The following is a 72,089-nucleotide window of genomic DNA, read 5'->3' as shown; positions in this document are numbered from 1 at the left end:
GGATTTACCGCCCCGCCAAGGTTGGAATGGGGCGGTAAGTCCGCCTACTACCATGGCGTAAACGTAGTTTACGCCATGGTGGTAAAGTCACGGCCCAGGCGGTAACTTACCGCCTGGGTCGTAATGAGGCCCACACTCTTGGATCTAAAACCAGTAACATTCCAAACAAAGATATTGTTATTGTCTCGAGCCAGGTTCTGCAATTTTTTGATGTTGTTTTCATAAAAGAATAAAGTCATGCTAATATACAGAAGAAATGAAGAGAGAGTGGTGGGCTAGTGATGGAGCAGTGGGCCAGAGTCCAGAGAGACAACGATGGGCCAGAGAGGGACCAGTGGGCTCTGGGCCACATTTTAGAGAGGCAGCAGTGTGCATTAGGCTAGAGTCCTGAGAGGGAGCAGTGGGAAAAAGTCTAAAAGGGAAAGGTGTGCCAACATCCAGAGAAGGGGCGGTGGACCAGAGTCCAGAGAAGGAGCGGTGGGCCCGAGTCCAGAGAAGCAGGTGTTGGCCACAGGCCAGAGAGGGAGTAATGGACAAGTGGGTTAGAGAAAGAGAAACTGGCCGAAAGAGGGAGTGAGCAGTATATTGTAAGAAATGATGGGAAGGAGAGGGGATGTGAGATGCAGGAGGAGCAAGATATTGGGAGAACGAGGGGATTGCTAGGGTCCAGAGATATTTGTATAGTTCATGTATAACAGGCTTAATACCAGAAGGTGGTTTCTAAGCGCGTGATTGGATTCGAACCTGTGTTGCGCTGTGTTGTCTTACTTCCAAGACAAACGCGTTGCCCCTAAACGATAATTCATCCCAGAGGATATACTGATAACAAATGAAGAACTGGAGATTGCAAGAGGAGCAGGTAAGAGTGGGGGATCTGATGGGAATGTGGCAGGTACTGGGGATTTTGAGCTGTGACTTGACAGTGTGGCAGTGCTAGTGAGTGTGAGGATGACTGGCAAGAATGTTGGGAATGTAAGATGTGATGGAGATGAGTGAATAGGAGGGACGTTGGTGAGTGTGAAGAGTGTGGGTGACTGGGGGATTGGAGAATATATAAGGGACTTATCTGCATTATTATACGTCATAGCACTCAATCATGTTAATTTAAAATAGATGATCACATCAAACAAAAAGGTAGATCAAAGCAAATACTGTTCTATCAAGACCAGCACATCTGGGACTCTTTCTATTATATTGTATGCAGTGACACATGCAACTGGTGCAAATAATGATAACCTGGCTCTCATGCAGCCTCATATACACATTGCTTCTTTCATGCACCCTGGCTCTTACACCCTGGTTTTCTGACACCCTCTGCACAACAAACAAATATAACATCTTGCTGCAAAATTTGCTTTCTCATGACAAAAATGTTTATTTTCATGCTGCAATATTCCGCAGGGTCTGCTTAAAGTGTTAAAAGTACTGTTGTGTAAAACAGGATTTTTTTAGACTTGCATTAACTTGAATTCTGGGACATGTTGTTCTTTTGGGATATGCAAACAAAGCCAAAATAATATTATTTTGGCTTAACATGTTTCTAAAATAATGTACATATTGTCAGGTTGCTTTATAACGTGATTTGTGTACTTTGCAAGTAACCACCATAAGCCAGTATCATTGTAGTCATTAAAAGCCACATGATAAATATTTGTAGCAAGTAAAACTTGGAAAGTATGTGGTTGAGTGTCCAAGTTGCAGAGTGGGTTAAAATCCTAAATTCACTCCTGAATCGATGTGTGATTGTGGACAAAACATGTAATATCACTGTGACTAAACTGTGGACATTGAAATCCTTAGAAGTGATTAAAATCACACTACTCTAATAAAAACTCATTTAAAATAGGGCAGATGTAATGATTTTAGGGTCAAATGGTTCATGCTCCTCGGATAGTGGACCTTGAATTGTGTTATTGTAAAACGACCACTACCTCTGTCCCATAACACTTTATTTAACAGACATAGATGTGTATTTAGCTTAACACCCATTCAGTGCGCCATAGATTCTAGTATAGCAGACTGCATGCTGTATGAACAACATTAATGTCCTCCCCTGTTGCTGTTAATGACTGTAGTTGCTTGTACCTTCCAGAGTACTGCCTCAAATGCAAATGAGTGGAACTCTTTGATATGCCCTGCTATGTTATGTTAGTTAATCTTGCTTTGCAAACCTTTTGCTGTTGTTGCGGGTTCTTAGAACCTGGAATGTTGCATCTGCAAGAGGTAGGGTAGGGGACTACAATAGAAACAGTGGGAGCAGGTAAAATGCGCTTTGATGCAATGTGATATGTGCAAACCTGAAAGTTTACGGCTTTCTCTGGTGTGTAATTTGTAGATATTTTGCAGGTTGTCTGGAGGGCTACATAATGTACACTGCAGGTTGCTAAAATGTTTGTCTTATTGCCCATGCTGTTTGTCGGAGTGGTGTTTAAGAAGAGTCTAGAGTTGTGTTGATCTATCTATGGTGAGTTAGTGCGGTGTATATGGAAGTTTAATGCAGACAAAAATGTGTGCATGCATGTTTGCATGAATGTGCTTATGCATATGTGGGCCCTGAGACCGACATGATGTAGATCTGGGTTCAGTGGGGGTATGTATTGAGGCTGCAGGATTTGATTTTGGCACTGGTAGCATGAAAGTGGGGTAGTGTGGGTATACATTGTTTGAGCAGGCCTTTTTTTTGGGTACTAGCATTACTGTTTCATGTGTGCCGTGCAGAGTGGAGTGCACATTCTACATTGTTCACCATTTCTTTTCTGAAATTGTTGCTGTGAATGCATGATATCAAACCATCGTTTAAAAACAAATGGGTAAGATGAAGTACCAGCAAACACCTTACTGCATTAGTTCACGGGTGTTTGCTCTGTTCAATTCATGGAAAACATGGACAACTATGAAGACCAGTACTTTCTTTGGCCATGCATTGGGAGAACCCGATTCACCCATCAAAAAATGTCAGTATGGCAGTACCTTTACCATGGTTCGACCCTCCCCCACTCCTGCCACACTTGATACTCCCCTGACCCAAACCACATTAGTCACCACTGCCTCTAAGGCATTTTACTCATAAAGACGATGCCTGCCCGTATTTTACAAACCTCTGCGAACCATTTTGAATGTAGTCATTAGTGGACTACTCTTCAGCACCAATGTCCACCATCTGTAGATACATATTAAAGGGACACAATGCAAAGAGACACTTGTATATCCCCCTTGCTCCCTTGGTTCACATGCCCTCGTCATACCAAAAACAAGATACTTTTATTTTGCTCCATACATTACTAACTTTCAAGAATCCATTGCTATAGGGTGAAATAGCAGCTGGGGAAAAAAATCCCATGCTATGAAATGCAGTCTCTTGAAGCAAAGGTTTTGAACTAGGCATCATAAAACAGATGCAATTTACAGACACCAAGCCACTGGTGGCTCGCAGACACCAATCCATAGGCATAACCCAAACGGTTCAGGGTGAATTTAGCCTGGAATATTTATTTATGTATGCACTAGGTTACATTCAGGGAGGAACAAGCAACACTGGTCCAAATGAGTTACATACATGCTGTTTTCCAAAGAAATGTCAATAGTAGGTTGGGGAAGTTCTGGGTTAGTTGAACATGTGTGTTTTTAGTTTTCTTCTGAAAAGTTGGTATGAGGTTTCAGAATGCAAATGCGTAGCAAATTGTTCCAGATGTTCGCGACCACCACCGTAAAGCGATAGCCCACTGTTTGTTTCCGTCTGAATCTTGGAGTAAGTAGTAGTTGGCTGTTGAATGATCCGACAGATCGTCATGGTGTGTATTTGGTGATCCTCTGGGTAAGGTGCAGGGTGTCGTTAGATAGACAGCTATGGGCAATTTTGAGGAATTTAAATTTCATTTGCTCCTTGACAGAAAGCCAATGGGCAGCTCTTCTGGTTTCCAATATGTGATCAGATTCGTTTACGTCAAGTGCTGCTTGAAGGGCATTATTTTGGATCGTTTGCAGTCTTCTCATGTATTTTTAAGATGCTCCACAGAGTAAGGCATTACAGTAGTCAAATTTGGATCCTATCAAGGCTCGGGCCACAGAGAGTCGGTTAGAGGAGGACAGGGATGGTCTGCATGCCAAGTTTAGTGGTGTAGGCTGTGGTAGATGAGGTGTTGATGATTGGGCGGCTCATATTCAGGGATGCGTCATGGTAAACTCCCAGTGTTTTTAAAGATGTGGAGACTGAGATTTTGTGTCCATCTATGTCGAAGCTCTGGTAGATTGGGCTAAGACTGGTAAGGCGTGCCGGTGGACCAACTAGTAGGAGCTCTGTCCTCTCGACGTTCAAGCACAGGCTATGCTCGGCCATCAATTTTTTGATTATTTCATAGACAGAGTTTACAGTGAAGAAGTTTTGGGTCTAGAGTCCTGAGAGAGGGATAAGAATGTGTGTCTTCTGCCTAATTCTTTAACAAGATGCCTAGCTTGTCAAAGTGGTCGAAGAGGGGGTTGAATAAAAGTTATTGAGAGCAGGGGAGACGCATGAGTCTTGTGGGCACCACATGTATTCAGTGTTGGGTGGGCAGCTGCCTAGCCCAAGTAAACTTTGGAGGATCTGTTGTCGAGGAAGGAGGCACTCCAGCTGCTCACTGCCTGGGAGAATCTAGCCACTGATGTCAGGTGGTGGCATAAGCACTGTTTCTGTTTTATAGGTCCCTATTTCTGGGCACCATGCTCTCCCCTACTCTCTCTTGATTAACTTAATCTCTGGGATTCCTTTAAATTAACATGTTTTACGCTGTGACCATGCTTCAGCGCTGAACAACTTCTGGAAGAACACCATGTATGTCCCACTCGCAACCCCCACCCACCCAAGCTACTTACCCACTTTTGCATTTTTTGCAGGGTGGACCCCTACATTCCCAAAACATGTTACTCCCTACCACTTGCCCCTTGGGTTAAAAGGCAGCACAGTGCAGTGGCTGTGGTATGTTTGGCAGTAACAACCAAACCGTGTAGTCATGACAATGCATTCCAGGATGTAATTCCCCCCTATCTTCCAGGATGTAACACTCTTGTGTGAAACCTCCGGGATGTCAAGCTAAAGAGGAGCACTGATGCATGAATGCCAAGTGCCTTCAGTCGCAGGTGCGGACTGCAATTTAATGACAATTGTAGGTGATTCACGCCAGCAAAGGCTTCTTTTCAACTTGGGAAGAAACCTGCCTCCTTCACAGAAGACAGCCTTCCAGTTTTGTTTTGCCTGAAGACCTACCATTAAGATAAACGATAAAGAAAAGACTTTTTGGAGGCATGCCTACATAATAAATGAATCACTTTTAAAAATAATTTTGATATGAAACGGGAATGTATTTTTATTCATTGATGGATATGTGTTATGTTTTGTAATAAAATGATGCCATCAGCACCTTTGGAAACATTTGTATGGGTCAACCTGCTCATATGCTAGCTGCTGGGTATGTGGCCATAGGTTATTGGGTGCAATGAGTTGAGGAAGTGTCTCATCGTGCACATTCTCTCTCTCCCCCTACCCTGCTAACCCACATTCTCTTCTCTCCTGCGTCCCTCCTCCTTTATCCTCCTCAACTCTGCTCGGTTTCGCTGACTGGTAGCCTGGTACACCTCCAGAGCCTCACAGGTCCCAGGCTCCCGTGCAGGTTTTACATTTGCCTCCGGGCCTCCATGCTCTGTCTGGCACTACTGCCACATTCCATGAGAGGGGCAACCTCTCTGCACTTAACCCAGGCCCCTTATGGACTGGGCACACTTGTTCCCTCTCCGCCTCCCTTGCACTTTCTGTCTGCGCACTTGCACGGCCTGAATGCACTAGGCCCTGAATGCACTAGGCCTAGCAAGATTGTGGTCCTGTCCTCCCTTTGTCTCGCCTCCCTAGCTTGGACTCTTGAGCATAGGCGCATTAGAGGCGCATTAGAGATGGCCAATCATCAATCAATCTGAACGTCACCGGGCTTAGTACGGTAGTTTATGGTTCTGCATGCCTCCCCACTCCTCTCTCTCCAGACGTTGTCACGCACTTATACTATCTGACAAGTTGTTAGGCCTTGTACTGCAGTTTATTGATTGTATGCCCCTTCCTTTTCCTCCCCCCTTCTCTCTTTCCCTCCTGTCATGCACTTGAACCAGTAGAAATGTCTCAGGCCTAGTATGCTAGTTATTATTTTAAGATCATTAGGAAACCTCAAGGCCTATGAATGACTACTGTATTCCCTTGCTCCCTTCCCGCCTTGAAGCGCTTTGAGGCACTTCACTTGTGTATAAGCTCTTTACAAATAAACAATTACAATTATGACAACAATATGGTATAAATGACCCAACCTGCGTTTGAAGGTTTTTTGTATTTATTTTTTATATTTTAAAATGTACATGGGACAGCAGGTGGATGGAGTCTCGCATGGCTGTGGTCATGGCATCACATTTAATACATCTCAAGGTTTTTAATTTTCAAATGTCTGCAGGTCTGCCTGTTCCACAGGCATTTGACCCCTCATACTTGCAGCTCTCCAACTGCAGAAACTGTGTCACTTGATTCACATTTTATTTTGATGCTGCAGCTTTGTTTGGCTTGCCTGTATGGGTGACGTAAGGGCCAGGGAGAAACCTGCGGCTCAGCAACATTAAGAGATTGTTCTTTTCGTTTTGCTTGGATGGCTAGGCTCTCTTGCTAGTGTTTGGGACACTGCACACCATCACCTTAACAATGGCACAATAATTACTTTTTTTTCGAACATCTCTTTGTAAACAACAGCACCTTTTCTTATGTATGAATGTGGTGATTGCAGTGGTGGGACACATTCCAACTGAAGTTCCACAAAGGAGAGCTCCAAATGCCTAACACAAATGTGCCTTCCTTTCTTCCAAGATAATTAAAGTGAGTGACAAAAAAGCTAATTTGACCTTGTGTCTGATAGTTTTCACACCAAATAAGGGTTAGAATTTGTCCATGTTCTTAGCACCATGCATAACAATCACAAAGTTTGTGCAAAACCATTGCGATGGGAAATTGACCACATCACCATGTATTTGATTGCATGTTTTAACTGCTGAAATTATAGTGCTGAAAACAAAAGACACTTTTCAGACTTGCATAGTTCACATTCATGGGACTTTCAGTTTTCCTTTCAGGATGTAGTAAATGTAGGTACAGTAATACACTTTTGGCTTAACATGTTTTCATAAGGATTTACCTGTCACCAGGTTGCTTTACTCTTTAATTTGTGAACTTTGCAGGCCATTTCTATAAAACAGTAGTTTAATTATTTAAAACCAAATCATAAAACAGTACCCCAAATAGGGGTGTCCCGAAATTCTGCTTTGAGTAAGTATTGAGCCAAATTTCAGCTGAAAATGTGATATTCAGCTTTGGATGAATATTTAAATAACTATCACTCAAAGCTGAATAGTATTCCCTTCAAAATACATCAAGCACTTCTTTGTCTTTGTGCCTGGAATCATTCAGGAATGTCATGTTTAGACCTTAAAAGTGTCATTATACAAATGCTGTTGTCACTTTCTTCATTGAGTGCAGGCAGAACAGAGGTGAGAACATGCAAACAATCTCCCTGGACAGGCAGACTTTCAGCTGGTGGTTTGCTGGGGAGAGCTGAGATGTAATACATCTCTCAATATGTTGAATGTATCTCTAGTCTCCCCTGTATTTTGCAGATGAAAACCATTGAGCTGTTACAATAGGTCATGAAATCACTATTAAAAAATGCAATTTTGTTTGACCGCATATTAATTTGTTGATGATCTGTGTGATAAATCTGAAAGTTATAGGTTCCAATCCCACCAATTGCCATTCAAAATTCTATAATTAAGTGGATTAATATAGCTTTTGCAGAGATCACACCATGTTCCACACCCTGACTAAAATAGTTCAGGAGGTAGTGTACCGGCAGCAAAGAACTACATTCAACCTGCAGGCCAAGGTTGTAAAGAAAGTGAGGTGGCTCAGTGGGAGGTATTCCAGCGGCAGAGATGTGTTTGTAATATTGAAATGTAATTCCTGCCCTCCAACGTTCTCATGTTGTCAAAATGAGTCCCTTTAAATTGAGTACACGTGACAGATGTTTTCAAACTACATGGATATATTTGTGTAACTAAAAGGTCCTCGTCTGTGGCAGCAGAAATATTCCTCCCAACATTAGAGAAATACAAAAGAGGGATATCTGTGTAATAAAGAAGAGGAGATACAATTTTACAATTTAGAAACATTGTACCAAATGATTGTACATGTGAAACAGGTAACATAAACATGCACATGCCATTTAAAAATCTGAAAATCAGCACTGTCACTTCCCTCTAGGGTCAGCCAAGAACCATGGAGGACTCAGAATTTCCTGTATTTTTTTGTCGGGTGCCCTTAACCATGCCCCAAAACACCACAAACATACCCCATCCAAAAAGAAAAAAATAGTATTTATTAATGAAAAGATTGTGTTCAAATGCCTTATCCACACTCAGTATCACTAGTAAAAAGCATGGCTTCAGCATCCCAGATGTTTGTTTTAGGTATCACATCGGCAGGCAGCAGGATTCTAATTGATGTAATTACACTTTTTACTTTCAATTATTCCTAGGGCAGAACCAAAGTGGCCCGGAGGCATACGGGCGCCGACAAAGCAGTTCATGTTAAAAGGAAAAAAGAGGGAATCGTGCTGGACCCTATCTAAAAAGATGTGTTTTAAGACATTTCTTAAAACACTCCAGGCAGTGAAACTTTCTTAGTTCGAGAGGCAAGGCATTCCATTTGACAGGTACTGTCACCCAGAATGCCCGTTTTTTTACCAATTTGAGCTAGACTTTCGGTATCTGTAACATTGTAGCATTATTAGAGCAGAGAGATTGAACTTCAACTTTATTTTTAAGTCTACGGGCTATATAAACAGGGTAAAAGCCCAGCCAAATATTTGTAAGGGATAGTGAGCAGCCTGAAATCAATCCTAGAGATGATGGGAAACCAGTGAAGATTTCTGCGCACCTCTGACACATGCTCATATTTCCGCATTCCCATGATCGCTCTAATGGTGCGGTTATGAACTACTTGAAGTTGGGAGAGTTCTCTTTTTCCCACCCCCACCAAAAGGGAGCTGCAGTTGTCCATTCTTCATAAAATAATGGCTTGTGCTACCGTTTCACAACCCTTTTGAGAAAGAAAAGGGTGGATGTGCAAAAGAAGCCGTATATAATAAGCCGAGGCTGAAACCAGGCTATAAACCTGGGCTAACAAATTAAGTGACTGGTCGCAAATCACTCCCAGTTTTTTTATGTTTTTTTTTGGTGGCAATGCAAAAGGAGTCAGTCCGAGTTTAACTTCAAGAGTCTGGGCCTAAAACCCAAGAACATAAGTTCAATCTTTGCGTGGTTAAAAGTCAGCCCACTGATGTCCATCCATTCATGTATGAGATCATACATTTCCAAAACTGTTTTGGAGTCTTTCTCATAAATGCCTGATAGTGGAATGAGGCATTGAGAATTGTCTGCGTAGTTAACAAAGTATATTTTTTCTCTTTGAGTATTTGGAACAGGGGGGCCGTAAAAATGTTGTAGAGAACCGGGATAGAGATGCCCTTTGGGGAACACCATAGTTAAGGGGAACTTGTTCAGCTTCTGCTAACTTGCTACAAAACCTCATGGTCATGTTACCTAGAAAGGACTGCATTCAGTCCCTTGCTTGGTCACTAAAGATTGCCACCTCCTGTAATCTAGTCAGCTGGAAAGGGTGGTCCACTAACTCAAAAGCAGCAGGCAAGTCTAACGACAACAGCAACATAGTTGTCCCGTCATTGATATTTTCCATCATATTGGAATTTAATTCCATTAGGGCTGATTCAGTGCTGAAGCCGGCTCTAAAACCTGACTGACCTTTATTCAAGATCAAATGACCTTATATGTGGCACAATAGCTGTTCGTAGGCCACTCTACCCATGATCTTCAGTAGAAAAGGGAATGCAAAATTGGGTGATAGTTGGAGGCCACTTTAGGATCCTGGCCTGGTATTTTTTTACACAGGGGTAATCCAGGAACCCTTCAATCTAGTAGGCACCCTTCCTTCTTTAAAGGAGGCGTTCACAATTTTGGAAATAGAACTGATGAGAGTCTCTGAGCAGGCTTAATGGCAACAGCTGGAAACAGATCCCTCTTACAACTAGATGGTTTATGTTTGTCCAGGATAATACGAAGTTCATCTTCAGAAAAACTCCTGAAATTGGACTTCAGCGCTTACAGGGCGTTTTCATTCAGCACACCCTTAGTGGGTATAACTGGGGGGAAAGGTTTTAACTGGTACTATGGCCTTTTTGATCTTTTCCATCTTGTTCACCAAGGTTTCTTGAATATGTGTGCACCAATCTTGATCTTTACATATGGCTTCTTGAAATTTAATGTTAGGTTTTCTAATTCATTCAATATGGCCAACATTTCTTTGGAATCATGTTGGGCATTCTCTATTCGTACTTCATACGTGTCTTTTTTTAGCTTTGATAATAGCCAGTTTAAATAACCTGGCTGCCTCCTGATAGGATAGGATATGCATGGGTTTATCTACATGTTGCTGGAATCCAGAGCTGTCAAGTTCACCAGCAGTGACATCTTTGGGATCATCTTTCCAGAGATTAAGATCACCCATTATCAGCCATTTTCCAGACCCCTTGAGTTGGGCTAGAACCAGGCTGTGAAAATATGATACAAAACAGGCATGATGGTGGGAGGATGATAAATCAATAACTTGTTTGTTGTGGTGGATGCATCTGCTCTGACTTTGATGTGAAGATTCTCACTGCCGATAGGGCTTTGAATGTCAACTTTTCATATAGCCAATGCATTCTTGAATATGATGGCCTCACCCTTCCCCCCCCTTGATTCTCCCTGTTGACAGATAGAATAGAATATTCTTTGGGTGTGGCTGTGGCCAAAGAAGGACCTGCCACTGCATGTAACCAGCGTCAGAGTGCACATTTCAATGTCCTGGTCTATATAATCTGCAATTTCGACTGCATGTTTAACTAGAGACCTCGTGTTGAGAAGGAGCACTCTGAGCCTCATTTTACTCATTTTTAAAGAGCCAGTAGCAAAGCTATCAGCAGGTTGAGCCTGAGTTTTCGTCTCTTGGAACAGAGTTCTATCTAAATTCATAAATAGAGACCTGACCGTATAGAGATGCTGGCACAGAAGAAGAAAAAACAAAACCAAGCAAACTTACCGCATAGAAACGCCCCAAGCCGCCGCATCCGCCAAGGACCAGCAAATACCAGCTTGGCTCCCACGCGCCGGTGCTCTCCCGGCTGGTTTGCAAATATGTAGTCCCAAGGACTACAAAGCTGCTGGGAGATGTGGTGCAGCGGCTAAACAGAGTTGAATGAGCTCTGAGTAAGAAATCGAGCAATGTACACAAATGAAATAAAAGCCTCCTTTTTAAAAATACAAAATATACACCAAAATTCCTAAGGTACTTCCACGTTATATCCTAAAAATGCAATTACATTCCCAGTATAAAAATAATGCAGCATGCTTGCAAGGAGACTTACATAAGGGTTCAAGCAACAACACGCTCTACAACACACACGCAGTGACAAAGTGTAAAAAGAAGTAGCACTACGTGTGAAGCCACAGTTTAAATAGACCGGCAGAGACTGGCTTGGCTCCCTCGCGCTGGTGCTCTTGCGCCTGGTTTGTGAATATGTAGTCCAAAGGACTACAAAGGTCCAGGGAGATGTGGTTCAGTGGCTGAACAGAGTTGAAAGAGCTCCGAGGAAGGGTAAGAGTAAGAGCAATGTAATTTGTGTTTCAGTGCCTTGCTGCAGCCACAACTCTAAAGATGGACAGGGCCAACATGGGCATTTGAAAGTATGCATAGACACATCCAAGTTGCCACTCACAGTGATTGCATACTATACCTATTGGCTAGATTAGCTACATGGGCCCTGCCCAACAAGTGACACCTATGAATGCACTTACATAGAAACAATGCTATTATTGAACAGTTTCCTTTCAGGTAATGGTTTAAATAAACATCTTCCATAGACAACAAAGAAAAGAAATGGAATAAAGAACAGATATACATATTTTGAAGTGTGTTTTTACTTTTCAAAGTGCTCTTCTTGTCTACATACATTTATTTGTTAAAAAGGCAACTATTCGGCTCTGTAATCTGTTCCTGCTGAAAATATGTCCAACTATTTGCTATTTAGCCGAATACTTAAATCTACTGTTCGGTACACCCATAGTCCCAACTAGACCTAAGAAGGTACATGGTCAAGTGCTTATATTGCAGAGTGGGTGATACATTTCAAGATCACTCCTTAACGATAGTGTGTGACCCTGGGCAAAACCTGTAATCTCTGTAGGTGATTTATCTGCAGACAATTGGGTATTCCTAGGCATTATTCAGTAAATACTGGTAAAGAAAACAGCATGATAAGGCATATTTCATGTTTTCAAAATCAAAACAGTTTCCTCTCTTGTTCCTCTGCTGGTGGTTGGTGAGTCTGTCGCCTAAGACTGTGTTATTGAAGCATTGACCCAGTCACTGTCCCATATCACTTTATTTGAGAGGAGAATTTAGCCTTTTTGCCAGCCGGTCAGCCCACCAGAACGTCTGGTATAGATGTTGGAGTGCAGCAGAATCATTGTTTATTTACTTCCTCTTTCATCCAATCAGCACATTTGTTTGGTCGGGCAAAGCATTTTCTCTGTCCTGTAGTTATACAGTCTTGCTCATCACAACTTCATTATTTTCATGTCTTTTTGGAGCCTCAGGATCTGTGAGAGGTGAGGTAGTGGGGTACCTTATTAGTTAAGGGAGAAGGAAAAGTTGTCTATGCTTCAATGGTGGTGTGTCTAGATTTGAGAATTTTGAGTACTGTGTGTTGTGTACGTTTTACGGTTGTGAGTTGCATGAAGCAGTGGATAATGTGTGTTCCAGGCAGTGGAGTAACTTTGCTGAAAAAGTTGGGGAGGGACATGACAGCTGAAGAAAAGGTGCCCCAGCCAAATGAATGGGGACAACATGGTGTGCCATGAAAGTTGGGGGGGACAAACACCCCTGTCCCCCCTAAAATTACGCCCATGGTTGCAGGTCAATAATTCGGGTTGTTTGTGTGGTTGTTTGTGGAGTCTGGCAGAGGGTTGCTCAAGGAGAGTGTGGAGAATTGTATTGGTGTATCTCTGGTGGATTTGTGTATTGTTTAAGGATGTTTAGTGCAGACCCATTTCTTGGGGTGGTGTGCATTCTAGTGTAATTACCTGTGCTGTTTCGATGATGGTGTTGTTTGTCAAGGTGTGTTGTCCCTTAGGAAGTGATATAGAATGAGTCAGAGCGGTATTGTTGCCATACCTTTCCCAGCGGATCAGACAATGACAACTGCATACAACCTTTTTGGCTTTGGAAACTTCAAAGTGATTTACTGTATTTGTTTATTCCTGTACAGTACATTCTATAACTGTTATGCCTTGTTAAGCCATATTATATGATGTTATGTTAAGTCATCATATGTCAGGTTATGCTATACCAGATCATACTGTTATGGAGAATTTAAAATAAAATGCTAATTCCTCTCTTCCTTGGAGACCCCCAGCTCTTTTGCTGAACTTTGGGACTCTGTAGTTTTTAATTCTGTTTATTTTCTGTGTTTATTTCTTTTGATTATGGAGTTTCAAGATCACTTCATGGGCATCTTTTCATGTGTGTTACACAACACCCTGAGTGCAGTGACACAGGGATGTCTTTTTGGACTTCCCAAAGGTTTAAATACCTTCTCTGGGATAAACTACTGTTTCCCAGAGAATGTAAGTTTAAATTGACTTTACTATTCTTTTTAAATTCCTAGACTCAGCACACACTATCTTCCTATAGAGTTCTGGAGCGGTCACCTAGTATCCACTGTGTCTAGAAACTCATGTAGCAGTCAAATGCTACCCTTTTCTATCGAAATGGCTGGTGGCAGTGGTTTTAGAACAAACTACCATGATTTTACCCGACCGCGAACACCGGTAGCTAAAAATCATGGGAGCCATGTTTTTCAAGATGGCGCCTTAAGCCCCTTTGTTTAAACAGGTCCCTGTCTTCTTTTTTTGCCATTTCCTTTTGGAAAGGTCCTTCTAGTGTTTGCCTCTGTGCGCCAAACCAGGTTTCATCCCTTTGTTTCCATGCCTTTGACGGGCTACAGGACTGAAGACCACCTCTGGCGTCTGAGCGTCTGGGATGGGCAGGAAGTGAGGGTGGTGCCCGAAACACCCTGTGCTTAGTCTCCTAGGAGACCCAAATGCACTCTGGCATGATTGGCTGGCTGACTGTCCAGCAAGGACAGTCACCCTGCTGGTTGAGTGGCAGCTAGGCTGGAATGAATGGGAGAAAACTGCTTAAAAGGCGAGTTGCCAGGACTGGAAAGGAGAGTCGACCACTGGAACGAAAGAACCAAAGACGAGCTGGAAGAGGACGGCTGCTGCAACTCCTGGACCGTTGGTTTGCCCGGTGAAGCCCTGCTGCAGGTCCAAATCACCAAAGCTCCTTTTGACAGAGAAGCCCCTTCAAGGACAACTTCTTCCTTTGAGTTGGTGGGACCAATCAACTTGTAAACCACCTGGATACCATTCTTGAAGCTGGTTAGGATTAACCAAGTGGAAGGACACCAACTTGTGTGCTTGAAGAACAGCTACTCGAACTGAAGTGACTCCATTTTGTCCCCGTTTTTCGACGATCAGTTGCAGTACAAGAGTCCCCCTACGTCCTCCCTCTTGTCCCCATGACTGAGGCTCAGTAACAGTGAGATCTGCAGGAACTGCCAGGAACCAACTTCTTCAGCTGCATCTTTTGCTTTATACTAAGGTACTGTGCCAACCCGATTGAGAGAACACTTCTCTCGCAGTGAAAGCTTGTGGAACTTTTCCAGTTTACAGGTCTAATCAGCTTGTGACCCAACACATGATTCTTTTTCGTGCGCAGAGTTCAGTCTGCAGCAGTCGTGTCCCAGAGAGGAGCTGCAGCTACTGGCTAAAGAGAAGCTGCAGCTATTGGCTAAAGAACCTTGGATTTGTGCCTTTGCTTTTTCTGTGCCTTTAGGGAAAACAAGCTCCAATTTCCATAAAAACTTCAGGCAAGCGCGGAGCGTGCGCGGAGTTCGTGCGCAGAGTTCGGTTCACAGCAGTCCGCAGCTGAAAGCAGAGGTAAGCAGTAAACTATGGCCGAAAATGAGCCGTTCACTCGCTCAAAGGTAAAGCAATATCTGCAGCCACCGGCTAGTCGTTTGAAGGAAAATATGTCCTTGCAAGATGAAGAGTCTGTGTTAACATGTGGTCTGGAGGGCTATGACTAGTCACGGGAGCAGTGTGAGGACTCGGTGTCCATTAGTTAAACTATTGGACCACTTGGACCACTTAAAGTAGTTCTACCATCCCTTGCGCAAATGGCAGCGAAAAAACTACTAGCATTAAAACAGCCACCGATGCTAAAGAGCTCTTTGGAGAGGAACGAGGCAGTTATTGTTTAGGCTGTTATTGTTGGCACTGTGGCAAGCATCCCATGCTCAGCGGCGGAGGTCGCTGAACACGAGGGGGCCGGCGGCCAAACAAACACTAAGACAAATGTGAATACTAGTGCGAATACTAGTCCCAAGAACGGCGCTAAAGTTATTGAAATTAACACTGCAGCCTACCAATCTCCGTTTGATGTAACGAACATTGAGCTCCTGGAGATGGAGGTGCCACGGACATTTACAGATGTAAATCTCTTTAAATTCACTTTCCCAATGGCTGCTTTTAGATCAAACAAAGCCGCCATAGAGCGACACTTAATAACAGTGAAAAAATTAAAACTAAGAAAAACGATAAGTGTGCAAACTCAACGTTGAAGAAAGGACATGTAGAGCTGACAGGCGATATTACTATTCGTGCTGCACAGATCACTGAAAAGGTGAGCTTGTATGCGTCAAGAGAAGAGATTACACAAACCAATGGGTTTGATTTGGCAGGTCGTGAAGCAAGACTTACAGAGCGACTGAAAGCAGACTTTGAGAAAATTAAAGATAAATTGACGGAGAGTTTTGCTAAAACTAACAAAATAAATGATCGACATATAAGAGTTTATATGGAGTCAGATCAACATCAGTCATCCAGAGCAGGAAAAGCCCTGCAAACAATACAAACAAGCACTCCAGCACAAGTTACATATGACGACCTCATAGCAACCTTGTTGCCAGTGCCTATCTGAAAATTCACACAAGGTGTCCAAGAAAAAGGACAAAAGAACCGTGATAGCATGCCTGCACAACATAATGTGCACAACACAAAATAATGTGAAGGCAGAGTGAAGGCCCGGTGCATAACTTTAATGGTGGGGAGGTGCCTATCGTGGGTGTTACCGAAGTTGACATAACAATAGGAAAACACAGAAACAGAAAGTATTGATCACATCTATTTGTGAAATTCCATTCCTGATGGGAACAGATGATCTGAAAAGATTATCTCCCCTCATTGATGGGGTAAAAGGGGTACTGTGGTCTTTAACCAAAAAAAACACTAAGACCTAAGAAAATGAAATCCCAAAACAGCAGTGTAAATGAATGCCATACTTTAGCCAAAATGAATGATGCAGTGGAGCTGTACCTACAGAATAGCTGTGTGCCTAGTGTCACTGTCATTTTGATGTGTCAGGATAAAATGCAAAGTGAAACAGAAAAACAATCTGTGCAAATTTATTTGGATCCTAGGAAGAAATGGCAAATTGAAATAGATGAACACACATTGTGCTTCTATTTAAAAGAAAAGAAATGCAAACAGAACTCTATTCCCAAAGCAGACAAATAAAAACACATCACCGCCCGTGCTGAAGTACACATGGAAGATGAGCAGCCATGGATTCACATTGGTATGAATGACCATTCTAAAGTGATAGCACTTTGGCGCTTGAACAGGAAAGGAGTTTTATTAATGAGAAACTACTGCAGAGCCGCTGCTTGAGATCTTTTCCTTCTCGGATAAAGTCACTGTTATCAGAGCAATTTCTTCTTACTCTGAGAAATTGACCTACTGGTGGATTTTCACGTAGGCTCAGAGGATGGAAGCTATTCAATCTCAAAAGTGTGTTCTTATCAGTGGGTTTGCGAAACAGCTTAGTTTTCAAAAGACCTGTAACCGTTTTATAGATTGAAAGGTCAAGAAAAGGAATGGAATTTAAATCATAAGACATAGTGAACTTAATATGATGATTGTGGTTATTAAGTCATTCGAGAAAGGATTGAAGAAGAGTAGCGTCACCTTTCCAAATAAGGAAAACATTGTCAATATAGCGTAACCATTTGACGATCTCTGAACCTCCAAGGCCCAGGTAAGCATGCTATGCCAGCCTTTCCTCACCACGCGCCCCACTCGATTTTGTCTTCCAGACCTGCATAGAGTTGACGGATGCTGTTTTCATCAGTCTCTCAGGCAGTCACCTTTTTAAACACTGCACGGTTTTGTAAACCGCTTTTATCCTCCATATCTGTTAGTTCCCTACGGACTTCGTACTATTGCTTCATACTGGACACATGTGCCAACAACGTGCCCAGCATTTCAATCAGACGCTCAGACGGCCGGGGTCTCAAGTGTAACCAGTACAAGAGGCTGCTACTTTGCCGCTCACGGCAGATATATTACGAGCCTTCTGAGGTAAATCATATAGCACGTATTTATCATGCAGTATTTCCCTCACATATATTTTTCTGTGTGTAACTTATTTGGTTGCCCCCATTCTGTTTCCATCTACAGAGGGGTGTACACCTCCACCTTTTGTTGTGGTCTCTTTTGATCCATCCATGCAGCTCCTTTGCGGAATTAAAAGACGCAGTGTTAACACACAGTGGAAAGGGCGCTGGTGACTAAACCAACTGTAAGTCCTTTTGAGCATAGTGTAGAACACAAGTAGTTCAACTGTTATGCCCTAATTTGGTTTCTTAACATTCTCAACATCAACAAATTATGCTATATATAGTTGTACATGTATATGAAATGATTATAAATATTTGATATTTAATAAAATGTGTGAACATAATTTAATATGTTTCATAAATTGGACGTGGTGAACTTTGCCATAGATTCTACGATTTGTGCTGCCAGTGTGCCGCCAGACGTATATAAAATAATTTTGAGACGGATTAAATTTTGCATGTACTCCAGCAAACCCGACCCAGTGGAATTAAGTAAGAAATTGCTCCGAATTTTCTGTCACTCAACTACGATTTTTTTTTTCTGTTTTAAGTTGTCTTATCTTTTAAGGTCACAACACTACTTATACCTTGCATAAGCCGTAGATTATATGTACTGTCTATTTTTAAACATTTTAACCATTGCAAACCATTTGAACAATATTAATAGAAGGCAATTGTAACCTTTAAAAAACCATGCATCTTGTCCAACTAATTAATTATGCATACATTTATTTAGATCCATGATGTCTCATCCAAACTACACATCAGCTTCATTATAAAGAAATTTGTGTCCTGAAGATGGCCATTTCATTTGCTCCTGAATAGACACTTGAAAACGTGTCCAATCTGACCTTTGGCCGAAACATGTCAACGTTTAAATATAACTGCTATAGTCGAATTTCTCTAATGTGAAAGTAGGACTGATAAAATCTCCACTCTCCCTATTGTATGTCCTACTGTATAGACAGATGTCTTTTGTGTTTTTCGTGATGCACTGCTGTATGAATATGTTCTGTTTTCAATATTTATTAATAAAGTGAGGTATATATATTTTTCCTTATCTGGATTGTTCTAACTGCCTTCTAGCTTCAATGAGTTTCACTGCAATGTGTATTTTGGTGATATTAATATGGTGTTGTTAAGTTGTATGTGAAGATAATCGGTCAATCTCTACCACCCCCCGGGTCGCAGTAGTGAGGGGTTTTCAGTTCTCTGTGCTTGACGCACCCTTTTTGCTCCCTGATAAACGTCCCATTTTGAGAATTGCTTCCCCGAAAACAAAAATTTGGGATTTTGCCTTTTGTTTGTATACTTCTGGTTTGGACAATCACAAACACAATGTGTGGATAGTGAGTGGAGCACACAATTTTATCTGGGCAATGATATCATGCATAGAATGTGCATGGTGCTTGATTTTCTTAACCAAAAAATATGGCCCCGACTAGGTGGGCCTGCGCCCAAAGTTGAAGACAAGAGAAAGGCTTATCATTGTGCACAAATGGTACCATGTGCAATTGAATTACAGGTGACAAAGGATATTACTATTCCTGCATTCACCAAGCAGGTTGATATAACACTAAAGTGCAAGAAGGGACAGCAAATGAAAGATTCTGATGCATTTGTGTGCTGGAATGAATCCATGAAACAACAAGGTCTGGATTATGAATGTACCCCATTGATAGATGTTGGGGAGGGGTCTGTCAAAATGATGGTGAATAATAAAGAGTGTCAGGATATTCATTTAGAAGAGAATTCTTTATTAGGGGTGGTCATACAAAAATCACATTATACTGCAGATTTCAATAACATGGTGATTGCAAATATCTCTGAGAGGTATGTAGATGCACAGGGTGTGTTGCCAGAATATCTGGATTCTCAACCCAAAGGGATCTTTGAAATTCAATCAGTGTACTCTTACGATTCTAATGAGACAGTGTGCTGTCACCAAGAGAATTGTATAGTATTTGATTTAAATGAAAAAGAAACAGAAAATCAGCACATTGAAGTGGAAGCTTATATGTCAAAATATGTAAAAGTGGCAGCTTTGCAAAGAGATACAGCCACATAGTTAGAAGAGAGCACAGAGGTTCCTCCACTGGAGGATTTCCCAGAATTTTCAAAAATGGTAGAGGAACAGATTCTTTTAGCAGATGCATGTGATAGCGAAGAGGATAAGAATGAATTGAGAAAAATATTTATGGAGTTTAAAGACGTTTTTGCCAAAGATGCATATGATTGCAGCCTAACTAGTGTACATGTTGCCACATTACCAGATGGGTGTGGTAGAAATCCAGTATTTGTGCGCCAATATCGCTTGCCACTGGCATGCTTAGAGTCATTGGCAGAGATAATTAAAAACTTGGAGTCTAGGGGAATTATCAGGCCCATTCATAGTACCTCCAACACTCCTATTGTAGGTGTGTTAAAGCCAAATGGTCTTGTGTCTATGTGCAGACCTGAGGGAATTAAATAAAGAGTGCCAGTGTCTAGATGGCCATTGCCATTCATTGATCAAGGCCTTGCTCAAGTGCATGGGTCAAAGGTGTTTACCACATTAGATCTTGCATCTGGATACTGGTGTGTGCCATTGGCAGAGGACATTCAGAATTTATTTTCATTTTCATTTGATAAAACGCAATATGCTTGGGCTAGAACACCATTCGGGTATGTCAATAGTGGAAACGATTTTGGCATATTTTTGTGAAAGGCTATGCCAGATGCGGCAGAAAGAGGAACTATAGTTTATATGGATGATGTCCTGATAAAAAATGAAAACTTGAAAAAACATTTTGATGAAATTAGACATGAACTTGGCCAATTATAAAAGGCGGGTGCCAAAGTATCTTTACAGAAAGCCCAATGGTACAAGAAAATGGTGAATTTCCTAGGCCATGTGGTAACTGAACATGGGCTAAATCCACAAAAGAAAAAGGTGGAGGCCATACAGAAATTGAAGGATCCTAGAAATGTGATAGGTTAAAAAGGTTTATTAGGAATGACAGGATATAACAGGAAGTTTATTGAAAATTATGCTGAAATTACTCAACAATTGACTAAACTATTGAAGCTGAATAGGCCCTGGAAGTGGGAAAAGGAGCAATCTGAGGCAATTACTAAATTGAAGCAATGTCTCATAAAGGCACAATGCTTAGCATATCCCATAAAAAACATAGATTTCTTTATAGAAATAGGTTTCACTGAACGTTGTATGTCAGTAGTGTTATCTCAAAAACATGATTTGAACCAAACAACTATTGCTTATGCAAGTAAGGCATTTTCCCAGGTTGAGATAAAATTCAGTGAATGTGAAAAGGCTCTTCTGACCACTGTGTGGGCATTGCAACATTTCCGCCCCATTGTTCAAGGGGAAAGGGTAATCATTGAAACAAATCATCAACCATTGCAGATTTTACAGAGTAAAAGGATTAGGTCACGCAATCTAGCACAGTCCAGAATTACTTCATGGACCTTGGCATTGCAAGGCTTTCCTGTAGAAGTGAGGTATGGCCAGCATAAAAAGAGTCCAGTTGCTCAAGGATTAGCAGGTTTACATGACTGTGCAGCTGAATGTGTAGCAGATGAAGTAGAGGTAGAATCTAGTTGGCAGGAGTTTGAACAATCACCACACAAATCTTTTGATGAAAAGACATGCAAGAATTTAACAACTGTAAGCAATTACGACGGCAGTTGATAACAAATTCAGTGAAATTGTTCTTGTAATTGATTCCGATTATCCACGAAATATCTTTGTAGAATATTTGCCTGGCTGGAAAGCAAGAGGCATGCTTACATATAATAAAAAGCCACTCAAGCATGGAAAAATGATACTGGCTATGGACAAATTAGTGTCAGAGGATGATTTAACAGTATACTGGAGGAAAATTTGTGGGCATTTGAAAACTCCAGAAGAAGATAAGGAGGGAAACGATAAAGCAGTTCACTTAGCCAAGATTGGGGCTGTTATGGGAGAGTTGTTACCCAATGAATACTTAATTGGTGAAATACAAATAGATGCAGTAGCACGCTTTAAAGCTCCAAAAAAGGTAGAACAACCAGTAGTGCAATGGAGTTATGATACACCAGATCAAGATTTGATTAAGGCGCAAAAAGATGATCCAATATTGGGGATCTATTATAATCATTTGATGGACCAAGAACAAAATCCGTTAACTGAAAATGATTGTACAGGAAAAGAAAAGTTGAGGGTGTTATTAAAGAATAAAAAACAAATTAGAATGCAGGATGGCCCAATGATCAGGGAATCCATAACAGGTGTCACGCTCACCTGGTCTCCACGGGGGCATAGCACGTGGCTGCACGAATGATGTCTGCGCTGGCGTGGTGCTGCGTGATTGGTGATGTCGCTGCGACTTCTCCCTTGTTTTCACCCTCCCGAGGCTTTGGCCTGCAAGGTCAAAATAAGATATTAGCGACTGGGGAGGGAGTTGAGTTGGACCCACCTCCGCCACCACCTGATCCCTTCTCCGCTTGCTCTCACCTTGAAGTTTTGTAAGGTAGGCTCTCCGTCCTGCAATCTAGCAGGGGCACGAATAACACAGTCTTTCCAGGATCGAGTTACTTCACTGATCTGATGAGCGATTGCCGAGTCTTGGAGAGCTTGGTCAAACAGGTAAGTCTCTATGCCACTGACTGCTTGGTATTAAGTCTTTGAGTCTTTATTTTGACCCAACTCCTTTTAATCAGTGTCTTTGTCTTTACTTGTAGGCGCGACTTCGAATGGATTTTGCATGAGGGTTCAAATGGGCTTAGAACGCTGAGCAGATGTCCTACAGGTGAGTGGAAGCGCAAGAATGAAGCGCTGTAAATCTGAAGTACTGTTTTTCCTTTCTGTGCGTGACTAACCTGTCACTCTTCTTCTTTTGCAGAGGCGGCGCAGCGCTGGAATGAAGAATGGAGGAACTGCTCCGAAGATGGTCCGGAAGGATGCTGAACCTGAGAGGACTCTTACAGCCAGAACGAAGACCGTCCCCTTCAGCCGGTGCGAAGACCCGGGAGCGGCTGAAGAAGCTGAAGAAGCAGCCGATGGAATGATGCAGCAGGTAAGGCTTATCCGTTGTACTGACTTGTTTTTCCTCTGTCTTTTTCCCTTCCAGGTACCGATGGATGAAGTCCTGGACAGGCGTGGCTGTAGAAGTTGAGGAACAGAACAGAAACGGTGAGTGTTACGCTACAGGAGTGCAGAATAACAAGAAGCATGTTCTGTATGCAGGGCGTGGCTTAAATAGCCTTGCAAGTAGTCCCAGGTAAAGTAGTCCCTTTACCACACCCTGTTCTTTGAATAAAATAGTCCCTCAGCCACACCCTGAGGAAACAGAAAGGCTCAGCCTGGCTAGACTGGGCAAGTAGTTCCATATGATTTATCCCAGATTATGAACCTGGCGCCAACGGCGCCAGGTCTGAGTCCAAGAGGCTCTGGAGGCTTGAAAAGCCCTTATGGGAGTCGCTGACTGGGGGGGGGGCATCAGATCCATGGAGCCTTTAGTGCAAACCATGACACAGGACAGATACAGTGGGTGGTACCCCTTTCATTCAGAGGGCTAATGTTACATGATGCACATGATGCAATAACTGCAGGACACAGAGGTTCACAAAAGACTTTGGAAATACTGAAAGATTATGCTTACTGGCCACATATGTCCCAAGATGTGGAATTATACACTAGGGGGTGCCGGGTATGGGCCCAATTTGAACCTGTGACTCTTCCATGGTCAGATTTGCAAATTGACTATGTAGGGCCTGTAAAAAGATCAAGTAGGGGAAAGGGTTATCTTTTGACCGTGGTTTGTGTGATGTCGAAATGGGTAGAGTGCATACCTGCACCAGATTTTAGTGCGCAAACAGCAGCTACATTACTGGTAAATCATATTTTTTCAAGATTTGGTTAACCACAAAGAATAGAGTCAGACAGAGGGAGTCATTTCACAAGCACCTTAATGAGTAAGGTGTGTCAGGTATTGGACTGCTTCTTCTGGGAATATTGAACGCTGCAACAGGTCTGTTGTGGAGATATTAAAGAAGTTTGTAGCAGAAGCAGGTTCCAGTTGGGATTTACGATTACCTCTGGTATTGATGGGTATCAGGTATTAATATCGCCACATATATGGTTGCCGTAAATAATATAGCCGGGAAAATGTCGTGGCGATATTATTTGGGTGACCATATATGTGGCGGTAGGGGCAAAAAAAAAACATTTTTTTTTTTACATTTGGGAGTTGCGGGGGTGTCCCCTGCATGTTCCATGCAATAATGTCGCCACAAAAAACAACCATTTTACGGCGATATTTTTGTATGGCGATATTTTTGTGGTGACATTATTGCATGGAACCTATTGATGGCAATCAAATCGACTCCTGCTAAAGCAACAGGTATCAGTCCTCATGAGGTGTTAACAGGAAGGAAGACGGTACTGCCACAACATTTATTATACATGACACATGAGCAAACACTTGTAAGTGCATCTACAGTTCATGAATATTTGGAAGAACTGAGGAAGCATTTACAACATGCATTTGCATTTGTGCAGCGAAATTTGGAGAGGGCTGATGACAGTGCAAATTCATATTATGATAAAAAGACGTCTGGGAAGAGTATAATGTAGGGGATCAAGTATATAAATTTAATTTTGGAAAAGGTAAACATAACAATTTTAAATATCTTGCGGGTAGTGGATAAGGTAGCCCCAGTAGTTTATAAGATATTAAAGATTGAGGGTGAAATGGTAACAGAACAATGGTAACAGAACAATTTGTTCATGTTAATCAAATTAAACCCTGTCATCCCAAATATCAAATCAGGAGGCTTGAGCAAGTAGAAACAGCTTAAGTGCCCTGAATACATGGAAAGAAAGACACAGTGGCTGCCTTCATAGTGCCCAACGCAAAAAAAAAGATATAATGTTTATGGTGGAGATAAATAAAGATGAAAATACTATATCTGAGAAAAGTGCAGTGATAAAAATTGATAGAAGGTGCTGTATTAGGTTGAATTACTTTAGTACAATGCTGAAACATTTTACATGAAAATAGTTTTGATGTATGATGATGTCATATGTATATTGTTGGTTGCTCTTTAACATGTGCTTAGTTGCAGATATCAGAAGACTCAATTGGAATGTTTTGGACTACATTTTGTTTTTTGTGTGGTAGAAAGGGTAACATTGGTATCGTGCTATGTACTTAATCTGTCTCATTTCGATTTAATATAGACAAATTAAATGGTCTTTGATTGGGGTCGGAGGTCGCAGGACCGGAGGACATGCGAGATGATGGAGTCCTAGAGGCCGCGGGAGGAAATTCCAAAAAAGCCGAAGTATGGAGGTGAAGACAAAATGACTGGGATGCCTAAACAGATGATTTCTATGGAAAAGCAGCCAAGAACGCCAGGATGAAAGAGTCTCACCAAATGAACCAGATGATGAAAAATTGACGATCAGGGCATTTCAGAGTGCAGTCATAAAGTCATAAAGATGGTAAACGTCATTAAAGGAACAGTAGTGAATTGAACTTAATTCTACAGCGTTCCTGATGAAACATAGTATTATTCTATGGGATTGAAAATAAGCGTGGTGGAGAATCACATTTGTTATTTTAATTATTTGTTTTAGTTAGTTATATTAGTCATTTATTTTATCTATTTATTTTATTTTATTATTTTATTATCATGTATGAAATTTTGATTTCACAACTATACAAAGACAGTTGAATATACATGGACCATTCGGTTGGAAAGAAAGACGTGTGGATATTTTGTTATACATGCACATGCACATGTGTATGAGGACTCATGGACACATTTGGGGTATGTTTTGCTTTTATTATGATTAAGCAGTGGTTTACTATGAAATATTTGAATGTTCATTTTATTAAGCTGCTATTATTTCAATTGTGATTCATATAATGGAAAGAGAAAGAAGAACAATTTGGGTTTCCTCCAATTATGGATTTGGGTAGCCAGAATTGTCAGAAAAGGAGGGAATGTAAGGACAGGTATAGCATTTTGCAAAAATATAATAGCATTTTATTGCCAGCAGATAATAGTATTTTGTTAACATGTAATATATCATTATTATTTTTTTTGCCATTTGCCAGTATAACATAGCATAATTGATAGCATGCAAAGTATAGGATTTACAACACAGCCAAGCCCAATTAAAAACTGCAGACATTCAGAGCACACATAGAAACTTAGGGTGTAATTCATAGAATTTAGCGCGCAAGTGGCGCACGCGGCTGGCGCACAGTGTGCGCGTGCGAATCTCTGCGCCAGCTGCGTGCGCTAAAATCCATTTACGCGCACAGTGTATTCATGTATTTTAGCTACCAAAACCAGCCGTGGCGCAGAGTGGCACAGCGACCATGCAGCAGCGCCAGTTACGCCCCCAAGAACGGCCCTCGCGCAAGGAAAAGCCATCAAAATCCCCAATCCAGCGCAAAGGGCTGCGCTAACCCTGTACCAGTATACATGGGCGCGACACAGCACACAGCAAGCGGGGAACGTGTATTACTAGGTTTCGCGGGAAGTTTCACACGTGATAGGCCCTGTGCGAGTGGTGTACATGTATTACTGGGGTTCGCGGGAAGTTTCACACGCGAAAGGGCCTGTGCGAGTGGGGTACGTGTATTACTGGGATTCGCTGGAAGTTTCACACGCGATTGGCCCTGTGCGAGTGGGGTACGTGTATTACTGGGGTTTGTGGGAAGTTTCACACGCGATTGGCCCTGTGCGAGTGGGGTACATGTATTACTGGGGTTCATGGGAAGTTTCACACGCGATTGGCCCTGTGTGAGTGGGGTACATGTATTACTGGGGTTCGTGGGAAGTTTCACACACGATTGGCCCTGTGCGAGTGGGGTACGTGTATTACTGGGATTCGCAGGAAGTTTCACACGCGATTGGCCCTGTGCGAGTGGGGTACGTGTATTACTGGGGTTCGCGGGAAGTTTTACATGCGATTTTGCTGTCAGAGCGGATACGTGTATCTAGTGGGGTGCAAGGGGAGTCCCACACGTGAATTGGCAGTGTGGGTCCTCCCAGGTGTGCCATCCACCCCATCCACGGCCCCTGCAGGCAACCCACAACACAGGGGACTACCCTGCACCCCTGGGCTTTCCACCCAGCCAGCACACATGTCACCTTCCACTAGTGATAACCAACCCATGTCCCCCAGCACCCCCACCCCCCAGAAGTGACAGGCACCTGCCAGCAGGCCCCCACTCATGTCCCCCTGCACCCCCACCCCCAGCAGTGAGGGGCACCTGCCAGCAGGCCCCCACTCATGTCCCACTCATGTTCCCCTGCACCCCCACCCCCCAGCAGTGAGGGGCACCTGCCAGCAGGCCCCCACTCATGTCCCCCTGCACCCCCACACCCCAGCAGTGAGGGACACCTGCCAACAGGCCCAAACTCATGTCCCCTTGCACCCCCACCCCCCAGCAGTGAGGGGCACCTGCCAGCAGGCCCCCACTCATGTCCCCCTGCACCCCCACTCCCCTAGCAGTGACAGGCACCTGCCAGCAGGCCCCCACTCATGTCGCCCTGCACCCCCAACCCCCAGTAGTGAGGGGCACCTGCCAGCAGGCCCCCACTCATGTCCCCCTGCACCCCACCCCGCAGCAGTGAGGGGCACCTGCCACCAGGCACCCACTCATGTCCCACTCATGTCCCCCTGCACCCCCACCCCCCAGCAGTGACAGGCACCTGCCAACAGGCCCACACTCATGTCCCCCTGCACCCCCACCCCCAGCAGTGACAGGCACCTGCCAGCAGGCCCCCACTCATGTTCCACTCATGTCCCCATGCACCCCCACCCCCCAGAAGTGAGGGGCACCTGCTAGCAGGCCCCACTCATGTCCCCCTGCATGCTTACCCCCCAGCAGTGAGGGGCACCTGCCAGCAGGCCCCCACTCATGTCCCACTCATGTCCCCCTGCACCCCACTCCCCAGCAGTGAGGGGCACCTGCCAGCAGGCCCCCACTCATGTCCCCCTGCACCCCCACCCCCAGCAGTGACAGGCACCTGCCAGCAGGCCCCCACTCATGTCCCCCTGACCCCCACCCCCAGCAGTGAAGGACACCTGCCAGCATGCCTCCACTCATGTCCCCCTGCACCCCCACCGCCCAGCAGTGAGGGACACCTGCCAACAGGCCCCCACTCATGTCCCCCTGCACCCCCACCCCCCAGCATTGAGGGGCACCTGCCAGCAGGCACCCACTCATGTCCCACTCATGTCCACCTGCACCTCCACTCCCCTAGTAGTGACAGGCACCTGCCAGCAGGCCCCCACTCATGTCCCACTCATGTCCCCCTGCACCCCCACCCCCCAGCAGTGACAGGCACCTGCCAGAAGGCCCACACTCATGTCCCCCTGCACCCCCACCCCCCAGCAGTGACAGGCACCTGCCAGCAGCCCCCACTCATGTTCCACTCATGTCCCCATGCACCCCCACCCCCCAGCAGCGAGGGGCACCTGCTAGCAGGCCCCCACTCATGTCCCCCTGCACCCCCACCCCCCAGCAGTGAGGGGCACCTGCCAGCAGGCCCCAACACATGTCCCACTTATGTCCCCCTGCACTCCACTCCCCAGCAGTGAGGGGCACCTGCCACCAGGCCCCCACTCATGTCCCCCTGCACCCTCACCCCCCAGCAGTGACAGGCACCTGCCAGCAGGCCCCCACTCATTTCCCCCTGCACCCCCACCCCCAGCAGTGAGGGGCACCTGCCAGCATGCCCCCACTCATGTCCCACTCATGTCCCCCTGCACCCCCACGCCCCATCAGTGACAGGCACCTGCCAGCAGGCCCCCACTCATGTCCCACTCATGTCCCCCTGCACCCCCACCCCCAGCAGTGACAGGCACCTGCCAGCAGGCCCCCACTCATGTCCCCCTGCACCCCCACCCCCCAGCAGTGAGGGGCACCTGCCAGCAGGCCCCCACTCATGTCCCCCCTACACAAAATAAAGAAGCACAATCATGGGCCACTTCTACACCAAAAAACCACATCACGCCACCCCATTCTTGAGACGCAATGATTTCCCAATCCACCCCACACTGACATGCCTATCTCAAGACACAAACCAAAAGTCAACTATGTACATCAACACATGTCCATCACACAGTAATGAAATGAAATCATGCAAAAATAGCAAACATGAAATGAAAAGCATGTGCAAAAGATGAGTGAATGAAAATTATAACCAATCCAAAAAAATTTGAAAGAAAAATAGTCCAAACTCTTCCTCCACCAACGCAAATCCAAAGGAAATGTTAAAAAAAAAATCCATTGCTTCATGTTCATAATGAAAAAATAAAAATCTAATTATTCCATAGTCCAACTATTTACAATACATTGGGCCTCATTACGACCCAGGCGGTAAGGGGCTTACGGCAGCGTAAACAGCGCCGTCCCTTACCGCCTGAGTACGAGGTCCCTTAGCGACATGGAGCTTTTAACACCTGCTTTTAGCAGGTGTTAAAATCCATGGCGCTAAGGGACCATGGAGTTAATTACGCCACCGTAATTTACGGTGGCGTAATTAACGCCTTCCCCACTCCCATTATGCCCTATGGGGCAAAAATGGGAATGGGGAAGGGTAAATGGGGATTGGGGACTTACCGCCCCGCCGACCTCGGAATGGGGCGGTAAGTCCGCCTACCACCATGGCGTAAACGTAGTTTACGCCATGGTGGTAAAGTCACGGCCCAGGCGGTAACTTACCGCCTGGGTCGTAATGAGGCCCATTATCCCAAAATAAAATCCATTACTCCATGTCCATAATGAAAAAAAATATTCTAATTAATCCACGATCAAACTATTCACAATCCATTTTCCAAAAGAAAAATCCATGAATCCATGTGCAAAATCCAAAAAATAAATCAAATCAATCCATTGTCCAACTATGTAAAGGGTCCATGAGCCCAACCAAACAAATGAAACCTACCTAAGAAACTACATAAAAATAAAACAATATACAAATGTGTGTGGCATTGTCCATTGACCACAAATAAAAGGAAAAGGAAAAGGAAACCTAACTCTAAAAACTATTTACAATGGCAGCGGGCTAGTCCGACGGCTCACTTCCCGATTTCTCGGGCCAGGGCATGATCGAACTCCTGCTCGATGTCCCGGAGGTGGTCCTCTTACATGGCCCCGAGGGTTCGCAGGGACGATGACATGTGGACCTCCAGGTCCCTGCGAATTGCCTCAAGGCACTCAGCTCGCCTCAGAGCCCTACGCATGGAGTTCTCCACCCTGACCCTTGTGAGGCATGCCTTTTCTGCCCGCTGCCGCTCTGCATCTATATCTTCCAGTCCTGGGTCCTCCTGCCCTCTGGCCGATGCCTGCCCCTCCGATGTTGAAGGCCCAGAGCCATCATGGCTCCCACCTTGTTGCTGCTGCTGCTGTGCCTCTGCCTGTGCCCTGGCTCTTGCTGCCTGCACATCCTCCTCCGGCCGGGGTGCAGTTGTTGAGGTGGCCACCCCTGCTGGACATCCGACTCCCGACTGTGGCAGGGATGTGTCCTCCACCAGCCTGGCCGCAGGGTCAGAGGCAGCTCCACAGGGTACCCAGGTGATACATGGGTGGGAAGATGGCATGGAGGATGACTGGCGCATAGGGGGTTCAGGTGAGGAGGGGGTCGGACAAAGGTCCAGCAAACGGAGGAATCCGGCCCTGGTGACCTGTCCCAGTAGGTCAACGCGGTCAACGAGCCATTCGAGATGACGTGCAGTCTCCTCATGAAAAGACTGCAGGTCACCTTGCATGGCCCGTTGACGCAATGCCACCTCACCCAGGACAGGCTCAACCCAGTCCTAGATTGCCACGTCCGCAGAGAGAGGAAGGCCAGTTGTTGTAAGCGGATCCCCTCCATGAAAACGGGTCTGGACGTAGACATCCCTGCTGATGCGGGATGATGCAGTCACAGGATCGGGGACAGGATTACACACAGGCACCTCCGTGGTGGCCTGTGCTGCCTCCTGTCCCTGCCCCTGCACTGCACCACTACCACCAGTGGAATCCCCACCTACAGACCCCCTGTCTGTCCCTTGCACGGCCTCCTCCTCCACCAAACCCCCCACCAACCTGGATGACTCCGTGCCATCTTCCTCTGTCGGACCCTGTGGGGTCTCAGCTGCCTCTTCTGCTGCCGAGGAGTCCAACTCCGACCTCCGCCTCTTGGACCTACCCTCAGCAGCTGCAGCCTGGGACGTGGCACCGGACTCCTCACTCCCTGACGAGATGACAACCTGGGAGGGGAGCCAGGCCTTGTGTCTCCGGCTGGCAGTGCGATCCCTGCCGCTGTGCTCCACAGCACCCTCCCGGCCCTCTTCATCAGTTGACGCTGCAGACAGGGAGAGATAGGACACAGGCATCAGGACAATGTACAATGGACTTATACACACATGACAGTTGCACATGAGTGGCAGTGTCAAACTTCAGACATGGCATCACAATCCCCAACAAACATGTAATTTCAACTCACACACATGAGAAATTCCACAGCCATATCACAACAGCCAGCAACATCCATACACTTACAACAGCATGAGCATCCAAAGGTGAGCCAGACATCACATGAAACACAGGGAGTGCAGTACATGCACACACACCACCAAACTTACATGCATGTCTACATCTCCTCCAACTGTTGCAGTGATGAGATCGCCATACATGTCAGATCTGCTATTCATCCTTCTACATATCAGTGTCACATGCATCCATGTTGCATCACAGTTGCACACTTGTCAAATACACACACATGCACATGTACACAGTGCAGATACATGCATTAGGAACCACCATCCATGCCAATGTACATACACAGAAATTCAAACGTGTGCTCCCACACCTGCATTTGTCCAGCATGCTTACCAACACATACACCATCAATGTGTCTCACACCTGAGAGGACACACATGTGGCAACCTCACGCCCATGTTCATACACATCCCTACATGGCCCTACAAAAACACATGTGCAACCTGCACACTACTGGCACACCACGACACGCACAGCATCCAATCACCCTGCATGGACACTTACCGCTCGACTCCAGATGGGCCTGCCTCTCAAGGATCTGGACATAGAGCGCTGGGCATATGCGTTCCAGGACCCTCATTTGGTGGTCCGACAGCTGGCCCCGGCGCCCCTTGGCATCTGCTGCCTTCGCAAGGCGCCGAGCCTTGTTGAGGGTCCTGGACCTGAAGTCCTCCCAGCGCTGCTTGACATGATGTAAGTCGCTGACTGCCACCCCCTCCGCATTGATGGCAGTCACGATGTCCATCCAGATCCTGGTCCGTCCTTCATTGTCGGCACGCGAACTTCCAAAGAGGGCATCATACTGCCCCAGGACTTGCTCCACCAGGACACCAACTTCCCTGGCACTGAAGCTGGTGGCCCTCTGCCTCTCTGGCTGGGGGTTGTCAGTGCTGCCAGATGGTGTTGTGCTGGACATGGCAACCCCAGAGGCAGGAGTGGGTGGGCAACTGGGTCCTGGAGCAGGGCTGTGGAGCTATGGAATCCCAGTCGGGAGTCTTCGGTTCCAGCAGGGGTGGTCACAGCAACTGCACCCCTGGCTGACGTGCAGGCAGCAAATGGCAGGGCACGTGGGCAGCAGGCAGTCAGGCAGCAGCAGATTGCAGATGGGAGCATGCTCGGGGCTCTGGGGGGCAGTAATTCGTCCTTCTGGGAAGGAGCGTGGTCTTCCGTGTGTTTGTGCGTGGCCAGCCTGATACGGAGTGATTTGGCATGTGAAAAAATTGCACGTCAGCGTGTAATTGGAGGAAAGGCCCTTAGCGCGTAAGCGCGTCAGCACACGTACACGTTTTCATTGGACTAAAGGCCCTTAGAGCATAAGTGCTTCTCTGAAGTTATGCGCGCGGGTGTTTCCCTCGTGACATGGGCATAGTGGTTCAGCGTGCGTGAAAAAACTGCACGTCCGTGTGTGAATGCACGAATCTGAGGAAAGGGCCTACGCGCGTAAGTGACATGACGCGCACAGGCGTTTCCCTCAGCACGGGTTAAAGGTGAGCGGGGCCAGCAGTTCGCTGTACGTGCCTTTCGTGGAGACCGACGTGTGTAGCTGCTTTGTGTTGTTTCACGCGCCATCACATCTTCACAGCTATTGAGGATGTATCTCTTCTTTTGGCGGGGGTATTGGCTATGCGTGTTTTTCATTATCACGCTAGTCAGATGGTGAGTCGCGCATGCTATTTTTCCCACTGCGGGTGCCCCTGTGTATCGCACCCATTTTCGAGGTCATGGTAGCCTGCGTGTCTCACGCGTACGCGTTTTTCGTGTTACTGGGTGCCACCGAGTACTGCGGGAGGTTGATTCCACGCACATAGGCTGCAGGGTTGCGTGCACAGTTTTACTGCAGTTTTGGGGTGCCTGAGCATAGCGTGACCCGTCACTACATCACCGGGGTCACATACAGCCTTGCAGGTGGAGGGGGGCTGTTAACATCTTGCATCCCACCCCCTTCACCCCAATTGCCCAGGTCAATTGTGGTGTACACCTCCCATTGGCACTACTCCATCTGTGCCGGCACTACTCCATCTGTGCCATGGTTGGGAGGTCACCAAAGGTGAGGGGCGCCTCAGCTTGGCGTACTCCTCAAAGGCAGGCGTGGTCAGGGACGTGGCCGGGGTGACCAGGGAATCGGGGGACTTCAGGGTGTCCAGGGTGGCCGCAGAGGAGGAAGAGGCAGGGGTGCGCCACTTGAGCACGATGTTGTGCCATGTGTCGGTGCAGTCATGCCACCACCCCATGTGGTTCTGGGTGATGCAGCTTCTGCATCTGGCGCTGGCACCCGTGTGACCCGGCAGTCCGTTTCATCGACTGCCACGGGCCCAAGGCTAGTGGTAGCTGCAGGTGCAGCTGTGGACACAACCACTCGGGCTCAGGGGTGCCAGCGCAGGCCGCGTTGGCAATTGAAGAGCCCTTGGAAGATTTCCAACAGGACCGGAGGGAAACCGTAGGGGCACGCAGGGCTGCTCGAACCAAGACACGTGTCCCTGGGGCAATATTGTCATCTGCTACCCCGAACAGCCGGTGTGTTGGCAAGTGCAGGGGCAGATGCAGCCAACAACACCCCGGTTGTGAGTCTGCCAACCAGGATAGTTGCGGTCAATGACCCTGCCACAGCGGATGTTGATGCACAGGGTCCATTAGAGGGCACCCAGCTGCCACTGACACAAATCAGCCCTTTGGTCATCCCTCCACCTCCCACTCCTTTGGCTCAATCCACCAGTCCCACTGGCCATACTGATCAGGGCAGCATCAGCCAGCCAGGGTCTACGCCACAATCCAAGAGAGGATGGTTGCACCTGCAGCACAGGCTGGGACCCCACACACAGCCACGACCTCCTCCACGTCGAGGTAGAAGCCTTTCTTCAACCACAAACTGGACTTCCTCGTGGGCTACGTGCGGAACACAGCCGTGACATGCTAGTGGGTGCTAATTGTCAGACTAGGGCTGCCCACCATGATACCCACCAGAAGCAAGGTGTGGAACATGTGAGTGCATTCGGCCATGAGGTGTGCATGGCGCAAGAGTGCAAAAAGCGTTGGAATGACCTAAAACGCAGCACTAAGGCTAAGCGTGCCTCAAATTACAACTTGACTCTGGTGACTGGCGGTGGGCCTGCACCAGAGGAGGAAGACCTCACTCCGCATGAGTCACTCGTTGCAGAGTTCATACCATCTGAATCGGTCGAAGGAGTGGGAGAGATGCCGGACTTTGATGCCCAGTCCAGTGAGTGTTGTTGCGTGTTTGTCGAGGACGTGTGTGTTTTACTTGTGTGATGTGTTGTGCATGACTGCCACTACATGTCACATGTACATGGTTATGATGTGTGAGTAATGCAATGCTTCCCTGATGCATGTCTACTCTGCTGGATGGTGGACATGTGGAGCAGACGGGGACCGTCCACATCACCACTTTTGCACGTAGTCACATGCTGGTTACCAGTATGCCCCTCCGGTCCATGTTCCAGCTCACTGGCACTTCTGCATGTAGCGTGGGGTGAGCTTCCTCTCAGCCCGGAAACTATGCATAGCATGACTGACGTGCATGTGTCCTCTGCCTGCACTGGGGTAGCCAATGTAGTCATGCTCTCTTGCCCCTCAACCTCCTGCTCTGCACCCCAATTCCATCTTAGCACTGGTCTGCTACAATATTGCCGTTGGTTACTTCCCTGGTCATGCCTCCTGTGTACATTCTAACATCCAGCGGCCAATCTGCCAGAAATATCCATTGTGGTACATCCTTAGTACTTGATGCAGGGTGTCTCACTTGGACTGTACAGAGGTCAGATGCCCCGCAGGGACATGAGTGCCCATTCATGCTCCATGTGCATTCCACGCATGCCCATATGTGCGCATGAATGGATGATCACTGTTACACAAGTCCATGATGACCGAAATTGCATGGCATTTCATCTGCTTTCCCATGTCAACTGTGGCTCAGTACTGCGTTGCACACATGTTTAGGGTCTGACAATCTGTGAGCGTCACAGGCCTCAGCCTGTTTAATGGCCAATGACTCTGTCCAACTGGTGTAGTGTCTTCTTCACACGTGGGTGGACTCCAGAGGTTTCATCATGTGTCCTGCTTACTGTCCCATCATCATTTGTTGTTGCAGTCTTGACTCACATGAAGCTGTTGATGCTAGTCAACACTGTCTATCAATACAAAGGTCTATGGTCAGCCTTTTGATACCATGCTAGGCATCCCTGCCTTTGCACTTGGGTGGAGGGGTGCTTTGCTTGTAGATATGCTACCCATTGAATGCACATTGCACGTGATGCCTGAAGTTGACCTTGCACTGCCTTCACATTTTCTGACACACACCATGAAGTCCTTGTACATGTAGGTAGTGAGTAACATACATATTTGCTGCACTGCATAGACCCACTTCAATGCAGACTGCCACCTTTCAACAGGTCTGATCAAGCAATTCCAAGTTGACCCAGCATGCATACCAGGTTCTATTTTGTGTGTCACATGTCTGCCTGATGTGTTTGTTGTAGGTGTGTGTGTGTGTTGTGTGCTTCTAACATGTGTAGTGACCTTTTTTCTCTCTATTTTTCAGATGATGACGCAATGGAGCCGGAGGATGGTGTTGTCATGCCAGGCACAGGGTTGTTATCACTACATCAACCCAGCACAAGTGGGGGTAGTGGGGTGGTAGGCCACGAAAACCCCCAAGTGCTACAGTCCATCTTGTCTTTGGCTACCTATGAGTCCAGCCCTGATGAACACTCTGACGCCCATGTCGAGTTGGATGAGCATCAGGTCCATATGTCAGGGGTGAGTGATTCTGATGTGGACACTCCTCTGTCTGCAACACCTGCACTGAGGGGTCAGACAGTCTTGGAACCTCCGCCCGTGGTGGATCGGGACGCAGGGTCACCCTCCACACCAGTCACTGATGTGCCTTGGACATCATGTCGATGGAGGTATGTAGTCATGCAGCCGCGGGCGGTGCCAACAAAACGAGGACACATGGTCCTTGGGTCCCGCAGAGGTCAAGCCCAGCAACGTGGTCACCGCGTGCAACCACAGTATACTGAGTGGGAGCAAGACATGACTGCCAATTCTGAACGGCAAGTGGCAGCAGTGGAGAACATCGCAGAGAGCATGGAGCGTGTGGCCCAATCCATGCTCCCCCATGCTAGGCAGGTGCTTCTCCAGCAGCAGGCGGCACGGTCCATGGCCCGCTCGCTCAGGCTGGGCATGGCGGCCTCAGACAGGGCACACCAGGCTGAAATGTCGTCTCTGCGTCAAGCAATTGCTGCTCACGCAGAGGCACACATGAAGGCCCTGAGGGAGGGGCATGCTTCCCTCAGATCCACTCTGGGTGTCCTTCTGATGTCCCAGAGGGAGCGGGCAGAGGAGAGGTTTGCACAGCTTGAGCGTACCATCTCAGCTGAGCTACAGGCTTGCCGTGCAGTGGTTGTCCAGCCAGGCCTTGCAGGAGGAACTCCGTGTTACACGTGCTACCTTGCAAGAGGAAGCACGTGTATCACGGGAGGTTCTGCATGCAGAACTACATGTCATCGCCACACAGAACCAGGCTCACCCGTATGGCAGACCTGCTGCCGACGAGGGGCAAGCTGCGGCTAGGCGTGGTCATGCTCCTGTGGCACGTCCTCCTTTCCAGGAAGAGCCAGACTCGGATGACAATCTATCTCCCACATAGGTCAGGCTGTGCAGACGTTGAGCCCATGGAGGTTTTTTTTTTTCCTCAGCATCATCACATGTGGGTGTTGAGCAGCACCCTGTACCTCCCCTCCTTGTCCCCCCCCCCCGGGTCGTATGTGGCCATTTTTGATTTTTCTTTTAGTTTAGTTACTTAAGTTTCTGTTTGATAGTTAGTTTAAATAGGTAGAGTAGGTTTTTCATAGTTAGTGTAATTAGTTAATATAGTTTAAAATTGCTAGTCTATTGTGCTTTCATATGATGGTGTGGTGCTTTGTGGCTTTTGAAAGCATCCACTGGCTGTTCGAGCTCGGCCCTTCAAGCTTGTCTTGTGTATGTGTTTGCTGCTTGGGGTCCTTGACTCACATATGCCACTCCTGCTTCCCTTATCCATGGGCTCGCAAGGATGGTTCGGTGTAATAGCCTATTACACAATGGCAATGGACTGTCATATCTGTGGCATGTCTGCTGCTGTGGAACTTGTGTTAACACCCCTAGTGGGGATGATTGGGGTGTAATTGACCACTGTTCTTCTTTTGCTAGATGGGGTGTTTAATGATTCATGTGTACATTCATTGGTATGCATTATGTTGTATGTTTCTTATCTTTAATGAACATGAGCTTGTTGAAAATCATGCCGTAGATAGTGTGTTCCACACTGTTGCTGTGAAAGACGGACTGTGGTGTGATTTCTAATGTACGTCTCTGACATGGTCCACTCATGTAATGCCTGAAGAGACACACACAGATGAATATTAAGCATTAATCATGTCTTTCATGGACTTTCTGCAGGGGGATGAGCCTCAAGACCACCTTTGCCAGCAGACACGGGCCATTGGACACTGAAAACTGGACACGTCTGGTGGTGCCGACATGCACACGTGTGTGCAAGCAGAGGCACAGGGATTGGCATCATACATCCAATAAACGATGACATGTTTCAAGGGACTCCAGGCAAGGTGAGAAGCACAGGGGGGGTCACAACACAGCAAACCTTCCACCTGGCCAGTTGAACATGCATGCTTAGTAGCAGCACTGATGGTGAGCTTTGACAAATATTGGTGTTAAAGCGCACAATACACCTCAGATGTGTTGGTGGACTGATGGCTAGTTGATGGGAAGGTTGTCTGGGGCACCTGCATGGGCAGTGGCACATACCCTCTGTTCCACGATGGTCCATTGAGGCACTTGTATTAGCCATGTAGCGTTGCAAAACATGGAGTGAAGCAGCTCACAGGGACAGACAGCAAGGGACAGACTCGGGTGCAGTGCATTTAATTTCCAAGTAGAATTTGATACATGCACTGGCTACTTTATTTTGGTCATGGTGGTACAGGACTTGTTCTGAAGTCAGACCTTGCTATATGCGTCTTTCTGCTTACCCAGGGAACATTGCATGTTTTGTGAATCTTGACACATTGGTGTTCCATTTGCCACACACCCACCGGTGCCTGACTTAATGCATTGACTGTGTATGAACCATCACAGGGGTAATGTTATGTATGGGTATGAAGCATCCACACAAGATTGTCTGTTTGTAGAGTATTTTGTTACTTTGGGGAATATTTGGTGGTGTGTTTGTGTGTTTTGGGCATGCACAGATTATTAACTGTGGCTCTCTTTGCAGCATTGAACTGCTCTTGTTACAGGACCGGAGAGTGCGCAGGCAGGAGGCCAGCACTCACCCCAGAGATAAGTTTCTCTTTGACTTCCATTTGAGTAATTTGCTGCTATGTGCATGTGAACAAGTTTGGTCTATTTGTGTATGTGTTAATGTGTGTACTACATTTTGGTGCATTTCCTACTTTCCCGTGTCAATCCTACTCCCCTCGCCTGCCCCTCATTCCGGTTATCCAGTATGCCAATGCCTGTGCCGACTGCATATCCCTGACCCTCCTTCCCCACCAGGGTCTCAGAGGCCTGTGTGAGTTAGACCTTGCAGGCACCCAGACCACAGTGGGGGTGGTTGTTTTGTGCCACTCCTGCGCCTGTACATGGGAGCTGTGACAGTAGACATCCGTTCATGTTGCATCATTCTATGTTATGTACCACACATGGTTCAAATCCTGTTGTGACATTGTTTTACTGTGCTACCTTGGTTGTTAACATCATTGTGGTAGTACTTGGCCTTTGTGGCATACTGCTACTTGAAGTCATCTACTGGAGGCTGTTCTGGTTTGTTTTACTGCCTGCAGGGTATTTGCTTGGCTTTTGTGTTGTCCTGCTTTGAGTTCTCTTGGATTTTGTGCTTTTGCAAATCTAGGTGGACTCTGAGGGTGCTGGCAACTTTTTACACACAAGGTGGGAAATGGTGACAAAGGGGAAGGGTGATCCTGGGGCCAGGTGGAATTCAAGGATGTCAGATGAATAACCCAGATGCAGTTGTTCAGTGGGTCGTGGTGATTTGTGAGGGGGGGAGGGGTGTTTTGTTGTTGATAGTTGCCTTGCCCTGCAGTGTGATGGGCACCCTGAAATTGTAATTGTGCTTTCCTATGTACATGATGTATTCTGCTCATCAATGCCTGTTCATGTGTTGTGTTTACCTTTCAGGTGTGAGGGGATAGTTGTGGTTTGACATGCTGGGGTATACACATTGTGAATGTTCACAGGTGATGTGTAGAGGACAGTGATGGTCACTTGATTTCACATGCATATGTTGAGTGAATGTCCCTACTGACCCACACACTCACACTATGATCCACTACATGTACAACCACCTTACATGTCCACGTGTACACTCTGTTTGCCTTCTGGTGCCCACTGTGTCCGTGCAGCAAATATTATATGACCATTTGTGGATCCTGTACATGCCTAATGTTGTTATTTTATGTAGTTTGTCGCTTAGATGTGATGCTCAGGGTGTGCATCACACACAATGGCTGTTCGCTGTGCTGTGCGCTGAGCAGTGTGTTGCAGGAGGTGGTCACGGCACACAGTAGCTGCAGTGTTGATTATGCAATGCATTTTGTGCATGTGGACAGGCATTCATTGTTATGTTTCAAATACAACTTTTGAAATGTATTTTGGTATGACTTATTTTGGGTGGGAGGTTGTTGGTCAGTCATTTCATCTGATTCCAAGTCAGGCATCATTGTCTGATGCCCATTTACATTTTTCACATGGCAATGTGTACCTTATTGGTACTGTGTTGGTGTTTGGCTATTGCTTGCCATGTCATGTTGTGGTTTGGGAGGGTTTGAGTGACATACCAGTGATAGTCATGGCCTGTTTTGCAGGTCTGTGTGATTCACACCTTGCATGTGTGCCTTTTGGTCACACTAGATTACTTGTTTTTACGTAGCTAGGGATGCACACAATGTGGCAATTCCATGGCAACAATCTCAGGGTGGTAAGGTTGTGACAGTTGACTGTCTCTTTGTCATCATCGATTGTCACCTGGTATGTGCCAGGCCTGTGTGCACTCCGCAGGGTTGGGAGTTTAGGTGAAAAATCTGGCCACAAGCTGGGACCGGACTTCCTCGTCACATGCCCTATCCCCTCCCAAGGGCAGTGCCTGTGCCTGTGGTTGGGGATGTGGGGGCACCACCATGTCCACCGGTACGCCCTGCCATGTTGCAACTTTGTGCAGGACACATGCTGCCTCAATGATCCTGCACACTACTGGGGGTGCATAGAGTAGCTGCCCGCCAGAGTGGTCAAGGCTGCGGAAGCATGAGTTGAGCGCTCCGAATGTGCGCTCCACTATGGCACTGGTTGCAATATGGGCCGCGTTGTATCTTACCTGGGGTGGTGTGGTGGGGTTCTGGTTTGGCGTCATCATGTGGTTCCTCAGAGGGTAGGCACTGTCCCCTGGAGAGGTGATAATGGTTGTGATTATTAGGGTTTGTGTATTTGTTTGTGTGTGTGACATGCATGCATGTGCACGGGCATTTGTACTCACCTAGGAGCCATGTGATGCCATGCTGCCCAGCTTCCAGGGCCCGGCTCAGGGCAGACATTCTCTATATGAAACTGTCATGGGTGGAGCCAGGGTAGTTTGCATAGACAAAGGTGATGATTCCCTTTGCTTACCACCTGTACATTGATGGAATGCCAGTGCTTGCGGTTTCGGTAGATATGCTCAGTGGCCCTAGGTGGACGTAGGGCCACATGGGTGCAATCTATGGCACCGAAAACTTTGGGGAAGTGTGCCACCCTGTAAAAGTCCTGGACAACGGCCTGCCTTTCTGCGGGTGTTCTGGGCATGTGTATGTGCCTGCGGACTGAGGGGTGCGCTGTCAGGATTGCCAATACCTGGTGTAGGCAGCGTGACTGCGTGGCCTGTGAGACCCCACCCACTATGGCAGTAGTCCGCTGAAAAGACCCAGTGGCCAAAAAATGCAGGACATTGAGGACCTTCTCCAAGGGGCTCAATGCTTGGGAGCAGAGGGTGGGGGATGTTAGGTCATCTTCCCACTCCCTGATCAGCTCTAGGATGATATGGGGTGGAAACCTATATCTGCCATAGACCTGGTCATCAGGCATCCCAAAAAGGCTTGTCCGTGGTGAAAAAATGTGTGCCCTGGCTATTCTCCTCCTCCTGCGGTGTCCCACGATCAGTGCTGCGACAAATGGGGCATTCATCGTAGCTGTATATATGTGTTTGTTGTTTGCGTGCACTTTTGTGCTGTGCGCGGGGACACTTCCGCCTGCATTTGTGTGGCCAACGCGTTGATGCCTGTGTGCGTCTTTTGCCGTGGGCGGGTTTCCCGTATTCGAATCCATGAATATGGGTTGTTCACGTGCGTGTGGGCGTTCCGTGTAGTTCCCTGCATTACTTTCCCAGTTTCGCCTTCTTTTTCACGCATTATTCCCCATTCCGCGTGTTACGCCCACTGTTCCGCCCACTTTTGTTGTATGCGCTGCGCTATGTCCGCTTTTGCTGTTCGCAAAGCGCACGCGTTTGATGACGTGTGTGCCCGCGTGCGCCATGCACGGATTTGGTGCACAACCAGTGGGAAAGTAGCGCAGCACCTTCCTTGAATCGCACGCGTGTGCTTGCTTTCTCACGCTAGCGCCTCCTGCTTGCGCTGGGATTTTCAGCGCACGTTTGTTCCATGAATCGGCCCCTCTGTGTTTTCATTCAAAGGTAATTCAAGGTCATCTGTGTTCTCATCATGGCAAAAATTACTAACTAGTCACTTGTTGTCACTGCATGCAAGATCACTCCTGTTACATTCTGCGCGTTCATCTGGCTGTTGTTTTTGTACTTTGCACATTTCCCTCTTTGATCAGACAACATTTTAACTTTGGCCTGTAAGCATTGGATCACATCCATGTCCCTAAACTCATTCCTCTTAGTTCTGGGCTGGTATTGATTGAATTCACCCTGGTTAGGTCTGTTCTGTTCTATCGGGGTAAATTTGGGATTTGGTGGTATTTTCTTACCGTAATATTGGAGGTAATTTGGTGGTAAATTAGTCTTGCATTTAGATTGGGTTTGACATGACGTTATTTTAGTGACCATACCTTGTTATTGGTGGTAATTTTTGTGATATTTTGTTTTGCAGTATTTATTCCTGTGGTATAACAGTGAGCATGGTTTTCTTTTTTTAAATTCTATAACCCCATCATAAAACAAACCTTTCCTTTCTATTAGAATACCTCCTAGTTGTCTGTAAAGAGGCCCAGACTTATGCACTGTCAGAACCCAATGATTTTATTCAGAGCACCACCTACAGTTTGTGGCTGGTATTACTGGTTTGTGTACATCCAGTAATCTACGTGCCATATGACACTACTGGCTTATTTACATCCAGTAATCTATGTATCAGATCAGATACCTTCCCATCAGCATGCAAGGAAGGAAACATTCATCACAGCGCACACAAACCATGCAAGGAAGGAAACATTCCTCACACCGCACACAAACCTATGCTATTTTACTTGAATTGGTAAACTGGCAAATGCACTACTGCACTGATATGAGCTTCCCATTTATACTTCACTTATGTAAATAAATTCACAGATGAATGAATGACACAAAAATCCCATTGGTTTTTATAAACACAAGAAGTATTTTATCTTATATACAAGTCACCAAGTCTTACCATGAGTTAAATTACAGCACCATCTGTAATGCAAGAGAACAAAATAGATCAAACAGATATTTCTTTTTACACATGGATTAATGTTCCCAGAGTCTGAAAATAATGTAAAATAAACATGCAATTATTTCCTAAATTCCCTAAACGGCCATAAATCTTAGTCACTCATACGGCATCTTACATGGTCCTCACTTAGCACATATCTTACCAAGATTGGTATTTCTTTGAAGTTCCCCGCACGACCTTGCTATGTTATCAAATGCAGACCCAGTGTCAGCGCGAAATGCTTCTGTAATCTTGTGTGGGGAGCGCCAGCTAAATATCTCCCACAGCTAGCGCTCTACCCGTGGAAAACTCGGTCAGTCTTCTCAGCCCAGCACAAACTAAGACCCTTTCTCATTTCTTGCTACTAAAAAAACTCTGATCCATCTCCTTATTGATGTGTATTGTCTGCCTACAATTTCCACCAATCATAGTAAAAACATGTGCTCTGTATTAGCCCTCATTTTCAGAACAATGAAAGCTTTAGGCCTCCCTGTTACTGTTTCAATCTGTTTCCTGCTGCTTGCATTCTTTCTGCACTCTGCAAGCTGAAGAAAACACCAGTGTGCATTTAAAAATGAATTTCAGCAGTGCCACCAAAACATGTATTTTACCTCATTTTGCACAGAAGACTGCATTTTAATGCTACATAAGTTAGAATTAGTATTTTAGTAATGTAAAATAATGTTAGTCAGTTATGTATATTCTAATGTAGTTTCCATGCATGAAGCATCCAAAAAAGAAATGGTGCACTTCATTATTTGATCTGGCAGAGCGACTGAAAACCAAGACAAGGGAGTGTGGTTTAACTTAAATTTGAACCAGACCATTCAGATGTGTGAAAATGAGGAAAAAGAAAAAAGAAATGAACATGAAAACCCAAAGAGCAGTGTGATAGATGGTAATTGAAAAAGAATGTGAGGCATGAAAATTAAACACATACCGTCAAGCAAATGATGGTTTGGGACAAAATGAATCATTGCAGGGTTCATGGTACACTGACTATATCAGCATTAATACATGAAAACAGAGAAAACAGTGACAATTTATCATTACTTGATAACCAAGATACTGTTCATACCTCAATAGAAATCAAAATTCCCCAGAAGACAGGTACAGGTCAGTCACCTGAAGAATATTTTGAGCCATGGATGATCCAGGAGGCAGATATGACAGCTACTGTACACAATGCAGCTAAGTGTCACACACCAGACACTTGTGAAAATATTGATTCAGTGGAAAGGAGGTAAGTGGAAAGGACCCAAACAATGAGGAAAAAGCAGTAGAGGAATGGGAAATGAAAACTGGTGGTCCCGAGACAGGGGGCATTCAGCGGATGTGCTGCAAACATATTCTGAGTCCAACAAGATAAACAAAGAGATACAAAGAGAAATGGAGCAAAAAGGAGGGTAACGTATCATTTCTTATGCCCCTTTGCCTAGCAAGAAGTCAGGTAGGCTTTGGGAAAGCAAGCCCTGAAATCAGTAACAATTCACATCTCCTATGTATACCAAAAGAATGTGAGGACAGGTATTATGGCCCTATTAATATTGAATAAAGGTGCAATGCACTGGCAATGATTGACACAGGTGCCCAGGCAACCGTGATGTCCCAGGAATTAATGCACAAATGAGAGAAATTCCCCACAGGACATGCTGATATATTGACAGAGTGAAAGAAGAAATAGCAGTGGTGGGCATCACTGAAGTTGACATCAAGATAGGGAGATATAGAATGAGATAGGAAGTGCTGGTCCCATCCATAGATAAGATACCATTTCTTATAGGCACAAATTGCCTTAGGAGACAATCACCTCCTATAGTTGGCATAAATGAGGTATTGTGGCATTTTGACAACAAAAAAAATAAACGGAAACAAAAAGGTAATGAGTCAGAGCAACAGTGCAGAATGTCACACCATCGATAGATCAGAAAGCACGGTGGAAGAGTATCTTCAAAACGGATGGGTGCCTAGTGTCACTGGCATTCTCATGTGCCAGAGTGAATAACAAGGAGAAAAGGAAAAGCAATCTGTAGAGATTTTTCTGGACCCCAAGAAAAATGGAAAGACACAGATTGATGAAAACACTTTGCTTTTTTATCTAAATGAGGAACATTGTAAACCAAACGTTGCTGCAGTCAGGTTAGGAAAAATATATTTCAACAATTGCCGAGATACACATGGAAGAAGGGCAGGCCTGGATCCCAGGGGAGTATGAATGCATATCCAGAGATGATTGAGCCAGTGTTGACCACAGAGCAAGAACAATGTTAATTAATGAAATGGTGTTCAAACAGAATCTTGACAAAGAGGAAATACCAAGTTTTAAGATAAAAAAAATCAACACATCTTTGGTTTGGATGACCTTGAATCAGGGAAAATAATTGAAGGAAGATGCATGTTGAAAACCACAATTGGTTCCATGAGCATTCATCATAATGTGTGGATTGTAATTGAGGCCACGAATAAGTTCTACTTGGGAAATGACATCATGCACAGAATGTGTATGGTATTAGATTTCTTTAATCAAAAGGTTTGGTCTAGGCTGGGAAGAGTGGCACCTGAATTTGAAAATAAAGGAGAAGCTTATCATTATGCCCAAATATTGGCATATACAGTTGAGATTCAGGTAAAGAAGGATGCTGTTATTCGTGCTTTCACCAGACAATTGCAATAGCATTAAAGTACAGGATGCAACAACAGGAGGATGATGATGATGATTCAGAGGAACAATGGACAGCAAGTACTACCCCGGAGGGAGGCACCCATTCCCCATACCCCCATAAAAGTGTCACACTCTGGTCCCTGAATGACTGGCAGATACACACTCTGTACCGCCTGAACAGGGAGACCACCCTTGCTATAGTAGACCTTATCCACAACGATATCCGGAGCATAATTGGCCTCCGGACTGCCATACCCCCCTGCTGAAGGTGGTGTCTTTGCTGCATTTTCTCACCACCGGAACCTACTAGCACACAGTCGGGGAGCTGCATGGAATCTCCCAGCCCGGATTCTCAAAAATGCGCATGAAGGTCCTGGATGCCCTCCTGCATCATGTGTCACAGTTCATGATCCTCCCCATGACACAGGCTCATGTGAATGCCACCAAGGTGCGTTTTCATGGCAATACTCAAATGCCCAATCTATTCAGAGCTGTCGACTGCACACACATGAAGATAGTGGCCGGCCACACCAGTGAGGAGGTACATCATAACAGAATTCTGTACCACTCAGTGAATGTGAAGTTCATCTGTGATGCGGACTGGACCATTAGACACTGCTGCACACGTTGTCCATGATCTACACATGACTCCATTTCCTTCACATTAGTACGTTGCCTGGGACCATGGAGCATTATGTTGGACAGAAAACCAGGGCATTGGGTGAGTCAAACAACCAACACACACACACCACATTACATTTGTACTGGGGAATGGGGGATGGTTATTCACTGTCACCAGTGCATGGGCCACATGCAACATAGAACTGTATGGACACAAACTGCATGCAAAAGCGGGTGCCCACGGATGGCATGAACCACTTAAGTAAACGGAAGGACACACCAGCACAATCTGATCACAGATGGACAGGCACATATCATGCACCAGAGGTACCAGAATGCATCACACACGTAATTTAGTAGTGCATAGCCTCACCGTGACCCATCCACCACCATAAAACCAATCTGGGTCAAATCGTACACATGTCCTGAACAGCAGTAACTGTCACAGGGTGCCACAAGCTGATTGATGGGCCACAAGCACACATACCCATATGCATGTGTCACAGACCCACATCCAGACATGACTGCAATGCCAAGTCACCTCACTGACATTGTCTTCCTTGTGTCCTTCCCATGCAGGTGATTCCAACTACCCCTTACTGCCATGGCTGATGACACCTGTCTGACATCCACAGAGCCACCAGGAAACTGAGTACAACCGTTTGCACATCAGGACAAGGTCCACAATTAAACAGAATGTTGGACTTCTGAAGTCACGGTTTTGTTGCAGGGGTGGGGGTGGCACTGATGTACAGGCCAGTGAAAGTGGGCAAGATAGTCCTGCCTGTGCCATGTTACACAACATGTGCATCAGTCGTGACATTCCCCTACCCCCGTACATGGACATGGCACCGGCGGACAAAGATGACAGCAGTGAATCAGATTCAGATCCAGACATACAAATAAACCATCGCAGGGATGACAGCAACGGGTGTGCAGCCCACAATGAACTGATACAGAATTAGTTTTGACTACACAGCACCAGCACATGGCCCAAACCACACACTGCATGTGATACTGCACAAATATTAAATCACTCTACCACAAATGATGAATATCCAGAAGGTAAATCCAATGCTAAACCCTGTCTATTTTGATATGTACAAAGTACAAGGAACTTGTGGCTCACCACCCCTTCCCAACTATCCTTCCCCACCACCCACTCCTCAACTATCCATCCCCACAACCCCTCCCCAACACACAAACCCCTCAACACACCCTAGTGAGCCATAGTGTCACTGCAAGTGTGTTCCTGGTTCATTTGTGTGGTTTTTGCCACATTGGCTGCCCTTCCGTAGTAATGCTGATGAGCATATGGACTGATGCCTCATGCTGCTCTGCTGGGAGCCAGCAGGTGTGGTGCTTGTGTAGAGTGGGTCTGATCCAGCCATCTCCCTGTGCTTCAATGTTGCCCGCAAACTAAGGGTGAGGCTCTTAGCCATTGCTGACATGATCTCATTTCCCTCTCAGATTCTCTGTGCCAGTTGCCAAGGTTGACCAGCCCAGGGCATGGGCACATTGCTGGCCTGTGGTCTGCACGCTTTTGCAGATCAACCGCGTCTCCTCTCCCATCAGATGTGTCTCTTTAAGGTGCTGGCGCTCAAGACCGGCCATTTGCTCATGTTTTTCCTCCATGTGCCGTAGCCATGCATCTATGTCCGTAATGTTGGAGATGGAGAGTGATGGCAGGCTGTGAATGACATGGAGGCTGAACGTGGGATGGTGGTAGGGGTATGCTCCGAGGTGCAGTCAGTAGTGTCCCCGGCATCCTGCAAAGCATCCTCGTCTGTGGATGCACCCATATACATGAGTGCCTGGTGGGTAGGGGTGGATTGCCTTCCTGTTGGTGCCGGTGTGGGTGCAGCAGGAGTGATGTCAGTTGCTGATGGTGGTGCTGCTGTGGATGTAGCAGGGGTGGTGGCAGTTGCTGCTGGTTGTACCCATGTGGATGCAACAGGAGTTGTGGCGGCAGTTGCTGTTGGTGGTGCCACTGTGGGCTCAGCAGGAATGGTGTCAGTTGCTGCTGCCTGTGCCCCCTGCAGTGGTGTGGTGAGGTGCCTTTCTCCTACTCCTTGGGGCTGGCCTGGAGGTGCTAGAGCCAACTTCTTTACTGTCAGAGGATGTGCCTGTGGCAGAGAGATGGGCATGCAGTCAGTAAAGTCTGCACCTTTATATGGCCTTGCTACATGCTGTACAGTCTGTGTCTCACACACTGCCTGGGCATGTTGCATACAGTTCATGCATTCAGATGTGGTATGGTGCATATACAGAAGTTTCACCAGACACCGCCAGAAAGATGGTGGTGTGCATGGGTGGATAAATCAGCAGATGCGGCTGTACTGGGCCTTGTGCCATGATCATCATGCAAGTGCAGGGAATGCTGTCGTGCTCGGGAGGGCGGGCTGTGGGTACCAGTATGGGAGGGGGCATAGTGCATGGGTGGTGGAGACAGAGACTGTTGACATTGTGATGGCAGCAACAGGGGCAGGTGCAAGGGGTGAAAAGGGGGAGGGGAGTACCCTGTGCAGGACTTAGGAGCCCAGTTCCTGGCTTGTTCAGGAAGGGGTGTCTATGGGCAAGTACCTGTGAAGAGAGCTGGTGGTGACTGGCCATGAATGTGCTCATCCTAGTGTGACTCATGGAGGACCAGACCACAGACATCCTGGTGTGGGGCCAGGGATCTCAGTATTGGTCTGTGACAACACAGGGAGCCGGTGTGGGAATTCCAGCCCTGGAGGGGAGCTTTCCAGGGCTTGGGGACGGGTTGATGCATACAAGACCTTTCTGGGAGTGTATGAGGAGGCAGTGAGAGGTACAAAGAGGGAAGGCTTTTTCTGTCATCAAGCACAGTGGGAACCAGTGCTCCAGGGACATTGGCCTTATGGGTGTCGGTGGGTAGGGGAGGCTGCCTCTGGGATGATGGCATGGTGCGTTGGGCCTCCTGCCACGGTCTGTGATGTGCAGGGGCACGGTGTGGGATGGGTCCAGGGTGGCAGCAAGGTCTGTGGACTCTCAGGGGTGTGTGGGGAGAGGGCATATGGAGGTTGACCAGGGGGTTGGTGAGTGGCAGGACACAGCCGTCATGATGAGGGCATTCTCCGTCTTGCATGGATCAAAGCAGGAATTGTCAGAAGTGCACTCATGTTTGGAAGGGATGGGGTGGCAGTACAGGATGTGGGTTTGAGGGTGGACAGTGTGTCATTAGCTGTGGTGCATGCATGCTGGCTGGGGCAGAGGGTGCCTCATGCATGTGTTGGACCTCATGTATTGTTTGCCTTCATGTTAGGCGGAAACCTGTGCAGTTCCCTCTGGGACCACTGCAAAAGATTTAGGACTACAGGTGCTGCGATGAACCCACTTGGTAGCATTCTGTACCACACAGATTCAATTGGTAGCTGTGGCTGAGCAGTCAGACTTCTCTCAAGAAAAGTTGGTCAGTATAGGGAGTATACAAGATAGGGCAATTCTTCGCAGCAAAACAAGTAAGCACGCAACCAGGCTTAGTATAAAGATAGTAAGTTAGTTATTGATAACAGAACGTCTATGAAAAATACTAAAGCGAATCACGGCAAACAAATCAAAATACAATTACTCTGCAGAATGGAATAAAGCTCAATCCCCCGAAACACAATATCGACAACTCTAGGTTCTACGGCACCACTTATTTTCAGACAGAGGTGTATACCTCAACCCAGATGACACTCGAATATTTAGTGAGGAAGGGAGAGAAGAGATAGGCAGGTAATGAAGTCAACACGGTTCGTACTGAAGCGGGTAAAAATGCAAGGCATGAAGGCATTAATCACACTAGATCACAAAGTTCGGCGGCCAGGCCCACTCGGTGAGAGACAAGGCACGATGTCCTAGAAAGTCTCTACTGATGATGCATTCAAGTCTTGGTTAGCAAATTGGTTAGCGACAGGTTGAACCAGTTCAGAACAAAGAGTGAATAAAGCTTGGAGGCAACCCAACGGGACGGAGAGGAATCAGAAACCTCACACGAACCGATCGAAAAGGGAAGCCAGGCGGTTACGGTACCTTGTTGTGGAGGGCAGCTCCGGCGGGGGCAGTTGTTCCTGGTGGTGGATGCACGACGGGTCTTGGTCAAGAGAAGAGATGCTCTCGTCGTCGAAGAGAAGATGTCCGGTGCACCACCAGGGAAGAAACCAGCCGCGGAGTGCTCCGTCACAAGGCACCACCTTTCGATCACGGTGCAGGAGTAGTGGCTATCCGGTTGCCGGGTGCTCTGCACGGGCAATTCGACCACTGCGTCCTGGGCGAACAAAAAGCACAAAGAAGAAGACTGGTTGTTCCCACCAGCCAGGGAAAGAGACTCTCCGGCAGGGAGATCTCTTCTGTCGTCGGGAGATTGTGAGACGATTCCGCAGGGCTCCACCGGAGGTGTCGTCGTGCAGGTCGGCTCAGCGTTACCCTCGTCGGATTCTTTAGGTCCAGTGGCGACTTCCGAAGATCCAGTCCCAAAAGCCCTGCTTTTATGCAGACGTCCCCCATTCATTCAGCCTAGCTTGTCAATCAACACATGCTAAGTGGTGAGCGGGAAGGCTCACCACCTGGGCCAATCACTCCAGAGTGCGACCTGAGTTGGCAAGGCAACTCGGTCCAGGGTGCCTAAACCCCCTCCCACACTCCTGAGGTAACCCAGACAGAATGGCACCACTTTGGAGGGTCTCTGTCCAGAGGCCCGCCAAAAGTGGAACAAAGGGCTCAACCTTTGGTTTAGGAGTCACAGAGAAAAACACAGACGCCATTTTACAACCCGAGTTCTGGCAGAAAATACCACTCGATAAACCTATTTAAGATAAGTAGATCGGTGGTACGTTGGAGATTAACGAAAAACAGTATCAATCTTCAACAATGGGACGGATCCCATAGGGTTATGCTCGGGGTCGAACATAACAAGTAGTTTCCACTGCCACCAGCCAAAACTCGACGAGGAGGGACGGGACAGTGGCCCTTGAGTAACAGATCCAGGAGTAATCGAATTACCCCTACTAGCACGTCCACAATAAGATGGTTGGTACTAGTTCTGTTAGCAAATTTAGGTCTAGTAAAGCCAATGGTGACTTTACATGCCCGGGGAGACAGTAGTCAGTCCCCGGGTATGGAGTCTATAGTGGGGGACCTGCTAGGGCACCCCCGTGTCACGACACGTAGGGTGCAGAGTGACACACATAGAAAAACTTATGAGACCCTATGGAGTAAAAGACCCCATAGCCCATCGAACACATTGACATCTCAAAGGAATTACACACATACATGTCCAAGAGTGAGAGGAAAAGGGTCACACTCTTGGCAGGATGGAAAAAACTCCAGAAATCCAGCAAAGCTGCTGGGGGACTCACTAGGTTAGGAAATTCAGCCTAAACAGAGAATTCTCCCTAACACTCGCCCCCCCCAGACTAAGGGACAGGAGGATTTAATCCACTCCTGGATGAATCTCATACCTCTAATCGATAATATACATCCTAGAGAGACCATCAGCATTTTGGTGGTGACACCCTGACCTGTGCTCAATGGTGAAATCGAACCCTTGCAGGCAGATCGACCATCTCAGTAGTTTCGGGTTTTCCCCTTTCATTTGCATTAACCATCTCAATGGTTGGTGGTCAGTCTGAATAACAAAAGTAGAACCATACAAGTACGGCCTAAACTTCTTCAGAGCCCACACGATAGCAAAGCACTCTCTTTCGATTGTTGCCCACCTTGTTTCAGGATCCTTCAGCTTGCGGCTGATGTAGCAAACGGGGTGCTCCCTACCTTTCCCATCCAGTTGACTGAGTACGGCACCTATCCCTACATTGGAAGCGTCTGTCTGCACAATGAAGTGTTGGCGGTAATCAGGAGCTCTGAGTACTGGGGCTTGGCAAAGAGCCTTTTTCAGGTTTTCAAAAGCCTGATTGCACTCCTCGTTCCATTTAACCTTTTTAGGGAATTTGGGCGAGGAGATGACATTCAGTGGAGAAGCTATGGTCCCATAGTTCTCTATGAAATTCCTGTAATACCCGGTGAGGCCTAGGAAGGCTCTCACCTGAGTCTGAGTAGTCGGTGTTGTCCAATTTTGCACAGCTTCAATCTTACTGAGCAAAGGCCTTATTTCTCCACCGCCTACCTCATGCCCAAGGTAGACTACCTTACTCTGTCCAATTTGGCATTTACTCGCCTTTATGGTCAGATTGGCTCGTCCAAGAGCCTGCAAAACATCTCTCAGGTGGGTTACATGTTCGTCCCAGGAATTGCTGAACACTGCTATGTCATCCAAGTATGCCATGCAGAAGTCCTCCATCCCGGTTAGAACCTGGTTTACCATCCGTTGAAACGTAGCAGGTGCATTTTTTAGTCCGAAAGGCATTACCGTAAACTGGTATAAACCAACGGGGGTAGAAAATGCAGTTTTCTCCTTGGCATGGTCGGTCAGGGCTATTTGCCAATAGCCTGACGTCAAGTCAAATGTGCTGAGGAACTTGGCGGCGCCAAGTTTATCCACCAACTCATCTGTTCTTGGCAAAGGGTGGGCATCAGTCATGATGACTGCGTTAAGAGCTCTATAATCCACGCAGAATCTAAGTTCTTTAGATCCGGCCTTTGGTACTAACACAACTGGGCTAGACCATGGACTAGTAGAGGGCTCTATTACCCCGAGATCAAGCATCTTGCTGACCTCACCTTTGATGTGGGTTCTTACGTTTTCTGACCTGCGATATCCTCTGCTTTTGACAGGCAGACAGTCACCAGTGAGTATCTCGTGCTGGCCCCAAGGGGTCAAGCCTGGTGAGAGCGAGAACAGAGAGGCAAACTGATTCAACATAGACTTGCACTCTTCTTGTTGCTCGGGTGTCAGATTGGAGGAGAGATTTACTCCTTCAATTTTTTCATCTAAAGGTAAGCCTCTGAGGAGATCCGGAAGAGCTTCACTCTCTTCTTCTTCCTCGGCCGATGCTAGAAGCAACGCTCCTACATCAGGTCGTGAGACATACGCTTTAAGTCGGTTGGTGTGAAAGACTGTCGGAGCCTCCTTGGGGTTGCCCAAGTCCACCAGATAGTTAACCTCACCGAGCTTACCCACTACTCGGTAGGGTCCCATCCATTTATCTTGCAAGGCCCTCTGCCTTGTGGGGATCATAACAAGAACAAGCTGGTTTTGAGCGAACTCAACCATGTTAGCCTTTTGATCGTGCCAGTGCTTGACCAATGCTTGTCCAGCTTTCAAGTTATTGCTTGCTTCTGTCATCAGGTGCGACATTCTCCTCCGGAGACCTATCACGTAGTCAGTCACTCTGACTGGCTTGGGGGAAGGAGCACTCTCCAACCCCTCCTTAATCAGGGCCAATGGACCTCTGACGGGATGACCATAGAGCAGTTCGAAGGGAGAGTAGCCTACTCCCTCCTGAGGTACTTCTCTATAAGCAAAAAGAAGGCATGGCAATAGAAGGTCCCACTTACGCTTAAGGGGTTCTTCTAGAGCACCTATCATGCTCTTCATGGTTCGGTTGAACCGTTCTACCAACCCATTGGTTTGTGGGTGGTAAGCCGTTGAGAACTTGTAAGTTACCCCGCAGGTTTTCCACATGGCTTTCATGTAGTGGGACATAAAATTTGACCCCCTGTCAGAGATTACTTCCTTAGGAAATCCAACCCTAGTAAAAATACCAAGGAGGGCCTTAGCCACAGCCGGAGCTGTAACAGTCCTCATAGGAATTGCCTCAGGATACCTAGTAGCATGGTCTACTACAACAAGGATAAACCTGTTGCCTGAGGAGGTTGGAGGATCAAGGGGACCAACGATATCAATCCCTACTCTCTCAAATGGGACTCCCACAACGGGAAGAGGCACTAACGGTGCCACATTCTTGGACCCAACCTTACCAGAGATCTGGCAGGTATGGCAGCTTCTGCAGTGTTTTTCTACTTCGGCCCCCATCTTTGGCCAATAGAAGTAGAGTGAGAGCCTTTCCTTAGTCTTCTTGAAACTCAAGTGACCAGCCAAAGGAATCTCGTGGGCTAACTGCAAGAACTGTGGTCTGTTCTCTTGGGGTACTACAAGGCGTTTGTAGTCTCCAGGTGCAGACTCGGCCGGTTCACTATAGAAGAGGCCATCTTCCCAGTGCAACCTATGTTTCCCAGGCTCTTGCCCTTCAGCCTGAGTTTCTGCCTGACGGCGAAGTCCTTCCAGAGTTGGACATTCTCTCTGTCCCTTACTGAAGTCTGCCCTGCTGGGTCCACCTTCTGCCAGTAACGACTGCAGCTCAGGATGGTCAACAGGATCCAGATCTCCAATGAGTTCCTGGCCTTCCATTAGCTCTTCTTCAGAGTCTAATTCTACCATACAGGGTTGTACTTCCCCCTCAGCCTCAGCTGGAGGTGGAGTTACGGGTGTGACGTTGGACAACCGCGGGGAAGTCCGTGTCGGCTGCATTGGAATGTGGGCTGTTGGTTTCGGTTTAGAAGTTTTAGGTTTCCCTTTTACTTCTGTGTTCCTAGAGACAGCGGCCGCCATTTCCAATGGTGCAGGAGTGATTTCTTTCTTCATCATCTCCCCGAGAGTACCGCGCAGGGTCCTCTCTCTTGCAGGTCTGGTTAGCTCCTGTAACCGTTTACTAGGAGGTCTGGGAGTATGCGATACAACTCCGAGAGTTTTCAAATCGTTACCCAACAGTACGCGTCCTGGTACCTCACTCTGTATGCTGACAGGTATCTTTACAGTCATGTCGTTACACTGGATGAGAACTGGTAATTGGGGAAGCATCTGCACAGGCCCTCCAGCTAACTTGGTGAGGCGTTTGGGTGCCTTAGCAACATCCTCAGCCTGAAAAAACGATTTATCCACCACAGTTATGCTGGCCCCAGTGTCCCTAATGGCAGGCGTCTCCTGACCATTCACCTGGACACTGTCCTTATAATACTCTTTAGTATTATCGGGGATAGAATTATAGACATCTAAATTCTGTTGTTCCCACAACCCCAGAGATACTAAAGAAACGCTGGCTGAGACTCCAATGGGTTCGTCAGCTAGCGGTAGAAAGTTTCCACTTGCCATTTGGACTTCCTCCTCTGGAGCGAAGGCTAAGGAGACAAGCTGGACCCCTGAAGGTTTACCCTTCCATCTGGGATCTCCTTTCACGTGATCAGTCGAGCCACAAACAAAGCATTTCCCGAATGCTTTCTGGAATGGTGGCTTGTTCTGACCTCCTTCCGGTTTGGCACCAGAAGACACACTATTCTGCTGTGGTTTTCCCGGTGGCTTACCCTTCTGGTTTTGTTTGGGGCCCTCTTTGGAATGTGAGTTATTCAAATTCTCCTTTGAGTCTTTTTTAGGCTGTTTTCCCTCGTCCTTTTTCTGAGTTGCCCCAGAATCCTTGTGAGTAGCCCTGTTGGCAACCCACAAGTCAGCAGCCTTAGCTAGAGCCCTGGAATCTAATTCCTTCGAATCAGCCAAGTGCTGTCTGAGCTCAGGAGAACAGGCATCATAAATCGACTCCAACATAAAAAGATTTTGCATACCCTCGTAAGTGTCAACTTTGTAACCCTTAATCCATCCCTCTAAGTTTTTCAACCCTTCACTCACCCAGGTAGCCCAAGGGGTACCATCATGCTTTTTGAGGGTTCTAAACCTCTTAAGATACTGGGAAGGGGTCTTCCCGAATCTAGCTATCAAAGCTAGTTTCACACTTTCGTAATCCGTCTTATCCACCTCCCCCAATTCCATTACCACATCAGTCGCAACAGGAGGAAGCCTAGAGAACAACCAGGGAAGCAACGCGTTCCCGGTGATGTCCTGGAGCCCATGATTGTATTCAAACAGTTTCAACCAATCCAACACATCCAATCTCGGTTCGTACATACCCACTAATTCCTTCGGCATCCGGGGTCTTTTGGGACTGGAGCTCCTAGAGGAACCAGAGGAGAGAGAAGCATTTTCCATAGACAACTTTTTCATTTGTAACTCATGATTAAGCTCTATTTCTCTGAGTCTTAACTCAGCTTGTTTCTGCTCAGCCTGGGCATTCATTCGTCTGAACTCGAGCTCTTGGTTTCGTTCAGATTGAGCCAAGAACCGTTTATATTATAATTCGAGCTTCATTTTTTCAAGTTCAAAATAAGCAGGATTATTTGTGGGACCTGGTATGGGCCCCGTAGGCACAGTTGGTAAGGCAGGTAGAGGAGCGGGGGAGACAGTTTCGTTAGCCTTGCCGTCCTCGTCAGCCTCTTCATCGCTATCATTAGAATTACGATTCAGATCAACACCATTACTGTTATCTACAGTTGCTGGAGAGTTTGGTTCCTCTGAACCAGTACCCAGACTTTGGTTCGCCAGCAATCTCTCTATCAGTTCTAACTTCTTGCCTTTTACAGGAAGATTCTCTTGTCTACAGAGAGCTCGCAGACTCTCAGTATTTTTATCTGACAAAGACTCTTGGCTGTAAATTTCCATCGTAGACATGTTTTTTGAAAGTTGCTTTTGTAAAGTTTTGTGGTTAGTCGTCCTACAGCGTCGAAAAACACTCTAAACTGTATACTCGATACTAATCCCACCGCTGTACACCAGTGTTAGGCGGAAACCTGTGCAGTTCCCTCTGGGACCACTGCAAAAGATTTAGGACTACAGGTGCTGCGATGAACCCACTTGGTAGCAGTCTGTACCACACAGATTCAATTGGTAGCTGTGGCTGAGCAGTCAGACTTCTCTCAAGAAAAGTTGGTCAGTATATGGAGTATACAAGATAGGGCAATTCTTCGCAGCAAAACAAGTAAGCACGCAACCAGGCTTAGTATAAAGATAGTAAGTTATTTATTGATAACAGAACGTCTATGAAAAATACTAAAGCGAATCACGGCAAACAAATCAAAATACAATTACTCTGCAGAATGGAATAAAGCTTAATCCCCCGAAACACAATATCGACAACTCTAGGTTCTACGGCACCACTTATTTTCAGACAGTGGTGTATACCTCAACCCAGATGACACTCGAATATTTAGTGAGGAAGGGAGAGAAGAGATAGGCAGGTAATGAAGTCAACACGGTTCGTACTGAAGCGGGTAAAAATGCAAGGCATGAAGGCATTAATCACACTAGATCACAAAGTTCGGCGGCCAGGCCCACTCGGTGAGAGGCAAGGCACGATGTCCTAGAAAGTCTCTACTGATGATGCATTCAAGTCTTGGTTAGCAAATTGGTTAGCGACAGGTTGAACCAGTTCAGAACAAAGAGTGAATAAAGCTTGGAGGCAACCCAACGGGATGGAGAGGAATCAGATACCTCACACGAACCGATCGAAAAGTGAAGCCAGGCGGTTACGGTACCTTGTTGTGGAGGGCAGCTCCGGCGGGGGCAGTTGTTCCTGGTGGTGGATGCACGACGGGTCTTGGCCAAGAGAAGAGATGCTCTCGTCGTCGAAGAGAAGATGTCCGGTGCACCACCAGGGAAGAAACCAGCCGCAGAGTGCTCCGTCAAAAGGCACCACCTTTCGATCACGGTGCAGGAGTAGTGGCTATCCGGTTGCCGGGTGCTCTGCACGGGCAATTCGACCACTGCGTCCTGGGCGAACAAAAAGCACAAAGAAGAAGACTGGTTGTTCCCACCAGCCAGGGAAAGAGACTCTCCGGCAGGGAGATCTCTTCTGTCGTCGGGAGATTGTGAGACGATTCCGCAGGGCTCCACCGGAGATGTCGTCGTGCAGGTCGGCTCAGCGTTACCCTCGTCGGATTCTTTAGGTCCAGTGGCGACTTCCGAAGATCCAGTCCCAAAAGCCCTGCTTTTATGCAGACGTCCCCCATTCATTCAGCCTAGCTTGTCAATCAACACATGCTAAGTGGTGAGCGGGAAGGCTCACCACCTGGGCCAATCACTCCAGAGTGCGACCTGAGTTGGCAAGGCAACTCGGTCCAGGGTGCCTAAACCCCCTCCCACACCCCTGAGGTAACCCAGACAGAATGGCGCCACTTTGGAGGGTCTCTGTCCAGAGGCCCGCCAAAAGTGGAACAAAGGGCTCAACCTTTGGTTTAGGAGTCACAGAGAAAAACACAGACGCCATTTTACAACCCGAGTTCTGGCAGAAAATACCACTCGATAAACCTATTTAAGATAAGTAGATCGGTGGTACGTTGGAGATTAACGAAAAACAGTATCAATCTTCAACAATGGGAAGGATCCCATAGGGTTATGCTCGGGGTCGAACATAACAAGTAGTTTCCACTGCCACCAGCCAAAACTCGACGAGGAGGGACGGGACAGTGCCCCCTCGAGTAACAGATCCAGGAGTAATCGAATTACCCCTACTAGCACGTCCACAATAAGATGGTTGGTACTAGTTCTGTTAGCAAATTTAGGTCTAGTAAAGCCAATGGTGACTTTACATGCCCGGGGAGACAGTAGTCAGTCCCCGGGTATGGAGTCTATGGTGGGGGACCTGCTAGGGCGCCCCCGTGTCACGACACATAGGGTGCAGAGTGACACACATAGAAAAACTTATGAGACCCTATGGAGTAAAAGACCCCATAGCCCATCGAACACATTGACATCTCAAAGGAATTACACACATACATGTCCAAGAGTGAGAGGAAAAGGGTCACACTCTTGGCAGGATGGAAAAAACAAACTCCAGAAATCCAGCAAAGCTGCTGGGGGACTCACTAGGTTAGGAAATTCAGCCTAAACAGAGAATTCTCCCTAACACTTCACATGACCAGTACTCATGTGGTCAGTTGTGTGTATCTGTATTCAGGGCGTCCAATGTGTGTGCACACTTGGCTGACGACTATGGTTGGAGGTTTACTGATTGGATTGGCTGTGGTCTGTTGTTGTGCAATTGGCATGTCTCTGTGTGGTGTGCGCTACATTGGCATGCACTCTGTTATATTTCTGGTATTGCAAACTGTACTCAGCGCAATATACATGTGCTCCTGCACCAGCCTCCACCGGTCCTACTTCCTTGATGCCTTCCAGATGCAACACAGTGCTGCATCTCTCCTCCCAGGGCATCAACTTTATAGGATAGGCTGTCCCGCCGCCAGTTCTCAGGCATTCCTTCCTGTGCACTGAAAGCAGGTTTCAGACTCTTAAGCGGAGGTCGTCCCACCGCTTGTGGCAATCTCGTGCATAACAATGCATGGGGCCCAGAGCCCACACCTTCTCTGCTACCTCCTTCCATATGGTAGACTTCTGGATTTGGCTGGTGCACCTGTAGTCAGATGCAAACAGTTCTGAAGCATTGTCAACTAGGGTTTCTGCAGACAATGTTAATTCGGGATCTGTGAAACACGGTTTACGCAGGCAGACATGAGGTACCCTATATTTCCATGGTCGTTACAGGATGCTGGTGTTACAGGGTCTGCATGGCAACAGGAAGCGGGTGATTTTATGTGGATTGTGGTTTTCAAAATGGCCACCAGAGATCTTCCAGTTCCTGCAATGACATTGTTTCTGGTTTCGGTGTTAACGTCACCAGAGTTTCAGACGTATACTTGCCGGAAACGGTGCCAATGATATTTTTGGTGACGGAAGCAGCAAGATGAGTGATTTTTGATAGATTTTGTGGGATGCCGGTGGCACTATTACTGGCATGTCAGAATGCACATGCTTGCATACTTGTGATGTACTGGTGATTCTGTGATTGCGGTTGCTCGAAATGGTGTCACCAGAACTACGGAATCACCAACACTTTACCGGATTACATGTAATGAATCCCATTGGGCCTCATTACAAGCCTGGAGGTCTGGGAAATAAGGGTGCCGGTAATGCCTGACCTGCTGGGAGCACCAGCCCCTGCAGGCATGTTTTTCATGGAAGCACCAGCACCGTTAGCAACAGTGCCGGTGCTTCCATGTCCCCATTCCGATGGTGTACTAAGTGACTACACAGGAATGGTGACTTACAGTTCCTGCTGCCTGACACCCCAGGCTGCCAGAATGTGTAATATCCCGGTGGCATGGGGATATCAGGCAGTGGAAACAGTGTTACGAGATCAGCAGCAATGTGCGGTTCAACCAGCAGGTTACCGCGGACCTCGTAATGAGGCCCATTATCTATAAAACCACTGTCAACCCCATTCCTTCCCCATAACAACCTAAACAAGACACCATGCAGTCTGCACATATCAAAACATGAAAACTCTGCCCAAACATGGGATTACACTACCATTACGGTTGGCCATAGACACACTGTAACCTTAATTACCTAGCATATGTCTGATGTTGGCGTCCAGCCATAAACTACCTAAATAGAGGGCCTACCACTTGACAATCCAACACTTGCTCAAGTTGACCCATTTTACAGCTCACACATGCATATCTACTGGATAACCCATACCACAGCCTGTACGTATTTTCCACTGGCAAGATGCCACAAGATACAGCCATGATGACATTGCCTGGATCACTGTGCAGATACAAATCTTTAAACAAAACAACAAAAGAAGGAACATAGATACAAAACAACACAACTCCTCTCATTGCACCCTTCTGCTTGCCAAACTCTGTACAACCGCTATCAAAACCAAATGTATCCACCTAGCCCAATGGTTTTTGTAGGTAATGCAGACACTGATGTGCCTCTGCCTGAGTAGGCTTGTGCATAACTGGTAAGGATAAAGTAGACCTTCTGCCATCATGGGATCACTCCTCAACAAGATACATGCATGACTGTCCCTTACTTCATCTGCCAGTTTTATGAACACGACAAGGGCCATAACTAGTGACAGATAATTAACAAAAAGAGGGTGGAAAGGGGAGCAAAGCAAGAGGTCACTGAGATGTGAATTGGAGGTCAAAATTACCACAGCAAGACGCAGGAGGTTGATCAGACGAGGAAAGATCAAGAGCAGAGTTTGGGGGACGTTTGGGGGAAAGAAGAAGAAGAGAAAAGAGCTGAGAGGGGTGCGATAAAAACCATAGCATGAGACAAACATAGCAGGAGAAAAAGAAAGCAAATCGGACAGGACAAACTTTGGACCAGATCAGGAGACAGAGAGACAGAGGTGCATCCATGGGTCCTGGTGGTGGCAATTATCTTGGCATGAGAACTTGAACAATGGGAAGAAGGAAGGAGGAGTATTGGGAGAAAGAGAACGTAATGTGGGTGGACTAGAGGATCACATAATGAAACAGATGAGCACACAGTAGCAGAGCAGAAGCAGTTAAAAGCGTCTGGATAGGCAGACAATGGGAGCAGATTGTGGGTTAGGGTTCACACAGTTTCCCTTATTGGAAAAGGGGGAGCAAGAAAGCAGTATATTCCATGGCCACAGATGGATAAGGATAATTTAAGATGCAAACTCCCAAGTTTGACATTGGGTGCAGGAAAATGGATTTATGAATTAGATATAATAACAGGAGGAACTACGTTGGCCATTTGGAGACATTAAGGGTCTCTTGGCAGCCATTATTAGAGAAAGAGCTGATGACATATGGAGGAGAGCAGGCTATTCAAGTGTGACAGCACAGAACACAATGCACAATGGAGCGCCATTTCATTCAGAAGAAATTATCAAAATATGCCAAAGAAGGGGCAGTAGTGACAAGTGGAGAAGGGCTGGGGATACAGCAAGCAGTGGGTACATTACAGGAAAATAATCAGTGCCCGATAGACCAAGGAGGAAATGAGTTCATGCCATGAGGCATAGGTATGGGATATAGCGAAAGTGGTGGATTTCAAAACAATCAAGTTGGGTTTCAAAATGCACAAAATGGGAATTAGAATGTGCAAGGAGGATTTAACCAAGGGGGACAAGTCAGACGGTCTCCCCCGGTGTGTTGGAATTGTGGGATGGCAGGGCATATTGCACACTCATGTGGGAGCCAAGGGAATTTATACAATGGACAATTCACAAAAGGGCGGACAGCTTATCCTCCACCGCATAGTACAGAATTTAGGGAAGGGTTTGCCCAAGAACAGACAGTGTATCAGATGCAAGTGCCACAAATACAACAGACACCACAATCTCAGCAAACACAAATGAATGCACTACAAGGGCAGTTACAGCACGCCCCCATGCAAACACAGGAGTTGGAAACACAGGACAACTATTGATAGCTAGAATAGGAGGTGCCACTGTAGTGGGAGGAAATTCTTTCAAAGGTGCAGGGTTGTACATATACCCACAATAGGAGAGCTCACAGGGTGACTTGATGTGTTCAGTCCTATCTGTGACACCAGACCCCCAAGAGGAACCAAGGGCCAATGTGACAATAAGAGGCAAAACTTTTTTCTTTTGTTGTAGACACTGGGGCTACTCGTTCATGTATACGAGAGGTAAAATATCCAGAGTTTGGGGGATGGGAGGGAAGAAGAAGAAGAAGAGAACAGAGATGAGAGAGGTGCCATAAAAACCATAGCATGAGACAAACATAGCAGGAGAAAAAGAAAGCAAATCGGACAGGACACACTTCGGACCAGATCAGGAGACAACGACACAGAGGTGCACCCATGGTAAGAGGGAGGTGCTGGTGGTGGCAATTACCTTGGCTTGAGAACTGGAACAATGGGCAGAAGGAAGGAGGAGTATTGGGAGAAAGAGAACTTAATGTGGGTGGACTAGAGGATCAGATAATGAAGCAGATGAGCACACAGTAGCAGAGCAGAAGAGGTTATAAGGGCCTTACCCAATACCATGTCTCCTCCTTTCAGATTCATATTCTCTATGATCAGACAGTGTATCAGACGCAAGCGCCACAAATACAACAGACACCACAATCTCAGCAAGCACAAATGAATCCACCACAAGGGCAGTTACAGCACGCCCCCGTGCAGGCACAGCAGTTGGAAACACAGGACAACTATTGACACCTAGAATAGGAGGTGCCACTGTAGTGGGAGGGAATCCTTTCACAGGTGCAGGGTTGTGCATATACCCACAATAGGACAGCTCACAGGGTGACTTGATGTTTGCAGTACTATCTGTGACACCAGACCCCCAAGAGGAACCAAGGGTCGATGTGACAATAAGAGGCAAATCATTTTCTTTTGTTGTAGACACTGGGGCTACTCGTTAATGTATACGAGAGGTACAATATCCAGAGTTTGGGGGATGGAAGGGAAGAAGAGAAAAGAGATGAGAGAGGTGCCATAAAAACCATAGTATGAGACAAACATAGCAGGAGAAAAAGAAAGCAAATCGGACAGGACAAACTTCGGACCAGATCAGGAGACAGAGAGACAGAGGTGCACCTATGGTAAGAGGGAGGTCCTGGTGGTGGCAATTATATTGGCTTGAGAACTGGAACAATGGGCAGAAGGAAGGAGGAGTATTGGGAGAAAGAGAACTTAATTTGGGTGGACTAGAGGATCAGATAATGAAGCAGATGAGCACACAGTAGCAGAGCAGAAGGAGTTATAAGAGCCATACCCAATACCATGTCCCCTCCTTTCAGATCCATATTCTCTATGTTTCTGTAGAGGAGCAGACAAATGCCTCTGCAGGAGGTCCGGTTTCCCCTACTGCCTATATTTTGGAAGCCTGTAACTGCACCATGCTTAACACCAATAGTTGTAACCATACAGCGGCGAGTAATTGAGAATAGATATCCACTAAGAAAACCCTATCTGATGTATCCCTGTAGAGATGACAATCACTTGGAAGAGGTCCCCGAAGGAATATGAAAACAAGAGAATGAGTAGCTGGTGACATCAGAAGAAGTGAGAGTGACACACTAAGAAGATAAGAAGACAATGGGCCTCATTACGAGGTTGGAGGTAGCCTTGCCAGTTTTACCGGCAAGGCTACCTCCAAACTCGCATCCAGGTCCGGCACCCACAAATGGGCAATTACCAGGTTATTCTGGTCCCTTTTGCGGGTTCCAGGCCCGGTACATCCCCATTCCCATTTCAGCCCCTTAGGGCTCAATGGGAATGGGGAGTGTGGTAGCACCGGTACCGTTAATAACGGTACTGGTGCTACCATTTTGTTCGGCTTGCGGGTTCTGGTACGGCCACCAGGTCAGACCTGGTGGCTGCAAGGGCATCCACGAGCAGAACTCCTAGTATGGCCGTATGGTAGCAACGGTGCCGGTAGCGATACTGTAACGCACACCTGATATCCACGGGGACGCCACCCAGCCTGATTGGACCACTCATGATCACGGATCCTTCCCTGGAATCTGTTTGACTTGGGACTGGGCCTGAAATATGGGATTTCTAGATTTTAACTTATTTTCTCTGGTTGCTTGACCCCCACCTCCCTTGAGGACCAAACCTTCCCCTTTGTCCTCTCCTCACCTTGTTTTCTTGTATCGTGTGCTCTCCGTCCTGCTCCTCGGGGCAGGGGTACGTGGTATGATGTGGGCACTGCGCGACCTAGTTGCTTCACTGGTGCAGGCCCAATGATTCTGGGCTTGCTGTAACTCTAGCCCGACAAGGTAGGTTGTTGATTTTGGTGAAATGTCCTTTTCTTGTCTCTTGCCACCTAATAATGTCTCCTCTTTCCCCCTTTAGGTGTTGGAGGGGGTCTTTGATGGTGTTGTGCTGCTTAGGGGAGCCGAGCACTAAGCAGTGAGTGAAAGCGCGATGCACAGCGCTGTTCGTCTGTCCTTGTGCTGACCTGTCTCTCTTTATCCCTTGCAGGCCGCTGTAATGTCCCATTATGGCTGCCTGCTGAGAGAATAAGGTGCGGTGAGTAAAGCGCAATATGCGGCACCTTCTTGTCCTTTATGTGCTAACCTGTGTTGTCTTTTCCCTTTGTAGATCGATGGCGTGCTCCGGAGCTGAAGTTACCATGAGCAACTCGAGTCCAGGTAAGCGTGTGACTCTTCTTGCTGTTTTAGGGGAATCGGGATATGAGAATGCTTACTAATGTCTCTTCCCTTCGTTCTTTTCTTCCCAGGATGCGGCGTTCCAAAATGGAGGTGGCACTGTCGAGAAGCTGTCCACAGGACCGGAGGAACGATGGATGGAAGCAGGATTCTCCTCAAGGTAAGTGTTGTGTTAATGTTGTTCTTGTTCTTTCAGGTATGCGGGATGCGGAGGAAAGGCAAAGGCCTTCAGGAGACCGATTCGAACATGGTGAGTGTCACGCTGCAGGCGCAGAGTAACGCAAAGCATGTTCCTCTGTCCGGGCTTGGTTTATATAGCCCCCAGGTATCCCAGGTATCCCTAGGTCAAACCACATCCAAAAAGCTAGACCGCATAGCTCAGTTCATGGAACTGAGTTATGTGGGGGCATCCATATTGCACAAAGTGCATTACCAAGTCCAGTTCCAAGCCTGTCCTCTGAGTCATGTATGAGCCTGGCACCAAAGGTGCCAGGTCTGACTCCAAGTGGGTCTCAGATGAGATGGGGAGGCCTTTAAGGTCCATGTGGTGGATCATGGCCTGGATTCAGTGTTTTGCCTAAGTGGGCTAGGGGCAGGGATCATGACAGATACCGGGTCCGTTGTTGCATTACCGCCATACTTGTAATGAGGCCTAATGTTTGGACCTTATAGAAACTGATGACAAAATAAGGAAACAAGTGAACATCCTTATGCATAAAAGAGGATTGCACATGTGAAGAGCACTGCAGAAAATGCAAGTCGCTTAATCACTGTACAGATGCAGCAACACAAGTAGATCAATTAATCTTAGAAGCTAGCTATATGTAGTGAATAGACAGAAGGGGAAATCGCCATTGTATAGTGTCTGGACATCAGTGTCACAATTTGAGTAAGTTCAAACCCACAGAGAAAGAAGGATCGAGAGCCGGGTGTTGGGGCAAATAATTAGCTGGAGATCGCAGACTTGAAGGTTAAAGCTGTTTGGTTGGTATCAAAGCTGAAACACCCAAGAACTGGTTATCTATCCATGAAGAACAGAAACCGTGAGATGCTGAATCACCACATGTTGAGGTGCAAAGAAGGTACACCATGAGTGCCAAGTTTATTAATTCAAGGCAATTAATTGCTGCAAAACAGGCTGAAATACGGTCTCCTGTCATGTGAGCCATGGATTGAAATAGGAGTTGGGCATGCAGACCAGAACTGTGATAAGTGTGTTCCTGTACTCCCTTTTATTCCCAAGAGAAGAGAATCTACTGCAAGGTCAAGTTCAAAGATTGTCTTCATGGCAGAAGGCATGAGCGATGAGAGATGAGGGGCTAATTGGGTGGGACGTGAAAGTCATGTCCACCTCCCTGCACCTGGGTATGAGCTTACTTACTGCTAAGGATCCGAATGTTTCAGACATGACACAAGCTTGCCAACCAATTATAGGAGGCCATATAACAAAGAGCCTTATAGTTTGATAGCCAATGATGAGCTGTGTGTCAAATAACTGTTGAAGATGACTTGCACTAGGGGTGGGCATAAATTGTCCACCTGACTGTAGAGACCCAATCACAACCCGTTCCTATATAGAAAGTACACTTACATGTTCCCCTTGAGCCAAGCACAATCCACTGTAGGTTTTTCTTATTTGCCACATAGTATGCCCTCAATCAATTATGATAAATTTCTAGTGCTTTCATGTATTTTTACGTGATTTGCACTGAAAGCACGACAAAACGTCCGTTGATGTTATTTGTACTCCCTGTTTTAGACAATTGATATTAAAAAAGTTGGTTGAGACTTTGCCAACTTCCTGAGTCGATCTGATTATTTGGAGTAAGAGTTACTCTGCATCCTATGCATGCATGACAGGTTACTTATTAAGAACTATATGTTCATGTGGTAACACTGTCGGATGGTTAAAAAACCCATTAACCTGTTAAGCTCCAGTGTTTCAGACGATCATACATACTCTGCCATTGAACCGGAAGATTGTGGGGTTTCCTGTGGGGAGCGGCCTAAAAGAAATCTTGCAAGAAAATGGAGATGGTGGAAAGGTTCCCTCTTTGGCGAAATCCCTATCTGGTTTCCACAGGCACTTTGCGGATGGAAGGAAAAAGTGGTTGGCTGGAGGAGACGATACCGTAGGCCTTGAGTCAAACGACCGAATGGTAAGTAGATTGACAGGAATGGCAAATTAAGGGAACAGGGTTATGGTCATTTTAAAAGTATTGAGAGTAATGAAAGTAACAAAAGTAATGAAAGTAATGTGAATAACAGTAAATATTGTGTGAAGAAATAGAGATAGCGCCTAACGAGTCCTCACTTATGAGAGTACAGAACAGGTTGTCTTATATCCCAGCGGGGGTCCTTAGTCTACGTACGAACAGGTTCATATAAGAAGACAAACTAAACTCTGTGATCAGAGTATTGATTGGAGGCAAAAAGGAAAAAGGGTGATCACTGAGGTTTTAAATGTGTCTGTGTATTTATGTTGAATTAAGGTTTCAAAGACCAATACGAACAGTTGTGAAAGAATTGAGATACTAATCAAGGAGTTATATTGTCTATCTATGGAAGTGGTTTGTACCAATCCAGAGATAGAAAGAGGTTTGAGCGGCGATTGTTGGAGTGCTCTCATATTTATTGTTTTTGGTGAAGGTATTTTTATAAGGTCTGGTAAGTATTGACAGTCAATTGTGATTAGTCACAATGGTAGATATTACTCCTCTGATATATTTATGTAAAATATTGCAAAAACACATGCCCAAGCTCAAGCAGTATAGTGTGGAATGGGTGCTATGGCCACAAGCGGGATCGCTGTCAAAAGCGGTATTGCAACACATGACCACATACTTGAAATCTGCGTATAAGGGGAAGCCATTAGAGAAAAGGCTAGCATTTTTAGAGCAGTGAAAGATGTATCAGGAAGAGATGGAAGATCCACCACCTGAGGAGTGGATGCGTAGCCAATGTAAGGAGGAAGGGGCTGAGGTGTTGGCTTCCCTTGCCTCCCCTGAAGTGAATGGCATTGATATGGAAGTTGTAGGGATGTATCCTTTAAAGGAACTGAAGGCAGCCGTAGGGTATAGTAATCTGATATACAAACCACACGCTTATAGCAGTGACGATGGTCCAGAGGAGAGTTAGAAAAAACATGAGATCTTTAAGATAATACAAGATAAAGAAGAGAAAATTAAGCGATCAAATGTATCGACAGAAATAAAACTAGAGATCAAGAGATGGAAGGGAGAGAAAGATAAAGCTGATGAGATAACGCTCGTAAAGAACGAATGGATGGAAGGACAGATATTACTGAAGCTAGATGGGAAAAGCATTGATGCAATAAAGCAAAGAGAAGACAAAGACGAACAGGATAGAAAAAACAGGGAACAAGAGAAAAAGGGAAAGAAGACAAGCCTAAGAGAAAGAGCAAGGAGCGACGAGAACAGATGTATTAGGAGGAGCAAGAGAAAAAGCAAGAACGGACAGAGGAGCAAAGGAAGTATGATAACAGGCAAAGAGCAATGGAAGATAGGGACAGACCAGAAAGGAAGAGAGAAGAGGAGGAAGCACAGAAATTAAGTGACAAAAGAATACAGAGACAAAAAGAAGAGGAGGAAAAGAGAGCAGGCGTAAGGAGAGAAGAGATAAGACAAGAGGAGGAGAGAATCAGAAGGGAGGCAAGAAAACAAAGGGAACTAGATGAAGAATTAGAATGAAAAAGAAGACAACAGGCTCTTGATATTAATTGCATTCAAAAGGAGCTAATGGAGCCGAAGAAAACTTTGACATAGGAAGGTCCATCAGGAATAAAAGGGAAGTAGCAACTATAAAATCTGAGGGAAAGCAGATGTGTCCCCAGCATTTAACCCACAAAAAGAAGAAGACACATAGAGCTCTGTCCTTAAGTAGACTGAACCTAGACCAGGGAGACTGGGAAAAGAGTCACACTAGTTGGGAACTAGACATGTCAGATGAGGAGAAAGAATTCTTCCATGGGGAAGAGGGAGGAGGCGCATTTGCTTGTGAGGAAAGTCTGCAGACAGTCAAGGACGTGCAGGAAAATGGATTTATGAATTAGATTAAATAACAGGAGGAACTATATTGGCCATTGGAGACATTAAGGGTCCCTTGGCTGCCATTATTACAGAAAGAGCTGTTGAAATATGGAAGAGAGCAGGCTATTCAAGTGAGACAGCACAGAACACAGCGCATGATCGAGCGCCATTTAATAACTGTAGGGCAGATGTGTGGAGGGCTCTTAGAGTGCAGTATCCTGACACATCAGATATGGGTGCAATCATGACAAGTAAGATGAAGGAAGAAGAAGAAGACCATATTGCTTACATTCAGGACATTCAAGAGGTGTGGCCTCTTGAAACGTAACAGCTGTGGTAAAAAAAAAACGTGGCATTATTTCACCACATATTATGTCAAGGGTTGCCTGAGACAGTAAAGAGACAAATGAAGAAACTGGTGGGAATGGGAGCCAAACCGTGGGCTGAGATACAGTTTACAATAGTGCATCACTGTTGGCTATTGCAGAAGAAAACAAGAAGAAAGATGAGACTAGCAAAACTGAGGAAGCTAAATTAGTTCAGAAAAAAAATTATCAAAATATGCGACAGAAGGGGCGGCAGTGACAAGCGGAGAAGAGCTATGAATACAGCAAGCAGTGGGTACATTGCAGGAAAATAATCAGCACCGATAAACCAGGGAGGAAATGAGTTTATGCCACAAGGCAGAGGTATGGGATATAGCAGAATTGGTGGATTTCAAAACAATCAAGGTGGGTTTCAAAATGTACAAAATGAGAATTAATATGTGCAAGGAGGATTTAAACAAAGGGGGACTACTCAGACGGTCTCCCCCGGTGTGTTGGAATTGTGAGATGACAGGGCACATTGCACACTCATGTGGGAGCCAAGGGAATTTACAGAATGGACAATTCACAAGAGGGGGGACAGCTTATCCTCCACCGTATAGTACACAATTTAGGGAAGGGTTTGCCCAAGATCAGACAGTGTATCAGACGCAAGCGCCACAAATGCAACAGACACCACAATCTCAGCAAGCACAAATTAATTCACCACAAGGGCAGTTACAGCACACCCCCGTGCAGACACAGCAGTTGGAAACACAGGACAACTATTGACACCTAGAATAGGAGGTGCCACTGTAGTGGGAGGGAATCCTTTCACAGGTGCAGGGGTGTGCATATACCCACAATAGGACAGCTCACATGGTGACTTGATGTGTTCAGTACTATCTGTGACACCAAACCCCAAAGAGGAACCAACGGTCAGTGTGACAATAGGAGCCAAATCTTCTTTTTCTTTTGTTGTAGACACTGGGGCTACATGTATACGAGAGGTAAAATATCGAATGTGGGAATTGCCATGAATGCTCAAGGGTTCTCTCGAGCTACAGGTCGAGTTCCTTTTACTAATGAATTATTAGTCTCTATAGGAGAGTGTGTCTTGTCTGTTCCATTATTGTATTCACGGCAGCCACCAGTTAACATTTTGGGAAGAGATTTGATGACAACACTTAACTTAACATGACAATTTCATTCCATGGTGGATGGCGGAATTACCGCCCCATTCCAAGGTGAGTGGGGGTGGTAATTCACCATTTGCCCTTCCCCATTTCCATTTTTGCCCCATAGGGCATAATGGGGATGGGGAAGGCGCTAATTACGGCACCGTAAATTACGGTGCTGTAATTAGCACCAAGGTCGCTTAGCGCCTTGGACTTTAACGCCTGCAAAAAGCAGGCGTTAAAGTGTGAATCAGGCGTTAAGGGTTAACGGCGCCGATGGCGCTGTTAAACCCTTAACGCCTGACTTGTAATGAGGGCCTATGAGAATACCTGACAAATTCATGTTTAGACCACAGATACCCATGGACAAAGAGGGGGGACAGACTAGCCCATATTTCACTAGAAGCAGCCATAGTACGAAGGGAAATGGCAATGCTCAAAGGAACAGATGATTAGGATTGACCATGGCGGACAATGATAGCTATCGAAGAAGGGCACAGATGAAGTGGCGTTCTGTAGGAGCATCACTTACTGGATAAGGATAGAGAAAAGTGAAGTCCCACTGAGAATAGCAATAATGTGGTGGCGTCCAGCATTTTTTTAAGAAGACTTGGGCAAAGTTCCAGGTATCCTTTGGATGACAGGCCCCTATGACGAAGGTTTTTTTAAAGGGTATAGGGGAAGTTAAAATAAAGTTGAAGCCAGGGGCAATTTTACCTCAAGCAAGACAGTGCCCCATGTCTCGAGAGGCTGATGGGGGTATATTCAAGACCATCTCAGCACTGATGGACCAAGGTATTCTGGTGCCATCAGAATCATCGTGCAACACTGCAGTGTATCCTGTGAAGAAATCAAAGGGAGGGTCATGGAGATTCATACAGGACATGAGACCGATTAAGCAGATTGTAGAGGCGTTTTTCTCAACCCCGTTGCACTAGGAGTCACAAGACTTGACTTGACTTCATTTACATTCCACCAGACTGATCTGACGCACTGTAGGCAGCCCCAAGGGTACTGTGAGTCTCTGTCTTTTGTTAACAGAGTCCTCCAGATGGACCTAGGCAATATTGATTTGAAAAGTGTGGTGATACAATACGTAGATGACAGTTTAATTTGTAGCACTACAGAAGATGAGTGCAGACAAGACTCAATTTGGCTAATGACTATCGTAGCAGACAAGAGATACAAGGTAGACAAGGAATAATTGCAGTATTGCCAAGAAGAGTTGTTATACATAGGACAGTTGATCTCACATGAGGAAAAGAAGGTGACAACTGAAAGGGCTGAGGCAATTATGAAAACCGCAAAACCACACACAATAAAACAGATGCAACAGTTTTTGGCACTATGCGATTATGTCAGAGCCTGGGTGTTTGATTACAGTTCATACACAAGATCACTTTTGCAGGCTTTAAAAAGTGCACAGGTAGACAAGTTTGCAATAGAATGGACTGATGAAATGGAGGATAGATTTAAGGAGTTGAAAAAATATTTCCAATTATGCTGAGGA

Source organism: Ambystoma mexicanum, chromosome 2p (assembly GCF_040938575.1).
Source record: "Ambystoma mexicanum isolate Mex_15411 chromosome 2p, UKY_AmexF1_1, whole genome shotgun sequence".
NCBI classification, from domain to species: domain Eukaryota; kingdom Metazoa; phylum Chordata; class Amphibia; order Caudata; family Ambystomatidae; genus Ambystoma; species Ambystoma mexicanum.
This window is presented reverse-complemented; position numbering follows the sequence as displayed.